The sequence below is a fragment of the Mustela erminea genome, chromosome 4 (genome assembly GCF_009829155.1).
Source record: "Mustela erminea isolate mMusErm1 chromosome 4, mMusErm1.Pri, whole genome shotgun sequence".
NCBI lineage: Eukaryota > Metazoa > Chordata > Mammalia > Carnivora > Mustelidae > Mustela > Mustela erminea.
Window position 1 is genome coordinate 148,624,121 of NC_045617.1, and position 58,441 is coordinate 148,682,561.

General features: G+C 43.3%; 6 protein-coding genes, 3 non-coding genes and 1 pseudogene across 9 annotated transcripts; 7 read left to right on the forward strand and 3 right to left on the reverse strand.

The window, feature by feature from the left end:
• Positions 1–1,391: 1,391 nt before the first annotated feature.
• Positions 1,392–1,880, reverse strand: LOC116587623 (annotated as a pseudogene).
• Positions 1,881–9,631: 7,751 nt separating this feature from the next.
• Positions 9,632–9,703, forward strand: TRNAP-CGG. Its single transcript has one exon. It is a non-coding gene; the product is annotated as a tRNA-Pro (tRNA).
• Positions 9,704–15,462: 5,759 nt separating this feature from the next.
• Positions 15,463–15,544, forward strand: TRNAS-GCU. The gene has a single exon. It is a non-coding gene; the product is annotated as a tRNA-Ser (tRNA).
• Positions 15,545–34,191: 18,647 nt separating this feature from the next.
• On the reverse strand, positions 34,192–34,638 carry LOC116587657 (histone H2B type 1-K). The gene has a single exon (XM_032338285.1). The coding sequence runs from the start codon at positions 34,591–34,593 to the stop codon at positions 34,213–34,215; it is 381 nt and encodes a 126-aa protein (XP_032194176.1). The 5' UTR covers positions 34,594–34,638; the 3' UTR covers positions 34,192–34,212.
• Positions 34,639–34,868: 230 nt separating this feature from the next.
• On the forward strand, positions 34,869–35,668 carry LOC116587639 (histone H2A type 1-B). The gene has a single exon (XM_032338267.1). It carries the CDS (start codon positions 34,915–34,917, stop codon positions 35,305–35,307), a length of 393 nt encoding a protein of 130 aa, XP_032194158.1. The 5' UTR covers positions 34,869–34,914; the 3' UTR covers positions 35,308–35,668.
• LOC116589453 (histone H3.3-like) lies at positions 35,571–36,659 on the forward strand. The gene is made up of 2 exons (XM_032341391.1): positions 35,571–35,579; positions 35,664–36,659. The coding sequence occupies exons 1-2, from the start codon at positions 35,571–35,573 to the stop codon at positions 35,991–35,993; spliced, it is 339 nt and encodes a 112-aa protein (XP_032197282.1). The 3' UTR covers positions 35,994–36,659.
• Positions 36,660–37,583: 924 nt separating this feature from the next.
• LOC116587648 (histone H2B type 1-K) lies at positions 37,584–47,287 on the reverse strand. The gene is made up of 2 exons (XM_032338275.1): positions 46,844–47,287; positions 37,584–41,148 (listed from the first exon to the last, which is right to left on the reverse strand). Exon 1 carries the CDS (start codon positions 47,231–47,233, stop codon positions 46,853–46,855), a length of 381 nt encoding a protein of 126 aa, XP_032194166.1. The 5' UTR covers positions 47,234–47,287; the 3' UTR covers positions 37,584–41,148; positions 46,844–46,852.
• On the forward strand, positions 44,114–44,516 carry LOC116587672 (histone H4). Its single transcript, XM_032338300.1, has one exon. It carries the CDS (start codon positions 44,149–44,151, stop codon positions 44,458–44,460), a length of 312 nt encoding a protein of 103 aa, XP_032194191.1. The 5' UTR covers positions 44,114–44,148; the 3' UTR covers positions 44,461–44,516.
• Positions 47,288–47,539: 252 nt separating the features above from the next.
• Positions 47,540–47,984, forward strand: LOC116587643 (histone H2A type 1-H-like). Its single transcript, XM_032338270.1, has one exon. It carries the CDS (start codon positions 47,569–47,571, stop codon positions 47,953–47,955), a length of 387 nt encoding a protein of 128 aa, XP_032194161.1. The 5' UTR covers positions 47,540–47,568; the 3' UTR covers positions 47,956–47,984.
• Positions 47,985–53,783: 5,799 nt separating this feature from the next.
• On the forward strand, positions 53,784–53,855 carry TRNAH-GUG. The gene has a single exon. It is a non-coding gene; the product is annotated as a tRNA-His (tRNA).
• Positions 53,856–58,441: the final 4,586 nt, after the last annotated feature.

Sequence of the window (58,441 nt, forward strand, 5' to 3'; positions counted from 1 at the left end):
AGACAGCAAATGGAAACAAAACAAAACAAAACCTTGTTTTCCAGTGAAAACTTGATAGCTAATGAGAGACTCAGATATTTGAAAAGGACGGGGTAGGATCTAACTGGGATCTTATTTCTTGTTTACTTATTTTTATCCCATCTTATTTCCTTGCACAAATAAAGTTCATAATGATTGAATAAACATGTAAAGGAATTAATGTCCAATTACCAAACAAGGTATAGCAAGTAAGTGGGGAAGCTGATTCTAGTCCACAACGCTTATTGTATCAACCATAAGGAAAGGCAAGTAAAACACATGCATGAACAGAAGAAAGGAAAATAGCACAGGAGGTGAAATGGCAAGAAGGATTTTGGAAAACGAGAGAAATTTTCTCTTCTCCTTCTGCTTTTCTTTAGTATGCGCCACACCGAGCATGGAGCCCAATCTAGGGCTTGAACTCACAACCCTGAGATCAAGACGGGAGGTGAGATCAAAAGTTGGATGATTAACCAAGTGAGAGAAAATGAGACCTATGGGCTGCTTTGGCCAATTGCCAAGAACAAATATTTAAGTGTCCATGATACCTTAAAAACTACTATTTGACAACTGGCTAAATTGATCAAACCACTGTAAGAAATCTGTTCATTTCCCCACTTCTTGTTGATACTAGAAATACTAAGAGTGTCACAGTTCATGGTGACGGTTCTTTCTCTAAAAGGGACAGTCTACTTGAATGACTTTCAGTTAAGAAATCCCCATGTTCACATAGTTTCGTAGATTAGTATTCTATGGAGATGTAACGAACTACTACACATTTAATGACTAATAACACAAATTTATTACCTCATAGTTTCAGCAGACTAGGAATATGGCTTAGGTGTATCTTCAACTTAGTGTCTCAGACTAAATTCAGTGTCATTAAGGCTGCAATTTCATCTGAGGCTCTTCTAGCCATACTCAACTGTTGGCAAGCTTCTGTTCCTTGTTGTTTTAGAACTCAGACTCTTGGTTGCTAAAGGCACCATTCTTGCTACATGACCCTCTTCAGAAGCAGTTCATATTATAGCTGTTTATTTTCTTCAAAGCTAGCAGGGGAGCCCCTCTCCCTCTAAATATGTCTCTTTTGGACCCTCGTTCAGAGTGCTCACCTGATTAGGTCAGACCCATCCAGGATCACCAGTCACCCTCTTTGTCACTGTTTTGTTTAGGTTTTATTTCACAATCATAAACGTAACTCTGGAATCCAGCTAGACTTGCAGGGGAGTAAGGAAAATATGGAACCCATAGAACTGCAGCGAGAGCATAAAGATTGTAAGATGTTTTGAGCAGATGGGTGAAGGGTTGCTCTCCTGAGCTATAGAAGGAATAGTCTGGTGGTTAAGATAAAACACAAGTCAAATGTATTAGGTTTATCCGCAGTGAGAAGTCACAGTCTTCTTGCTGGTTGTTTGTGCCTTTCCTGGACCCAAAGCACTCCCTGGCGTCCACAATATTCCTGCCCCCTACCATCTTGCCCAAGACCACATGCTTCCCATCGCACTCAGTCTTGGCCATGCAGATGGAAACCTGGGAACCGTTCATGTTGGGTCCAAGTCTGTCATGGATGAGACGTTAGGACCCATAAGCTTCAGGATGAGATTCTCATCATTAAACTTCTCCCCACAGACGGAGTTACTGCCAGTGCCACTGTGGCAGGTGAAGTCACCACCCAGGCACTTACATCCCAAAATAATCCTGTGAAAGCAGGAAACTTTATAACCAAATCCTTTCTCTCCATGGCTCAGAGCACAAAAGTTTTCTGCTGTCTTTGGAATTTTGTCTGCAAACAGCATGAAGGAGAGTTGGTCCAAGGGCTTGCTGTCCAGGGTGACACTGAAGAACACAGTGGAGCTGACCATGGCTGGGCCCCACAGGTGGCTCCAGGAGGCAGCAACTGCAAGGCCTAATGTCTGTTTTTTTTTATTATTATTATTATTATTTTTAACTTAGGAACTTCAATTACATCTGAAAAACCCCTTCCACTTTGTCATGTAATGTAATCCAATCAGGGCAGTGTAGGGGCCATAGGCAGGTTGTCCCAAAATGTACCACAGTCACATACTGATATATTGAATTGAAGCTATTAGGGAAACAGACCCTCTGTGGTGTCCCTGAAAGCAGGAAATACATCTTTCATATGAAAAATATTCACTCTGTATTAAGAAGTAAAAAGACATTTTTGTACCAGAGATGGAAAATTTAAGAGCGGATCAGGTTGTATTTACAACCCGGTTATGTTTTTTACTAATCTGCTATCTCAGTCCAAATTCCACCTAGAATTCCTTACTCAGTAAAGTTCCCGAACATTTGTGTTCTTTCTCCTGTCAATTCCTCAAAAATGTATTGTTTTTTTGTCTAAAAAGTATAAAAACCACCTGTCTTGGTCATTTCTTAAGTTCTCCATTTCATTATTGGTCCTCCAGGCATACATAATAGAACTTTGTGGGTTTTTTTTTCTCCTGTTAATCTGTCTCACATCAATTTAATTCTTAAACCAGCTGGAAGACCTTGAAAAGTAGAGGAAGAATTTTTCCTTCCCCTCAAGGAGAGAAGATTATATGAGGTCTGCACACCAGAGAAAAAGGAACCACAGGGGTCATCACAGAATTCTGGCTGTATCCCTTATTATAGTTCCTCTTTCTCTAGTTTATTGTTTTCAAATCAAGTAATCTAAATCTCAAAATATATTTTGGTGGCAGTGTTGGAAGCATAAGAGATAGGAAGTAGGGCTGGTTGTCTGTTTTCCCCCTGAAAGAAGCCAGCCGCAGACAAAGAAACGAATCTGTTCAGTCAGGACAGTCAAGACTCTGGTATGGTGAGGGGAAAGGAGCAACAGGAGATACTCCTGGCTTACTGCTGCTAAGGTTTTTGTCTTTCCTCAGGAGGGTGGTATTATAGATATGTACAGTTTGCAGAGATTCCTCGAGCTGTGTGTGTAAGCTATATATGGTTCTCCTCATGTATGTTTTACCTCAATGAAAATAAAACATGAATCGCCTGGACTATGGAAATTCTTTCTGAGCATTCATATGCCTAAAGGCGATTGCTGCTGATGGAAGATGCTACGTATCATGTAAATGTGTTTTCATCAAAATAACAAAATTCTGGCTCTCTAATGTTACTTTTTCTTCAGGCTCCTATAACTTTTAACAGGCTATTATAAAACCCTGAGTGGTAAAATATAACCGAGTGGTCAGTAAAATACACTAGGTCTCAGAAATTCCTCACCTGAAAACTGGGGCTGAGAATAGTGACATCATGACCTTTACAAAGGATAACGGGAGAAATGTGCCAGAACACATGGATCACTGTCCAGTACCTGTAATCACTTATTAATTTTACAGAAATGAATAAATACTATTCCATGATTTACATATTAGAACTCTGGACCCTGATTCTGACAATGAGGTAAAGGTTGAAACCTTATGAATCCAATTAAATGGATTCTTCCAAATGTTGGGCAGGTCATTGAGAGGATGTGGTCACTGGCTGACTCGTGAGCTAGACCCTGGCAACAGGAGCTCTTCACTCCCTCCCCTGTCTTTGGAATATGGGTTCTGTGAGCATTCCCTGCTTCTAGAAGCCACCCCGAGGACACAGCTTTGAGATAGTGAGATAGTGTTTCGACACCCTCTAGACATTGTATGCGAGTGAACCCAGTTAGGACCTCCTCTGTATGAACTTCTAAGATTTGGCAGGCAGGTGCAGGGGTCGACTTGTCTTTGGCCACCAAAGACAAGCCTAGTATGTAAATTCTTTTGCTAATTAAAACTGCCACCTACCAACCTAGAGATGGCTGCCTCTGCCTCTTTCTTCAGTCTCTCCCTGCTCTCCTCAGAGGAGCCAGTTTCAGATTACACTCAGGAAGTTCTGGAAGTCTCAAACTAACACCAACCTCTGGTTTGTTTCCAGACACACTGTGGTTTCCCCGAAACACGTGTGAGTTCTGCACACCTGACCACACCATTGAACTGAGAACAGTATTAGCTGTGACTAGTCCTGCCCCTTGATTCCCTCCCATGCCGGGGACAATTAAGGTAAAACTGTGTGCCAGTATATGAAACTCTGAACAGCTAAAATCAGTGTGAATAAAGAGGCTGGGACTTGTAATTGAGAGAAAGGACACAGTTTTGCGATACCAGGTTCATTAAAGAGAAGACTCAATTCATTATTGCAAAGTATTTAAATCCTAAAGATATTCCTTAAAATATGCATTTGGGAGGTTTGGATTTTTCCCTTGTTACCTCTCCCCTTTATCAGTCACTTTTGGAAGCTATGTGGTAACTCAGCCAGGATGGAGACAAGAGGAGAGTGGGTGTATTTCTTGAAGAATAACCAAAATAAAAATAAAAAAATACAGAGTGAGAAGAGGGGTAGAAAGAAAACCACTTTTTTGGAGCTTTATGCTGTTGTAGTCACTACCTGTCTCAAAGAATTCATAGAATGTCCAGTGGTAGAAACAATTTCAGAGTTGTGATTTAGGTACCTGCTATCACTCAGGCTAGGACTCAAACCCTGTATTTAAAAGGCAGACAAAGTAATGTCTCCCTGCTCTCAATACAGCCAACTTCTTCTCACATACATCCCAGGAAAAATAGGGAAATACTGCAGAAAAAGCACAGCGCTGTAGCAGACGGTACAGGAAAATTTCTTGGCAGAGGTGGATGGCTTCCTTGTGGAGAGGGGGCAAATGAGATGTAGTATGGCCAACTTGGTAAACCAGAAGGGTCTGCCATGTGGCATGGCCATTCTCACCTTGTATCACTGGGATCTGCACAATCAGGAAGGGGGTTTTTCTCCTATTACCAGAAACATATGTTATCAACAAAGGGAGAGCATGGGCCCAGAGGTTGGGCAGGAGACATGTGCAGGGTGCAAACTCTATCTTAAAATGACAATAATGAGGAAATCTATGCTAGAAGTGAAAGAGTTTATGGATGAGATTCAAATACAGATTTAAAATAAACCTAATACAAATTTACAAAGTCATAAAGGAAGGAGACAGAAACGTGATGCTGGAATAAATAGAGACCCTGCATATGCATAAGCAATGAATGAATTTTTTGAAAACTCAACAGACTATCAGATAAGACCATGGGTGCTATACCTGAAGATCAAATTAGTCAACTAGAATATTAAGTCAAAGAACAATCTTAGCAGGTATCACAAAGGTATCAAAAGGTAGAAACTAACATAACTTTCCAAAACCCAACAACAAATGAGTACTAGAAGACGAAAAAACAAGTAAGTGGAGAGAAAACATTTCAAGAAGCAGTGCTCCTGTCCTTGGGCGTCTGGCCGCTGATGGCCCTGGATCTGGAGGTGGCCTCCCTCCTTGCCTGGGTGTAATCTTGGAATCTGGGCGGTGAGCAGTGTCTGACCTCAGGGCTATCCAGAAGAGCCAAGAATTCCACAACCTACGCCCTCCCCCTCCAAGTCTCTGATAATTCCAGAAGGCTGAGAGTCACAGGTATACTCCAGTTCGTTCTAGAAAGAAATACAAACCAAAGGACAATCGTGACTCGTGTTGCCAGGAGAAAATGAGGTTGGTGCACTGTTCTGGCTCTGAAAAGTCCCATGGGCGCATCAGGCCACGGGGTGATTCGGTGCCCTGCTGTTCTCTCCAAAACTGGCCTGTTAGTCATCTTTGGGAAGAACTGGATCAGACAAATAGAAATAAAGTGTGAGATGATCAAAGCAGATGGCATCCTCGCAAGATAGAAGACAGGAAAACTAATGAAGACAAAGAAGTTAGAGTTGACAGAAATATCAGCTGTCTCCTGGGTCTTCTCCTTGACTGAAGAAAAATTTTCAGAAAAACATTGATTAAAAAAAAACCTTTATAAGATAATTAATTGGTTGATGAACCATCTTTCAAAGGAGCTGCCATTTCAAATTCTTCCTTCTCAATCCCACTGAAAAGTCCAGACCTTCTAAAGCTAAGGACATACACAGGAGAGACACACAAAGCATTCACTTGCCAACAAGCAGGGATGCCGGTCTGTAAAGAATCTGGAGACAGCAGCTTGCACTGATGTGTTAAATCTTTGAAGGACTCCGTGCTTAGTTATAGCAGAATACAGAGATTTCAAAATCACAAGCCAGATACAGTAGCAATGACCCGGACTTGGGGTACAATCCAGTGTTAGGTACAATCCACCTATTGAAATAAATGCGTTGGCAAAAATGCTGACTTCTGTCGCCTAACTGGGCTCTAGGGCTCCCTGAACAATAGACATTGACAGGAGGTAGAAGACAAGGTTTTGTTGGGGCTTCTGTTGGGGCAGGAGGGAGGCAGCCCAGAGGAGTTAGCAGGCTGGCTCTGCGGGGTCAGGGAGAGCTTTAAAGAGGGCTTGTGGGAATATAGAGGAGGGGACGGCTTGGCCCCCATGTGCTTAAAGGTCTTTGAGCTTCTTCATGTGTCACATGTCTAATTAGCATGTTACATCTCCACCTTTCGGGGTGATTTTTTTAGTATTATAATGAGGGAGAACTTGGTTGAAAAGTCAGTGCTGCCCTCGGTCTTGGGGCAGACTGGTTTGGTCTCGTCTTTACCAGTCTTCACAATCAAGAACCCTCTTTCAGTCAGCATCCTCCTTCTGCATTCCTGCAACACAGGCTACTCAAGGGCATAGAGTCTTAGCTTTTTCCCTTGATGGAGGCAGCCAAGAAATGCTGGAGTTTGTGGTTGGGGATCAGGAGACCTGAGCACAGTGTCCACTCCGTCTCACTTATGAGAAAGCAAATTCTGTGGAACTTGTCAAAGAAAATGTCAGGCAATTACCTCTGTGAAAGTCAATTATAGGAAATTAATATGAATGTCACTCAAATCATTTGTCAGACCACAGAGTAGATTATGAAATTTGCAATAGAGTCCAAATATATACTTTAGGTAAAAATACAGATTAAAACTAGAGTTTTGAACTTTATAGTGTTAAGCAAGTCACAGATTAGTCTACAGATAGAACTCAGGTGGCAGTAGTTCTCACGCAACAGATGGGAAGGATGAAAAATTTAGTAACCTGAGCCTAAGTTAAGAAGTCCTCAGAAGGCCCCCAAATGTATATTAGTTGTCATTTAAATATAGTTACATTGATTAAATAGGCAAGAAGATTGTGGCTCCTCTTTTTGATTCTGAAAGTGTGAAGAGAGAAAAGTTCTTTCTAACTCTTATATACTTGGTGCCACAATTGCTTCTTTTTCCCACCTGTGAAATGGTAATAAACCTAGTGATTCAGTAATAGTTCCAAGGATAATGGTATTAAGTGACAGGTGTAAAGATTGTATCAGCCTACCATTACAACATATGAGAGCTATCCCTGAGGAAAGTCCATGGCAGCTAAATCCAAACCTTACCACCATAAGTAGTCTGAAAGGAAGAGTTAAAGCCATATAAGGAAGCTTTTTGGTGAGAGATATGAGAGAACATGAAAAAACTCTCAGCTGAGAACATCTAGAAAAGTGAAAGTTGTAACTACCCAAAGAGCCAGTTAATCTCTATAAGGACTGAAACTCTAATTTGCCTTTGGTAACCTAAGGCCTAACATAAATCTGACACTGAGTAGGGGTGCCTGGGTGGCTCAGTGGGTTAAAGCCTCTGCCTTTGCCTGAGTGGCTCAGCGGGTTAAAGCCTCTGCCTTTGGTTTGGGCCATGATCCCAGGGTATTGGGATCGAGCCCTGGCATCAGGCTCTCTGCTTGGCCGGGAGTCTGCTTCTCTGCCTACTTGTGATCTCTGTCTGTCAAATAAATAAGTAAAATTTTAAAAAAAATCTGACACCAAGTAATTATTAAATAGAAACTTGGTGAATAAGTCTTGTTCTTATTTGTTAGGGTATCATTGTCCTAACTTGTCTTCTGTAACTATAGCTTTATGGTGTGCCTTCTGTTTACCAATGAATTTGAGTTTAAGTATGAATATATAATCATGTTTGTCAACATAACTAAGCATCTTACTACATATGACCTACATGGCCTAGACAAGGGCAGTAGATGTCTCAGTAAAATGACTGGAATATAAAATTACATGTGGGTCATCTACTGTGTAAAATGATGCTACTTTTAGTAATGTTTAAATAATGACCTTTGTTTGGAGTCTGAATTCTCACTGACGTAATTTATTATCCTCAGGGAAATTGGATTGAGAAAGGGGAAAGTATATTACACTATGGAAATGAAGAAAGAAGTTCGAAGTCTAGAATGCGGAGGGTGTGACCCCTAGACCATTGCACTGAGTTCAAAAATTAGTGAACTAATCTATTCAGTTGATTTCAAGATGAAAGGAAGTACTCTGGTGAGTATCAAGGAATTGATTCTTTGGGAAATTTGGGGGTTCAGGTTGAACAATTCTTTTCCACAATGAAGTATGTGAACTTTGATTTAAAGTCTTATTATAGTCCTATATCAGGGGACCCAGTTGTAAATGAATATAAGATGTTATTTCTTTAAGAGGAGAACATGTTTTCTTGAAAGTGATATATTGAGTCTAAATCAAGGTTTGAGTTTGAGGGCAGTGAGGAATTATTACTACCCAAAGATAAATGTTTTAGAGAAATCAGTCAAGAGTTTTAAACTGTCAAGGTACAAAGCAAGAGTTGGATTGTTTTGGAATCACACTATTGCAACATTAAGTGAGTAGGATATCGAAAGAGGAATGCCTAGTAACTTCATAATCATTTAACCCAAATTGTAAATATTAACCCAAACCCATTTACCCAAAATGTAGAGTGCTAGTTTAAGTGCACTCTCTCTTTCACAAAGGATTGATTTCTCTTCTCACATATTCAAGAAAATCATTATTTTTATTCATCTTTGTAAAAGAATTTCATTTGGGGTAAAAAAATAAAAACAAACTGGCATTCTATAAATAACTATAGAATAATTGAAAGAATGAATGTAATGGGGCAAACTGCCTTAAATTTTGAAGGCACTGAATTTAGCACAGCAAATCTGAAATGTGTATTAGTTCGGTGCATACATATTTACATGGATTTAAAATGGTGTTTACAGATATCAGCTAATGACCCCTGGTAAAAACTTTGACTTTAACCATAAGTTTTGGTAAGCTAATAAACTCACCTAATACAAACTTCTTGTGCCCCTGAAAAAATTGATGTTATGTAATCGAATCAGCAGAATTTAAAGAGATTCGGAGTGTTCTTAAAATTTGCAGAGATTCTGGTAGCTGCAAAGACTTCTTGTTAGAGCAAATGGTTTCCCAATCCCCTCAGAAATAGTAATATCCAGCTTTTAAAAAGGATAATAGTGAGAAGAGGAAAACTCCAAAACATGAATTTTTCTAACTGAATTTAATTAAAAGCTAAATGAAAACAAGATCAGTTACGTAGAGTAGTTTAGCAAAGTAGAACAAAGGAAAAAGAAAATGTCCAAATTTCCTTCAGGTGACCGGTCTTAGAATCAAGTGATATCACGGTGTTTTAAGCAATCAACAAACCGTGCACACAAACAACTGTTCCAGCTGTCTCATTTATGCAAGCGATTGGTGGGGAATTACACCTTCTCGGGAAACAAATTATTTTAAGCAAAGTAAAACGGAGAATTTTATTTTATTTCTTCTTATACCAAAATATGGAAGGCCTTTGCACGTAGGCGGCTCGTTGGTCTAGGGGTATGATTCTCGCTTCGGGTGCGAGAGGTCCCGGGTTCAAATCCCGGACGAGCCCGCTTCCTTTTCAACCAACTGGATTTACAGAATCAAGGAAGAAATTTAAAAAAGTATTTTCCCAAATATTCTTGCCAAAAACACTGGGCTTTCACCATATGCACAAAGGCACCGCCATCGGAAGAGCCCCGCTCGCACGCCGGCCTCTGCCAGGCGGCGAGACACCTGCAGCAGAGCCTCCGCGCCGGCGTCCTAGCGCATCCCTTCTCAGGGAGGAAGGTCGGGGGTGTGGCCGGCGAGCGCGCACGCGCATGCGCACACCTGACGCGGGGAAGGCGCGAGGGTCGGCGCCAGGCCGGATCTTCCCTCCGCGGGCCTGGCCGGAAGTGGGGTTTCCGCGTGTAACTCGCGCCGCGGGGAACGTTCTCGGGCTAGCGGCCCATGGGGCCCCCGCCACGGTGCTCGCTCGCGCGGCGGTCCGCGGCTGGGAGAGCCCGCCTCTCTGCCTCTCTCTCTCTCTCGCTGTCTTCCCCTCCCTCTCTCTCTCTCCCTGCGCCGCACCGGTGGGCGCTCGTTCATTTGCTCAGTCGGCGAATGAATGTTCAGCGGTTGCCGCGTGTCAGCCTGTGCCCCGTGCTAGGGACGTGGGAGTGGGCGAGGAATAATAAAGCTTTCGTTTCTGCGGAATTTAGTATCACAAGAAACTAAATAGTTACCATTTTCATGCGTCCTAGGAAGGAAGGACAGACTTCCATAAACGCCGGGAGAACCAGGGATTGCCGGCCAGGGTTTGAACATCCGAGATTAAAACCAGAGGGGACTCCCTGCCCCGTGCCCGAGAATGACCAGTACTGTCCCCTCCCCCCCAGAAAAAGCCCTCACTTAGGAATTGTTGAAAATGCTCAGGTAAAGGCACGAATACAAATTTAAAAGGAAAAAACAAAAGATGGAGAGGAAGGTATTAATCCAGTTACTCTGTTCATGCCAGCTAAATTAAGATACTTCCTTAGAATAACTGCTGTTTTGTGACCAACACAGAGTGGACACACACACACACACAAAGCACTGCAATTTCTTTCAAAGCTCAACTGGCCCAGCTCATTTTAGTATTCTGAAAGTGTGTGACCTTTTCTACCTTTCCTTGTTTTGGTCAATTTTGGAGACTTAATTAGCATTGAAGATGTAGGTCCTTATTCAGAAGTTGTAATAATATATTGTCTCTTTTTCTACATGAATTATGAATTTATAATTTATTTGGAAACACAATTTTCTAACTTAAAGTAGATGGTGTCACTCATTAAGTTTGAAATTCAAAAGGAACTTCCCTCAAACTTTGTCCTTCAAGAATTTTCTTAGGAGGCAGGAAGTCAGTTCTATGCCATCTAAGCCAGAGATTGAATAATCCTTCTTCAAGACATTTTATTAGCCCAAGAAAGAGAAGCTAAAGATACTGTCTTATAGTAAATGGCACAGGCAAGCGCACATTCAATAAACTGGACTCATAATCTCAGTTTCCAGTTATTTTTAGGGCAGCAACCAAAGATCACTAGGCATCTACAGTAAGTGTCTAACACGAAAGAGATTAAAGTGAACTAAAAAAATAGAGGAAAATATTATGCAGAGAGAAGAAAACTTCTCAGGAAACTTATTACAGAGAGAAAGAATGCTGTTACAAAACAACTTAATTACAAAAAAGCCTCTTCACACTAAAATTGTGAGACTAGAAATGAAAAACTTAATGGAATAACTGGAATTAATGTGAAGGACATCTTCCAGAATATGGAGTAAAAATATAAAGGAAAACTCCAGCAGTCATGCTGCCTAGTACATACCCAAGTGAGTTGAAACTTATGACTACACAAAAACCTGCATACAAATGCTTATAGCAGCTTTATTCATAATTGTGAAAACTTGGAACCAGCCAAAATGTCCTTCAATAAATGATTGGATGGGGTGGACCACTAGGTGGTTCAACGGTTAAGCGTCCAACTCTTGGTTTGGGCTCAGGGCATAATTTCAAAGTCCTGGGATTGAGTCCTGAGTCAGGCTCTGAGCACAGTGTAGAGTCTGGATGAGAATCTCTCTCCATCTACCTACACCCCTCCCCCTGTCTATCTCTCTCTACCTCTCTATTTCTCTAAAATCTATCTCTCTAAAATAAATAAATAAAATCTTTAAAAAAAATGAATGGATAAGCAAACTCGTACATCCATGCGATGGAATATTATTTAGTGAGAAAAAGAAATAAGCTATCAAGCCACAAAAAGACATGAAAGAACCTTAAAATCATAATGTTAAGTGAAAAAAAAAAACTACTCTGAAAAGGGTAGGGAGGGCTATAGGAATAAAGAGATGGCGCACAGGCCAGTGAAATTATTCTGTATCATACAGTAATGATGGGCACATGCCATTACATCTTTGTCAAAACCCATAGAATCTGCAACACAAACATCAAAATCACAAAAATCTGTGAGGCTTAATGCAAATTACGGATTTTAGTTTCATTGGTTCATCAGTTGTAACAAATGTAATACAATAATGTAAGATGTAAATAATACGAGAAGCTGTAGAAGGAGGGAGTGGGTATGTGGGAATTCTGTACTTTCCTAAACATTTTTCTGTAAATCTAGAACTGGCTTTAAAAAATAAGTCTATTAAAAAAATAAGAGTGCAAATAGTAAGGGGGAAAAAAGTGGGGCAGGGAAGAAAGAAAGAAAAAAGAAGAGGAAACATCTTGGAGGCTTAAAATTGAGCCAAAAGAAATTTCAGGAAAAAAAGACTGAAAATAGAGAATGCATATATGAGAAAATCAACAACAAAAAAGTAAAGCTAATTTTCCAAACTGAAATATATGATTTTCCAAATTTAATGAAATAATAGAGCTCTCAGAACAATGAATAAAAATAGAAACATATGATGGCTTACCTTTCAGACATTTAGGAACACTGGGGACAGAGAGCTAATTAGAAAGCTAATTACAAATGAAGTATCAGTAATTAGAATGACTTCTTAATTCTCAAATGAATTAGGAAATACTCCCCAACCCAGCATTCCATACCCAACAACATTTAATCAAATGTTAGAGAAACAGAAAAGATATTCTCCAATGCCAAAATACTTAAAACCCTTATTTCCAATGAACTCTTCTCCACGAAGCTACTCTACAATGCAGAGTAGCTTTTGTCCCACCAAAGGAGGAGGCAAATTAAGATAGAAAAAGACTTAAGATATGGGATATCTACCACCAGTGACAGGGGAAGAAAATGTACAGGATCTGGTGAAGACATCATGATGAAAACTGTACAGCAACTCCAGAAAGCTTTAATTTCTCCCCTCCCCCTTTTTTTTTTTTGGCCAAACTTACATGGTTATTTGTGGCAACTTGGAAAAAACAATTCTCATGTTCAGGAAAGGTGACTCCTTTTTGTGTAATGGGTAATCAATAGAAAATACTAAACTTAAAAAAATCAATAAGTAGAAATAAAAGCATGTGTATTAGAATATAATTTTGACTTTGTAATAAAGACCCCAACGTGCTGTAGCTTAAAGGAAGCAGATGTTACTCATCTCTCACATAATTTTCTGAAGGTATATTCAATCCCAGGGGGGTGCTTTGGCCCCATGGTGTTAGTTCCAGTATTCTACCTCACGGCTCCCTCCTTCCTATGGTGTTGCTTTGTATGTCATGGACCTTCATTCCTATGGTGTTGCCTTGTCCAGCAAGCAACAAGAGTAGGAAGAGAGAAGTGGATCATATTTCTTTCCTCTTCTGGGCATAACCTGCAAGTTTCACAAACCATTACTCTCGAATGCACTAGTGTAGAAACTGGTCACTGTGGCCACGCTTAACTCTTAAAGAAAGTTGTGCATTGTTTTTTTCTCATGGGTAGCTGTGAGCCCTAAAATGTCCATTTCTTGGAAGAAAGGAACAAATACTGATGGACAACTAGCCCTCTCTGCCATAGCATGAGATTTGGAGATAGGATGCTCTTAAAAACAAAACAACACAAACAAAAAGCCAAATGGCTGAAAACCTTTGCCTTTCTTAAGGGGGAATAAGAGGAAGAAGACCACTTCTTCATGTACACATATTTTTGAAGTACTTAAAAGTTTAAAACATGTGTGGTTAACTTTGACCCAAAAAATGTTAATTAAAAAAAAAAAAAGCTTTGAGCTGAGAACCAAGGTATGGATAAAAAAATAAAAATAAAAAAAAATCTATCCAGGTTCAAATGAGGAAGGGCAAGAGCTCCCCATGAGGGAAAAGGTCTTGTTGGAAAGACAAAAAATAGATCCTTCTTGACACAAAAATCAGGAATTGGGGGTACCTTGTGGCTCAGTCACTTAAGCAGCTGCCTTCAGCTCTGGTCGTGATCTCAGAGTCCTGGGATGGAGTCCACATGGGGGGACCCACTCAGTGGGGAGTCTGCTTCTCCCTCTCCCTCTGACCCTCTTCCCTGCTTATGCTCTCTCTGTCCCAAATAAATGGATAAAATCTTAAACAAAAAAAATCAGTAATTGGATGAGTGTGGAAAACAAGGTGGAGGGCAGTGGGTGAAGCTGAGCCTGAAGATCTAAGCAGGTCAATTGGCAAGCACTAAAATAGAAGGATTTTTTTCAAGTAAGAAGAGAGAATGGTTCTTTGATCCGCTCCTGCAGGATTTCGCCCATGTTCCCTGTTGTTCATCCATGATTCATCTGCTTGGGCTTCAGGGAAAAAATCTTCATGGCCACCTTCCTTCTCAGATTTATGGAGGCTCCCTGCTGAGTCAGTCACTCAAGTGCTCCAGCGCCAGCCACAGAGATTCTTCACCTTTGTCTAGATCCTGCGAGCCTCCTGCCTTTGCTCAGGCCCCTTCCTCAGCGTGGGACACCCCTCTCTTGGCCCCTTCTAGGAAACTTCCTCTGCCAGACCCACCTTTAACATGACCTTCTTTCCCCAGGCATTTATGATTCATTCTGATTAGTCAGAATTCAGCCCTACCCATGTTCATTTATGTGCGTTTTATTCATTCCGTGAAACAAGTCAAAAATCTTTTAAAAAGCAGTTGAAATAGTCCCCCCCCATCCTTTCCCCAAATAATTTTCTCGCTGGCAGTGAATCTGTTAACATATTTAGCACCGCATTTCTGGAAAATCGAATGGAAGTTGGGCAACCTGCCCCAAGAAAATCACCCAAGAGGCACAGAGGTATCTGGGGGGACCGCAGAACCCACCGGTGCTCTTAGGCGGAGAAAAGAGCCCCAAGAGTTTAAGGGGTCTTCTCTGCGCACTGTCACCCGGCAGCGTCGAGGCGGTGAAGACACGGAGTAGACAGGCAGCACGGCCGCGCTCGGACCCGTCGTCTAACCTCCCAGACTAAGTTACCACCAATCCCCGGTCCCGAGTCGCCAGGACCCTGAGGTGGGCCCCTGGGACACCAGCTCCGGGAGCGCGTCTGCGCGCGGGGGGCTCAGGCCGCGCCCTGGGAGCGCAGGTGCTGACCGCCCCCAGGTTCCCGCGCAGCCGGGCCACGCCCACCGCCTGCGCGCATGCGCCGCTAGGGGCCCGGCCGCCCGCGCCGGGGAGTCTGACCCCCGACAAGGTGCTGCGGCTGTTGCCTCTCGACACTTGTCCTGACTCCTGGGAGCGCCAATCCCGTCTTTTCCCCCCGGGGCGAGTTTTCCAGTCCACTCCTTGGTCGGCTCGTATGGGAATGGGCCATGCCCAGGTCCCCCGGACGTCCCCGAGCCACCTCCTGCGCGTCCTTCCATCCAAGACAGCCAGGAGCTCCCGAGTGTCAACTCTGGAATAAGGTACTTGGAAGGTTCGGCGTGCCGTGACGAGGTGGCCGAGTGGTTAAGGCGATGGACTGCTAATCCATTGTGCTCTGCACGCGTGGGTTCGAATCCCACCTTCGTCGAGTAGCTATTTTAGTAAGGACGAGCGGGGAAAAAATACATCCCATTAAAGTCCATTTGCCGGGAAAGTTGACTTCGCGGCTCCCTCCCTTCCCTACTTTCAGACTCTCGCTATGGTGAACTGGATTCTCCCCTTTATGGTTGTTCGAGTGCTGATTGTCTATGTGGTCGCTTTTATGTGATTAATCAAGTCCCTTGGTCGGCTTCCTTTCTGGTGCCTGCGAAAGGAGGAGGTGGAGCGGGGGAAGGAGGAGAGAAAGTGAAAGTTAGATGAGGTTGAAAAAAATGTCTCTAGAAATCCCAGATCTTGCCCTTTATTAACGCGCGGAGGCTATATTGTTCTACCTCTTATATGTAGATCTACAATTCACCTGGAACCAATATTTATTTTTAGTGGGAGGAAAAATCAATTGGAATATCTACTTATTGATCTATCATTGATCTATAGATAAAGATATTCATTTTTGTATTCAAATAATCAAACACCACTGTCTAAAAGACTTACCTTAGGCGCCCCGCCTTTGCTCTACAAAATCACCTTTGCCATTTATATCAAATGTCCATGTGTGTGTGGTGCTTTTCAGGTTCCTACTCTCTTCATCTGCCTAGTTTACAATACCCCACTGTCCTATGTACTATAACTTTGTGATAAGTCTTGACCCCTTGTTCCTATTCAAGATTGGCCTGTTCTCAATAGTCTTTTTGTATTTCCTTAAATATTTTAGAATCATTTTGTAAATTTCTGCCCCAGAAAAGGGAAGGCTGGTGTAATTTTGTTTGAATCCATAGATCAATTTGAATATAATAGACATTAGCTATTGAATTGGACAATGCATATTATATCCTTCGATTGTCTTCTTTATCTCAATAGTGTCTTATATGATTTTTCTTCATGGAAATATAGGCCATAGATTATGTTAGATATTTGTATTTAAGTATCTAAATTATGCTATTAAATATGGTATATATAAATATGCTATGACATATGCTATTATTTTTGAAAATTTGTTTATTAATTCATTTAAATCCAACTTATTTTTATATGCTAGTCATAGAAAGGCTGATATTTCTTCATTGTGTGGATGTGGATTTGAGGAGAAGCAGGCCTGCTGTCAGAAATGTCATGTTAGGAAATGCTGACACCCCCCACCCCCCACCCCCCGCCAGGGGATGAGGATACACATGTGTTTTGAGGTCGTCAGACCCCAGGGAAAGCTCGGTGTTCAATGCACTCTCCCTAGCAGTGCCAAGAGGAGCATAGCCCAACATTTCACCACCACACCAGTGCACACAATTCTAGGGAAAGAAATAGCTGGGTGGGGAATTTGAAACTGAGATGGGACATTTGTTTTTGAGAGAGAAAATAGTCTACTGAAAGGCCCTCTCAGTAAGCTTGTGGACATTCTGGACAGGAGTCAACCCTGAGTTAATTTCTGGCACTATGAGGGAGGTGAGTGCTGAGGAGGGAAGATCATTGCTCCTTACAGTGAAGGAACCACCTTTGCTTTACACCTGTGAGCTTTATTTTGAATAAATCTGTTGGCATCATTATAGAGAAGTCTCTCCACCTCAAAGACTCAATCATCCACTCACTAGGTAAAGTTTCCTGTGATACATGCACTTTACTGCAGTTATAAAACCGATTAAGAAGCATGAATGAGTTCATTGAATGTTGACGATATAAAGGTAGATGACATGAACCTTCTATCTGAATTCCTGGACTTACATTGCTCCGCAGCAGGAACAGCCTAGCATCCTTCTTGGAGACGTTCTCATTCCCCAAAGCTCCTTGCAAACTTCTTGGATCTTCAGCAGAAGACCCAAAACAAACCTAAGGAGTTGCTGCCTCTGGCCCTTCTGCTTTTTCAAGTTAGGGCTGAGGCTTCTGTGGCCCCACCAGGCTTGCCTCTCATGAATGAGGCATCTATAGCAGCGGTTCTCACTCACGGGTTACTTTTCCCCATCGGGACATTCAGCAACGTCTGGAGACATTTTTGGTTGTCACAACTAGAGAGGAACCCTCTGGTGGGTAAAGGCCAGGAATGCTGCCAGTGAACAGGACTGCCTCCAACATCAAATAATTTTCCAGCACAAAGTGCTATTAGTATCAAAGTTGAGAAATCTTGACATGTGATAGATATATTAATATAATGCACACATGTGTATAATAATATAATTCTATGTATGCATATATATATATGTAAAGTAAGAAATGTACATTAAATGGTCACAACTTGACTGTGTCTCTTAGATCAATACCCAAGTCCTTATGTCAGTGCTCAAAACCCTCCATGCTCTTAACTCAATACTCCTCAGAGTGAAGCTTCGATCTCTCTCACCCGTGTCCTATGATTTCCTACCTAACCCATTTCTCAGGATGTTTGTGCAATCTGGACTGCTCCTTTTGCCTTGATGGAGTTATATTTTTTCAAAGATCATTTCCAGATTTACCCTCTGTAGAATGACTATGGAGAAAAGGGACTGATTATTTACTTCTCAACTTTGAGTGGTTCTACATTCTATAACGTGTGGCGCTTCATCATGGAACCAGCTGATTAGACATCTGCCCAAGTGCACTGCTTTGGGTGATATTTCTTCAACAAGCCCATTCCCCACTCACCTGGGTACAGTTAATCTGCTTCTATCAAATATATATGAAATGTGTAGAAACCTTCCTAGCTTACTAGACCACTGAAGAGTCATGGTAATTTGTTCTCAATGCTGTATCTTCTGATAACATGAAAGCTTCTCCAGAGATTTCTTCCTTCAAGCAGAAAATATGCCAATTAAAATGAGCTGTATGCTGACACCCTGCAGTGTCCTCTTGCCCTTCTGCTATCCTCAGCTCTGTAGTTAATGCCGACCACCGTAGGAGGCCTTTTCGTGTCAAAGATTAAGACACCTCGTGATAAGTTCTCAGGGACCCTTGTAATTCTTTAGGCACATATGAGAATTATAGTTAAATGTTCCCAGCCATTTGTTTAATATCCATCACCCATAATATGTGTCTCCCTTTCTCCTTAAGGGCCTGCATCGTGTCCCACTCTATAGAGTGTCTGTGCTATCAATACTGGTACATAATGGACTTATAAAGAAATAGTAAATGAAAAAGTTACTTCCAGAATAGAATTTTTGTGTACTGAGTCTGGGTACATATGTACATGGGTCTAGGTCTGGGGTCTTGTCAAGTTCTGAGAGCAGAAACAGTCCTTGTATATAGTCCTTGAATAGCAAACCCCAGAAATCCAGGAGCTCGCACCCCTTGTGGCATTTGTGAGGTTCACGTGATGGCAAATCTAGAGCCAGAGTTAATGACTTCTGAACACATTGATTCTGAAAAGCCACACATTCATGAAAGGACAAAACACGGATACTGCTACACAGTGTTACCCAGATACAAATCAGGCATTCGTCTAATCAAGGACCCATACGGTGGTTGCCACTGATAAAATGATGGAGGCACACAATGACGCTGCGATATAGCAACAGACAGGCACAAAACAGCATATCTCATCCACTCCAGTGTTAATGTCCTGCATCATCACTAAGCGGTTCTCCCAGATGTGGGTCTGGGCTGGGCCATCTTGGGCACAGTGAGGTGACCCAGAACAGCCCTAAGGAAGTCCTTTCTGGTAGGTGATACAGACTGTGACCCCATAGATCCTAACACAGACACAAAGTCATGCTGTTGAGACGCAACTTGAACCGTACACAGTACTACTGAAAGACAGAAACACACAGACCCCGAGTGGTACAGGGACAGAGGAACCCCCACAGACACACACGTGACAAACAGATGTATGAGCAAACAGACACGATCACACCCACACACATTAAATAAGGCATGGAGGTCTAAGAGGGGCCAGACATGGTGAGAAGCACTTCCGAATCAAATGTGGGTCACATTCCCATTAAAAAAAAATCTGATACAATTATGATCTCCATTTAAAATTTAATAAATCCAGGGCACAGAGAACTTAAACTGTCCCAAGGTCACTAGCTGATAAATGTGCTTGCATGTTTAGGATTTTTACCTGTTTGGTTTGCCTTATCCTCTGTTCTAAACTCTCCCTTTCCCTGAGGCTCTCATGAGGCTGGTCCCTCCTCCTTCTCAAGGATCAGGTCTAAGAGGCCTTCCAATGCCCCATATTTAAAAATCCAACGTTGCCTTGCTTTGTTGTCTCCAAGAACCCAGGAGTATTTGAAATTACTCTGTATCCTTTTCCTCCTCCTCAAGAATCAGGTCTAAGAGGCCTTCCAAGACCCCATATTTAAAAAGCCAACGTTGCCTTGCTTTGTTGTCTCCAAGAACCCAGGAGTATTTGAAATTACTCTGTATCCTTTTCTTGTGTATGTAGCTGGCTGTCTTACATGGGCTGGTGAAATTCCTGCCTTACTTTGATTAGCTTTGTCATGGAAAATCCAATCAAAGGAGAGAGTAGTCAAGATGGGTGTGGCAGGATGTGGGTAAAAGGTGTGATCTCACCTGCTCCAATAAAATGGCAGCTTGGCACCAGAGTCCTTTACATGTAGTTCACAGTCTTTAGAGTTGGATGCCTGAAGGGAGCTCTTCAGTGTAAGAAGTGAGTTTTGATCCTTGCATTCTTTCTATACTTCATTAGAACTCAACTTCAGTGAGTAATATGTGTTTACCATTGGTGGCATTTATTTTTTAAAAATAAACACAATAAGTAGATGATCTGGAAGTACAGGAATTATCTCATACCATTCCTTCGCTAATGGAATTCTTCTACCCCTTCAACCTTGAGCAAATTTTAGAGAAAACATTAATAATAGGGGAGTCTCCTTAAAAATATAAATGGCTCTGCCACATCGTAGAACCATTTAAAGTTAGGTTGAGTGTTATTTGTTGACATGGGTTAAAATGGAAAATCGCAGAAACATGGGCTATATTTCATGGATCTCAAAATCTTATGAGGCAGTGACATAGTGAGCAAAAAGGATATAAAGAATGCATAATTGCATGTAAAGATAAATACTACTTAATTCAATAAAAAGAAAATCGACCTTTTTTCAAAACATTTTTGGAATGGAATATATAGCCTGCCTTTTCTCAATGTTATCAATCATACTTAACTTGCAACTCCAGTTGGCTTTTTTTTTAACTCCTCAATTTTGGTTTAAGCACTGAACTCTCATCCTGCCACATAATGGGCATTAAGCCATCTGCAAAGGACTGAAAGAATCCCAAATAGTTATAGGACACTTAATCTTTCTTGATGGTATAACCCTCGTTGCTCTGTATATCTCCACAATATAATGGTGAAACATATTAGGTCTTCATCCACAGTTCCTGTAAATGCTTCAGAGCCATAAAAATGAAATGGGTGTCTTGTTATTAGTGAAGGGGATGTTTGGATCCCACCCTAGGGCAGGGCTGGTTGCCAGGAGGACCAACCATGTGATTAGAGGGTTGAAAATTTCAGTCCTAACCCCCACCTCTGGGGAGAGGAGTGCGGCTGGAAGTTGAATCAGCCAATGGCCAGTGACTTAGTCAGTCATCTGTGCAACGAAACCTCCATGAAAACCTAAAAGGACTGGGTTTAAAGAGCTTCTAGGCTGGTGAACGTGTGGAGATGCTGAGTTGCGGTATGACACGGATACTCCTTGCTCTTTCTCCACACCTTGCCCTATGCATCTCTTCATCTGGCTGTTGATTTATATCCTTTATCACATCCTTTAATAAACTGGTAATGTTGTTTCCCTGTGTTCTGTGAGCCATTCTAGCAAATTAAAAGAGGAGGAGGTCCTGAGAACCTCCAGTTGGGAGCCAGTCAAAAGCAGAGGTAACAGCTTGGGACTTAAGACTGACATCTTACAGGGGCAGTCTTATAGGGAAAGTGAAACGTGGAAAGTGCCTTTTCAAGTCTTGACAGTTTTTTTTTTTTTTAAATGGGTTTCTTTATCTTTACTCGGTTAGGGAGTGTTTTTATTTGTTTGTTTTTAAATTTTTTGGAAAACAAGCTCTTTGCCACTGATTAAATTGAGGATAAATGAGCCCTTTAAAATATCATCATTCAATCTGTGACTGTAATATAGAGAGAAATAAAACTGATGTTTGTGCATCATTTTGTATCCAGCAACCTCTCTAAATTTATTAATTCAAATATTCTCTCTAGTGTTATGTATACATTTTATGCATATGTTACAACATCATTTGGAAACAAGAACATTCTCAGTCCTTCTCACTTACCACAATGGTAAATTCTTCTTTGGATTTACAGAAAAACTCAGAAAGGCATTGACTGATATGTCCTTTTCCCGTGGACTACTTCAAAATCCCTGTTTGACAATCTGCAAACAACTTCTGCTTCCCTTGTCAGACGTCTAGAGAGGGAGAACCAAGCATGGCTTCACTTGTCCTCAATGTCTTGACATCAGTCGTATTTGAAGGAGCTGGACCTGGGGAGGCTGGTGGCTGAGATCCAGGCGATGATGCTGGTGACCAGCCTGATCTCCTGGATGCTGGACGTGAGTCCCCCATCCCTAACAGGGAGAGGCAACTTCCATTATTTTTGCCCAGGTGGGGAGGGATCATTGTTCTAACTTAAAGGGCCTGGTGAATGTTGAGAGACGCTGCAAGATAAATATTTATCCATTTATCCATTTATCCACTGCCTCTCGAGATGACATGTGGAGTTATAGCTCACTACATTTCTCTGTGTGAGAGATGGTCAGTCACCTAAAAATGGGGGATGGCGCACAGCTAAGATTATCAGCATCACACTCATGGCAAGACAATCCCTGCTCCCTCCTCTAGACTGGGAACTTGTAGCTGGAGAAGGGTTTGGAAATGGGAGAGACTAGGGTCCTGGCTATGATGTTTGAGCCTATTCTGTGTGTAAATTCTTAATGTTGGCAGGTTTAATCGTGGTGTTAGTGTCTGCCTCAGTGAGTCTGGTTGATTTGGCAGAACAATTCAATTTGGGACCTCGTGTGTGTGTGTGTGTGTGTGTGTGTGTGTGTGTGACGTTAGTCACCATTTTTTTTTTTTTTTTTTTTAGCAGTGGTAGTGTATTGTGCTGGAGTAGGAAACCAACATGTTTGTCTACCAGCTGCTCATTCGTTTTCATGGCTAAGTAGAATTCTGGTGCACAAATAGACCGCATCTTTTAGCCATCTCGTACTGATGAACATTAGACAATTTCTACATTTTGGCGAATACAAAGAGGGCTGTTGTGAGCACTGGTGTACGAATCTTCGTATGGTGAAAGGCAGTACAGTATGCCCTCACAGAATGTGCCACTTTGGCATATCAGTTATTTCGAACAAAGTTACTTGAGAACAGGCTGGTATAAGAAGAACTCTGACCCTCATTTCCCCTCCCCGGAAATCAGGAAATAAATCTTCCATGTGAAAGGTGCCCTCCCTGTCCAAGGAGGCTAGAAGACCTCTTTCTCAGCAGAGGTGGGAATTTAGGCCCAAAGAGGCTGTATAAACAAATCTTGGTACTTCACTAATTTACTACCGCACGCCCCGCTCACCTTGTCAGTTCTTCACAAATGCGTTGTTTCTCTGTCTCCCAAGGACAGAAGCTGCCTGCTTAGCTCATGTCTCTGAGTCATGTTTCCATGGGGCCTCCGCACCTATGAAGCCAAATTTGTTCTTTTCCTATTACTCTGTCTTATGTCAGTTTAATTATTAGACCAGCCGAAGGACCCAGAAGGGAAGAAGGGAGGATCTTTCCACGCCTACCATGATCATATATTTCATTTTCTTTTGAGTAAAAACCTGGGAGTGCAATAGCTGAATCATATTGTAGATTATATGATTAACTTCTTCAGAATCTGTCAAATTATTTTCCATCGACAGCACAAGGTTACTAGGAGAGTTCTGGTTCCTTCATTTCCTCTCCAACACTTAGCATGATTCTTTTTTTTAACTTGGCCTTTCTAGTAAGTGTGTGGTGGTCTTTGGTTGTGGTTTTAATTTGAATTTCCCTAATGGCTAGCAATTCTCAACATCTTTTCCTATAGTTATTTGGTAAGCACATACTTTCTTATGGAGTGTCTGTTCGTATCTTTTGCCCATTTATCTAATTGGATCCCTTATTCTCTCAGAGTTGAATGTTAAGCACACTATAAATACAGTCCTTTGTCAAGTAAGTGACTCCGCAAAGATCTGACCCAGTTTGTGACTTGACTTTTGATTCTCTTGTCCTTTGAAGGGCAGAATTTTTTAATGTTAAAGAAGCCCAATTTATCAATTTGTTCCTTCTTGGGTTGTTTCTGTGGTGTCATAGCTAAGAAGTCTTTGCCTAATCTGAGGTCACAAAACTTTCCCCTATATTTCCTTCTAGGAGTTTTGTGATTTTCATTTTATGGTTAAGTCTATGATACATTTTGAGGTCATTTTTGCAAATTATGGGCCCAAGTTGTCTTTTCTCTTCTTTTTTTTGCTTGTGGATATTCAGTTTTTCCAATTATTAGAAAGACTATCCTTTCTCTACCAATTTACCTTTAGGCCTCTTTCAAAAATCGGTCGTTCATATGCGATAGTTTATTCTTATGCTCTGTTATGTTCATTGACCTATTTGCCTATCTTACTTTCTATAATAATTCTTTGAAATCAGTAGTTGATAGCCGCTCATCTTTGTTCTTTTTGAATTGTTTTGGCTATCCTAGATCCTTATCATTTCCATGCAAATCTTAGAATCATATTGTCAATTTTTACAAAGAAAGCTTCTGAGTTTTTGATTGGGTTTTTTAAATTTACAGATCAGTTGGGGGATAACTGACAGGTTAACAATATGAGTCTTCTGACTTCTGAATGAACTTTATCTTCACATTGAGTTGTCCTGATTAACTTCTCCCAAAAATATTTTTGTATTTTCAGGCACAGGTGGTTAATATCTTTTGGCAAATTTATCTCAAAACATTTCATATTTTTATCATATTATAAAGGAAATTTTAAAAAATGTCTATTTCTGATGGTATTGGGCTAAAAATATACTGATATGTATATAGTCACCTGATTTGTGATGAACAAGTGGGCGTGTGCACTGGGCAAAGGGTTGTCTTTTAATAAATTGTGTTGGGTCAACCATATGTCTATATGGAAATACCCATATGGAAAAAACTCGTAAAAATCAACAAATAAATGTTAAATAACCCAATAGAAAATACCCAAAGGTATGAATAACATGCTCCACTTAATGACGTTCAAGGTACAGGAAGCATATGAAAAGGTATATAACAACATTACTCAGAAAGGAACCAAAAATTCAAATTAAAAGAACAAAATATCACTGCACATCTTCTCAGAAGGACAAAAATCAACAAGCCTGACAATATAAAGGCAAAGATAAGAAGCAATTAAGATCATTTTATACTGCTCATGCTGAATTGCTTTCTCTATTTTGGAAAAATATTTGTCGGTATTTATGAAAAGTAAATATATGACTACCTTACAAACTGTCAATTGTACTCCTAAAATTATATACCTGAAGTTCATGAATGCATAAGTTCACCAAAAGACATATACAAAAATATTCATAGAGTTTATAATACCCCCCAAAACTAAAAGCAACTGAAAAACAACCAAGGACATTAAACTTTAAAGTGTTAGCATTTCCTGAAATTGTCTTGTAAGCATTCTTAAAGTACAAATTAACACATTAGCCCTAATAAAATGTCACCATAACTTCTATGCCATTAGGAGTCAATCAAATAACTTTAATGTGTATTTTTTTTAAGATCTTATTTATTTATTTGACAGAGAGAGATCACAAGTAGGCAGAGAGGCAGGCAGAGAGAGAGGGAGAAGCAGACTCCCTGCTGAGCAGAGAGCCCGATGCCTGGTGGGGGGCTCGATCCCAGGACCCTGATGAGATCCCAGGACCCTGATGAGATAGATCATGACCTGAGCTGAAGGCAGAGGCTCAACCCACTGAGCCACCCAGGTGCCCCAACATGTGTATATTATTTTTAATCAATAAAGGAATTTTAAAATTTAAATCTACAAACTTCAAAGTATTGACTTTGTAACATAATTAATGTAAACATAAATTCAAATATATTATGGTTTGTTAATCCTCAACTTGTTAATATTTTACATCAGGTGGACTTTTTTATCAAGCATATAAATAAAAATATTTAAAAATGGTATTTGAATCAAATAAAGATGGAAAGCCCAACCACCATGTTACAGCACTGACCTGCCCTATTATCAGAATGGAGTAGGAGAAAACTGGCAAGGATGATTTTTGAGTTTACAAAAGTAGTTTGGAGGGTCTGGTCCTACTCCTACGGAAGAAGCCATTCTGCCTCCTCCTGGGTTGTGTTGAGGAGAGCCTGAAGGACTGAGAGTGAGAAGGAATGGGAAGGAATGGGAACTCAGCGCTAGCTCCCTGGAGCGCGGGGGGCGGGGGGGGGGGGGGGTGGTTCAGAGTTGAGGAAGGCCCGGAACACAAAACTTAATTCGTGGCCGCGCGATTATTGGAGTTAAGTCTAAGAGCACCTTTGTTCTCTTCTACTGGACTGTGAGAGCAAGGACAATGCCTCACTCCTTGTTGCTTCCCAGATGCCTGAAACAGTTCTTGACAAACAGGCACTTTGTCAACAGTAATTGTTTATTGCACCATCAAACACTGTTTTTTTTTTTTTTAAGATTTTATTTATTTACTTGACAGAGCAAGTACAAGCAGGGCCAAGGGAGAGGGAGAAGCAGACTCCCTGATGAGCCGGGACACCCCGCCCACCAATGCGGGACTCGATACCACCACTCGGGGATCAAGACCCGAGCCAAAGGCAGACGCTTAACTGACTGAGCGGCCCATGCTCCCTGCACCGTTCTACACTATTACAGTTATTCTCGATTATGCAGGTGCGTGTAGGTCAGGTGTGCAACTGACTAGATAAAGCAAATGAGGCTTAATACGGGGAGGGGCATCAGGCTCACTTTCAGGGGTTCCCAGTGTAGGAACAGTTTTGGCCTGGGGTTACCTTCCTCAGGTTACTAGCTAGGGCGCACCTGCAGGAAGTTTCAGCCACTCCGGTTACTAAGGAAAGCGTTCTGGGCACCTGGCAGGCTTCGTGGGCTGGGCGTCTGCCTCGGGCTCCAGTCATGGTCCCAGTGGAGTCCCTGCTTCCGAGGAGCCTACTTTAACCCTCCCTCTGCTCCTCCCCGCTCTGTGCTCTCTTTGTCAAATAAATAAAATCTTTAAAAAAGTAAAAATAAAGGGTTCCAAGCTAGGTAATGAGAAAAGCAATGGGTAGAACCGTGAGACGAACATGGCCACTGCCCATTTAAATTAAAGAGTGTGTCTTTGCGGGGGTGGAGAGTTGGGGTGGCAGGGAGGGGGGTAGTTCACTTTTATGTCTTTGTATGAAGAAGTTCCAGACGGCTACACAGGAAACGAATAAGCGTGGTTCGCTGTTACTGGTGGGGGAGCTGGGCGGTCGAGGACTATGCTGGGAACAGAAGTGCTTCTTTATGGATGCAGTTAGAAAACCCTCATAAGGGACTGCCTAGTAGAAACTGCAACAGAACCAAGTTTTAGCTGCATTGTCCCAAACGGCCAGCAGGTGGCGAGAGCGTGCGACGTCGTCCTGCTGGTGGGCCGAAAGGGGGAGACTGGGCTTCCTCGCTGTGATTTCTGTGCGTCTTCATTGCTCTGAACGAGGAATAGATTCGTTAACCTGGCCGACTCCTTAAAAAAACTTTTTCGGGTCAGGGCGGGGTGCAGGGGAGGCAGGTGGGGCAGGGACTGAGACCGTGTTGAAGCACCCCCGGAATCTCCGGGGATTACCAGCATCCTGCCCACGCCGGCGGGCTCTCCCGGCTTCACTGGGCCGGAGGGGGACACCAGCTGTCCTTTCAGTGTTGAGTATTGTCACAAACGTCCCAACAGATACAGAGGTAAACAAAACACCGGATTCTCGCACCGAAAGTAACTTAGAAGTGATCGTTTGTAAAATCATCCAATACCTAGCAGTTAAAACAACAACAACAACTCCACAACACTCAATTGCCTCAGATACTTTTCTACAATGATTTTATCTGAATTAGGATTCCGTTGGTTACTATCTGTTTTAATTCCTAACAACAAAATCTCCAAATAGTCGAGTTTGCTCTTTGGGAAAGGACTGAGAAAGGACATTGTTCATGGATTGTCATTGTTTGTAGACCCTTTCTGTGAAAAGTGCTGGGAGAAGTTTTCTCTAAAAAACAAAAGTAATTACCAATATTTTCCATTCATATTCCATTCACATTAAATTTAGCATCTTTAAGTTTAAAATTGAAAAGCTTTTGCTCTGAAAACCTTAGTTTTTACACAATAAGCAAACAAACTTGTTTTCTGTATCCGTAGACATAATAGGAAACATATTTTAACACTTTCATTATTCTGAATTAGGAACCAGAAGAAAAGAAGGTTTGAACCTAAAAATCTGACCTCAGGTGAGGTCAAGTTCAGACTTCAGTGGAAAGAGACTTTTCAATCCCTTCTTCATTTTCAACTGACATTCACTAATACTCACTAATAATAGAACCTAGAAGTCACGATGTTGCAAAATAGCTTAAGAGAAAAGGCCTCCTCTAATGAGGTATAATGCAACACTCTTCTTCCTGGCTAGTACATTTGTTTCTTGTTTTTAAAAAAGTCTTTCTTTCTAATATTTTCCTATTTTATCTTCCAAAGGCCTTAGTGGTTTTCTACTTACATTTTGGGTCTTCTCCCAACAACCATCCCATAACCAGTTGCCACAATCAATTTTTTTGAGCAGCCCATCTTTTCCTCACTAACCTGAAATCTCACCTCTCTCTTTTCTGAAGTTTCAAAAAAAAATTAGATGTGATCCTTGGCTTCCTATCTAATTCAGTTGGTCAATGTGTTCAACTATCTGCAGTGCTCTGTGGTATTAGATAAGTCTTTTATCGCTAAATCATATTATTACTCTCGTTGAGAGTTTCCTGGATTTTTAAAAATCACTTCACTCTTCAAATAAATGTTAGAATTAGCTTCCAAATTCCAAAACTAACATTAGGATTTTGACTAGAAGTACCTTGAAGAATTATACCAACTTTAGAAGAACTGACATCTCTATGCTATTTAATATTTCTTGTCCATGAACATAATATATCTTTTAATACCTTTAAATAAGAGTCTGATAGCATTGGATTTCTTAATCCTCCAGTGCAGCTATTTGTGGTCATATAAACACACACACACACACACACACACATATATATATATTTAATAATTTTTTAAAAAGCTTGTTGTTGGACAGAAACTCAGTTAATTTTTGTAAATTGAGAAATAATGACCAAAACCCAAAATTCACTCCTTTGCACATATTGCTTCTCCATAATGATGATGATTTGCTCATTTTGCATGTATCAGTCATATTTTAAGAGCATGCAAAATCTTTTTAGTTATAGAAAATAGCTCATAATCCAGAATCCACTACTCTTCTCGTTCTACTGTGAGGCCATCTACATATTGTGTAGCTTGTAGGGTTATATGGCACCAAGACACCCTAAATAAAATACTAAGGGAGAAGGAAAGAAAAACCAGTGATTAGATTAAATAGTTAAATATGTGAAATATCACAGAAGGAAATATGGGTAGACAGGACAGTTTTTCTCAACTCAGTTATCTAAAATCCATTTCACCAAGTAACTAATTCTTAAGAGTTATTGAAACTTTATTTGTGTATTTATCAATTTTTTAGTAACTTACATTAGTGTAGTTTAACTTGTATTTGAAGATTTCTGAGACTAAGTTGACTGGCTTTCAGTGTGTATTTTTTATGACAGTCTTTTAAAGAACACTCGACTGTCTCTGTCCCATTGTCTGCCCATTCTCCTAAAAAGAGAAAGTGCAAAAGGGAAGAAGGAAAACCAAAACTTAAGATTGGGAAACAAAGGATTCCAAAGGCCTAAATCCGAAGACCTAAATCTTTACCAAACATCTCTTAAGCCTGCTAGTGAATCTAACTAAAGTTGCTTTAACTTTACCTAAAAAATGAACCACTTTTGGTAAATCAATAGAATTTAATAGAGTCATCTCAGTGTCCACTGGCCAAGGCATTCCTCCTTTGAATACCAAAAACAAAAAACCAAAAATCCAATAAACTGGACGGAGTGAGCCCTGAGATCCAAGGATGGAAAGTGAAGGTTGTTTGAGCTGGTGATCAAATCCTGTACCTGAGGGACTCCTCCATTTCTGCCTCTCTTTTCTTTAACCAATGTGTTTTGGTTAAAGACCAATGGCGGAAATTATGGCTACACTTTGTCACTCTTCAGGACCTATATGTCATCCAGCTGAAAAGGACTCCAATAACTTGCCAAACTCCTAGACACCACTTTCAATGAGTCTTCTAGTAACGGATGAGGCTGCCATCATGAAGTCTGCACTACACGCTGAGACTACTGAGTCCCATGGCCCTCTCTGCATTGCCTCACCTTTTCTCTATAATGTAGAGAAATGGGGGGAAATAGTGTTATGAGATAGGAGGCGTAAAGAATTCAGTAAGTTCATAGATAAGCTTGTTAGCAATGGCCTGAGAGTGAAACACACCAAATCTAGAATGAGCGTCTATCTCAGTGAAGTCCTGTATTTGCCTCATGAGGACAAAATGGATCCAAGAAGACTTGTCCTAGGATATGGGACATTTGGCAGAGTCTGTATCCAGGTCAGCTCTGCCGAACTAAGTCTATATTGAAGAGCTCCTATATAACCTCTACTCCGGGCCACCTCGCTTACCAACTGCTTGGGCAGTAGCAAGGGCACAGAGAAAAGAAACAGTGACATGCAAATGGCTGGTATTATCTGCCTGATTACGGAGAGCGTCCTTGGAAGTATGGACCTCGTGGTTGGCATTGGCATAGGCCAACACTATTTTTAGACTCTGGGACCATTTTGAGTTCATTCATCTCATTCTTCCCTAAAACTTGTCAACAAACCTCCACTTTTGTCCTCTTCGCATCTTTGCCTCACCAGACAAATCAGTCACACGCCCGAATCACTTTAGATCAATATCGTAGATCATTTCTCTTCCCAGCAAAAGTAAACAATGAGATGCAGTGCTCCCACTTCTTCCCAGTGGCAACAATCCTCCTCTCCTCCCTCTTGTCTTTCACAGATGCTCCTGAGTGTACGTTGTTATTACTCTTTCTAATACGGCTGCTATGACTGGTGTCAGCAGTGGGATTACATCCCATAAGTTGAATACTTACCATATGTGAGACATTGTTCCACACATGTTAAAAATGTTCATTCGTCAGAAGCACTACTCTACTCCCTTTTTAAATGAGGAAAAAAGCTAGAGAAATTAATGTGTAAATGCAAATTTTAAGTGCCAAGACCTAGTTTCAAACCTAGATAGTTGTTCTCAATTAGCAATGTATAAGAAACTCCTCCTGTTATTAAAAATAAAAAGCACAACTATGTTTCAGAAGTAGAAATAATTGCAGTGTGAGCTATTTGCTCTAATGGTTATTTTCTTCCTTCAGCATTTGCTCGGGCTGGGCCTGGTATATCTCACTTCTGTATGACAATCGAATGCTGATGTATACATCATAGTTTTGTAGATCTGATGGTGTGCAGGTAATAGTAGGAGCACAAACCACATGTTTACCGGGTTTCCCAATGTCAAGTGTATAGTATAGTTTCCATAGTAAATGAGAACAGATTCAATGACAAAGAGTAGAAAGACTATTAATAATGTGCAAGACAAGTTCTTCAGAGATCCTTTTTTTTATTATTAAAATTTAAAAATTCTGCTCTACTTTGATGTGCAGAGTCCAAATATGCCTTCATGCAATGCAAACCCTAAAGAGAGTTGCATATCCAACATTTGGGGGCAATATCAAGAAAAGTGACTCTTTGAAATTGAATCTTAAGATAAGTCATTCAAATCAATGACTAGTTTGTAAATGTAGTTTTTACTAATTGGAAATTTACCATATATTATCAAAACTTGAAAGTAAAATTAACCAAAGTTATATTACAACGGAATTAACTTTAACATACCAAAGGGATAATGGAAGAACAGATCATCTGCATGGTGTCTAGATATAGGGCCACTGACCTTTCCATAGATTTTGTCAGTGGGGCTCTTTTAACTCCCCTGGGGACTGGGTGCCTTGGTTTCAACAACTGCTGGCGATTAGTTTAAAAAGAAACAAGTGCACAGTAGAACAATGAAATATAATCATTTGCTATAGCTGGAAAAAAGGCTATATACAAGCATCTAGTTCTAACACAATGTTCTAGGCATTCTGGTTTGTGGTTTCCGGGGAAGACCTGTCAAATAGTCCTAAGTACTTTGAGCAACAAATATCTTTTTATTTTGCGATATATTTCCCAGTGTATTTTTTTCAATGACGTACTGTGTTAGTTTAGCTTTGAACCAGTTCTTCTGAAGCTGATTAACAATGGGTTAAAGTGATAACAGTTTTTCAAGGAAGTATAAAAACCTTGCCTTCTTTTCTTTTCTTTTTTTTTAAGATTTTATTTATTTATTTGACAGAGAGAGAGAGATCACAAATAGGCAGAGAGGCAAGCAGAGAGAGAGAGAGGAGGAAGCAGACAGAGAGCCCAATGTGGGACTCGATCCGAGGACCCTGAGATCATGACCTGAGCTGAAGGCAAAGGCTTAACCCACTGAGCCACCCAGGCACCCCCCTTGTCTTATTTTCAAGGGGACTCCATCAGGGTACAAATTACCTCAAAGATGAAAACTTGATTTATTTACCTAATTTGTTTATGGCCTAGGCAGTTTAATTTTCTGAGTAATAGGAGAATTAGCTGGGATCTTTTCAACTTAGTAGTTTTTGAAAACTTAGTCATTCTAAATTTTCATCTGAGAATGGACTATATTGCCCATGGCTCATCTTCTGTCTCAATCTTTGTCCTTTTCTTTTTCTTTTCTTTTTTCTTTCTTTAAGATTATTTATTTATTTATTTGACAGAGAAGAGAGACCGTGAGAGAGGCAACACAAGCAGGGGGAGTGGGAGAGGGAGAAACAGGCTTCCTGCTGAGCAGGTAGCCTGATGTGGAGCTTGATTCCAGGACTCTGGGTTCATGATCTAAGCTGAAGGCAGACATTTAAGGACTGAACCACCCAGGAGCCCCAAGTCCTTTTCTTTTTTATTCTGATTCCTATATCCTATAAGACAAACAACAAAAAAATTATTTAGCTTGGAAATTATCATCTGACTATCTGGATTAATGGAGAGAGGCCAGGGGCTCATGTGACATGTGACAGAAGTGACAAAAATTATTTATGTTCTGTTTATTTACAGATACTCAGTTACTATTAGTGTGGGATGGAGATGAAGGAAAGAACTTTCTTTGTTTTTTTCTGTTATGACTGGACAGTGACTATGTGGAAACATACAACAAACAAGGTAGTAGCAATTGAAACCGATATATATGAGGAACTATATGGAGGCAGTTCCCAAATGCTCGACAAACTGTCGGAAGAAGCTCGAAAACAGAAGGCAATTTCAGAGAGGGGGCATATTGAAGTGGGCATTGACATATGAGTAGGATTTGAGTAGACAAGCCACTGTGTTAAATTTAAATCCGTTTTAGATAAACTAGATAATATATTTTAAATTAAACGCTTTTTAAATTACCTAACCCCCAAACCAGCACCTTGATGAAGCTTCCAAATGCTTTATAGATCGTGGCTTTCAAGCAAAAAGACACTGAATATTGAAAAGTTACAACCCAGAGACTTATAATTGGGTGACTGGTTCTTATTTACAACAGCCTGACATGGAGTTTGTTCTTCCTCACCGGTTCCAGGCAATGTCAAACATAGGATTTAAAATAGCAACAAAAGGAACTTTAAAATAAAAGACTGATTTTTGTTTCAGGAGAGTCTAGGATAAATGCCATCAAGCTTCTTTGCCTTCAGTGGACCCCCACCCCCCCCACCCCCCATAGAGCCATTTCATCCTGTAGTATTTTCCAGTCTATGGATATATGGCAAAGAGAAAGCGGCGCCCTAAGCAGAAATAAACCGAGGATCTTTGGAGCCTGAAAATGACATCCGCCAAATTCCTTTCTGACGAAAATTCTGAGGAAAATTATAAACGTCATTCCCACAAGGATAGAACGCTCAAGTCGAGGACAATGGAGAGCAGCCCAGACAGCGGGAGAATGTTCCCTCCGGGAACTGCTGGGGCTCTCGGCCCGGAGTGGCCGCCGGTCTCCGCGCGGCTGGACCCGCCGGCGCGACCCAGTTGCCGGCAGCCAATCGGGGCACCGGGAGAACGGGCGGCAAATTGAAAGTGCCCGCGCCACCCCCGCGCCCAACGCTTTACTCCCGACAAACTGGGGAGTATTTGAATTTGCTTCGAGTTTAGCTTGCTCTACCCTCGTCACTTGATCCCGACGGTGATCAGAACCAGTGGAAGAGGCCTTTTGAAAACCTAAGGGAGTGACAAACCAAGCGCGGTTGCTTTACACAAAGGAGTTGCAAACCTTTGGCAGGGCCTGGTTAATATTTTTGTCGTTTAGTTACCGGGACAGGAAAACGGTGACATTGCTCAGGCATTGCCGTACCTCGCAGACCAATTACTGCGAAATTCCAGGAGCCAGCACAGAATGGAAACAAGCGGCAGCTCTCTCTTTGGGAACATGGGTGGCTCTTAAAAGAGCCTTTAGTTTTCAATTGGCAGCGAAGTCGCTGTTTACTTGGCGCTGGTGTACTTGGTAACGGCCTTGGTGCCCTCGGACACGGCGTGCTTGGCCAGCTCCCCGGGCAGCAGCAGGCGCACGGCCGTCTGGATCTCCCTGGACGTGATGGTCGAGCGCTTGTTGTAGTGCGCCAGGCGGGACGCCTCGCCCGCGATGCGCTCGAAGATGTCGTTGACGAACGAGTTCATGATGCCCATGGCCTTGGACGAGATGCCCGTGTCGGGGTGCACCTGCTTCAGCACCTTGTACACGTACACCGAGTAGCTCTCCTTGCGGCTGCGCTTGCGCTTCTTGCCGTCCTTCTTCTGCGCCTTGGTCACCGCCTTCTTGGAGCCCTTCTTCGGGGCCGGAGCGGACTTGGCTGGCTCAGGCATGGTTCGCAAAAGCTCAATTCTCTGTGAAGCAGGAAATGATAGGAAAGAAGCGTGACCGGTCCCATTTATATAGAAGCCCTTATGCAAATGAAGTGTAAATTACATTCCTGTGTCTGATTGGTGGCCATGCAAGGCAACGTCAGAAGTTAGTGCTGCCCAATGAGAATGCAAGAATCCCAAAGCATTACCATTGGTTAAAATGAAGCTGCAATCTCAACCAATGAAAAATTTTCTTTTTCAAGCCCAATAAGGTTTATAAAAAGTGCTACCCGTGCAGTTTCATTTTGGCAAGTTATTGCGGTGGTAAAGCTTAAGGTTAGTATGTCAGGTCGCGGGAAGCAGGGTGGCAAGGCGCGCGCCAAGGCCAAGACACGCTCGTCGCGGGCGGGTCTGCAGTTCCCCGTGGGCCGCGTGCACCGCCTGCTGCGCAAGGGCAACTACTCGGAGCGGGTCGGGGCCGGCGCGCCGGTGTACCTGGCGGCCGTGCTCGAGTACCTGACGGCCGAGATCCTGGAGCTGGCGGGCAACGCGGCGCGCGACAACAAGAAGACGCGCATCATCCCGCGCCACCTGCAGCTCGCCATCCGCAACGACGAGGAGCTCAACAAGCTGCTGGGCCGCGTCACCATCGCGCAGGGCGGCGTGCTGCCCAACATCCAGGCCGTGCTGCTGCCCAAGAAGACCGAGAGCCACCACAAGGCCAAGGGCAAGTAGAAGACTGGCAGAGTTGGCAGTTCAAGTCCCCTGTCTAAACCCAAAGGCTCTTTTCAGGGCCACCTGTATTTTCTGAAAAAGAAGTTGAACATTTAATTTGGTAAATGGGAAGAGAAGGTGAAGTCTAGAAAAGCGGAGTATTCTTTAACTCCTAACCCGGGTTGAAAGCCCAGCTCCCTATGTCTAGTCCCAAACTGCCATGTACGATAGATTGTTGCATTTGAGATTTGCAGTGACTGTAAACACCTTGCGTAGCTCGTCTAATGGTTTCAGTAGGTAGTGTGCGTCCACAGACAGCCATTAGCTTTTGTAAGTTGACATTTCTGGTGCACCTCAGCTTCCCTGGCTGAGTTTAGCAGCTGGCTACGGGCGGCGTGAAGAAGCCGCACCGCTGCCGGCCCGGCCCGGTGGCCCTGCGCGAGATCCGGCGCTACCAGAAGTCCACCGAGCTGCTGGTCCGCAAGCTGCCGTTCCAGCGGCTGGTGCGCGAGATCGCGCAGGACTTCAAGACCGACCTGCGCTTCCAGAGCTCGGCCGTCATGGCGCTGCAGGAGGCGTGCGAGGCCTACCTGGTGGGGCTCTTCGAGGACACCAACCTTTGCGCCATCCACGCCAAGGGCGTCACCATCATGCCCAAGGACAGCCGGGTACCCTACAGGTTAATGGAGGGCCTCATTACAGGATAGCTCCACACCCGTGTTTCCTAACAGTAGACATGCTCTGAGGCACTGCCCCCCATCACCCTCACTGTTGCCAAATGAATAAAATAGTGGGATTACATTGGTATGTAGGACACCATTCTGGAGCCCGAGAAAACTTTCTCACATCTGGGATGAACCTAAAGTCTTCAGGGCTGTTACCTCAGGGTAATTTTTGTCAAACCTTAACATGTAAGGGAAGTTTCCCGTAACTGGTGCAATTGAAATGTGTAATGTTGCTAATCCCGCAGGCTGTTCTGCCTTCCAGACTCACGGAACGAGCAGAGTCAGGAAAATACTATAGAGGAGTCTGATATGGTTTGACCAAGGGCTGTTTAGGAATGAAGTACACTGTGTGGCCGGTTTCTGACAACCCCTGGCCTCTGAGGGGGCAGGGTTAGGGATGGAGGAAGGTCTGTTGACGAGCACCACACTTAACTTTTGTTGCTGTTAGAGAATAAGGAAAACCCCTGCCAACTGGTTTTATTGCCCAGGGTACAGAATCTTGCCTCCTACTCTCTGTTCACTGTACTCCTTTAACTGATGTCACCTCAAAAGGCGGGGGGCAGGGGGGGGGAGCCTTCTTTTTTTTTTTTTCTTGAATGTCTTGGATAAATAACCTTGGCTGCCCAGTGACATTTATGGAAATCCTTCTCAGAATAATATTTGAGGTGCATAAAACGCAAACATTACAAAAAACGTATCCCTTTAGTTACTGATGTATTTTTAATAAAAATAAATTCAATAGGACTGACATGTGCCTAACTAGCAAACATGTTATATGATACATGCTTGATGAACCTAAAAACTGCCATCACTAATCAGACGAGTAAATATCGGTTCAAGGTAATTTGGCAATTGTTAGGAGAAATGGGATTATCTGCGATTTCCACTGGGTGACAAGTACTGAGTTTGTGGCCTAAATTCATTGTAAAGAGCAGTAAATTACGCTTCCCCATCCCAATTTATGCGGTTTCTCCTCACTACCACGCACCCTCCACCATGCACTGCCGATTTTTATCCTCGGAGGTATTGTGACGTGTATGGACTTAAGCTTACAAACCTTTGTAGTAAAATTTGATTGACCTACCCGTGACTTTTCAGCCTAATTATAATTTATCCCTGAAAGCACCACTTCCTATCTGGGATTTCTTTAACAAAGTCTATTAATATGTCATATTAATATTCATACCCTTGTACCTATTTCTTGTACTTAAAACGTAACTACCTTTTTTTTTGTAAACAACTTCTAGTCCTAGTGTAAATATGACTTTTTGGAATGAAAATGAACACTGATGACAGTATCTAACAATGAGAGGCACTCAGATGCACCCCCTCCCATAGTAAGATATTTGACTTTTTGATGGGCTTTTTAGAAGCTGTGTGACCCAAATGATTTTACTCATTATTCAATTGTTCTGTCCTTAAATATGTCTTCCAATTTTAGGGAAAGAAAAATGACTTTTCCTCTACTCTTCTGAGTGTTCATCTGAGATCCCTGTAATAAAAGACAGTTTTCCCAAGAGAAAAACACGGAGACTTTTATTAACATTGCTAAAGAAGAAAAATTCAACTGAGTAAATTTAAAGGTCAAATTGGCTTTATTCAATGATTCACAGAGCAGGTAACATCCCACCGGGCAATACAAAGGCGTTCTGGGGAGCTATAGAAAAGAAAAGGCTTTTAAAGGTGAAAGGTGGCAGAAAAAAGAAACTATTAGCAGCCAAGAATGCATTGTTTCAGGCAAGGTCATCTTTCTAAAGGGGCGGGCCTATTGAGTGGATTATCTCACTAGCAGACTAGGTTAATTGCACTAGGCTAAAGGTTACATTCCTGGGGGTGGCAGTGGGACTCCAGGGGAGTGAGATTGTGACTAGATTAGGTATTAAATCTTGGTTTGCTGATGTGGGGTTTATTCAAGTGACTCCATGCGGGGCTTGCGGTCTCCTTTCCAACATGTGTACCTTGTGTACATATTGGAGCCACACTGCAGACAACCAGGAACTCCCAAAGTGCCTTAAAAATATCATTTAAATACGTTCTTCCGCTTGTCAGGGAGCAAGAATTCCTGTCCCCTTCAAGGGTCCTTCCGGCTGGACTAGGAATCCAACTGACTTGAGAAAGATTAACAGGATAAAAGTCTAATTTAATAGCATTTGTACAGGGAATACACACAGACCTGGAAATTCCAAAGACAGGCAAAAGAAGGCATATATCTCATTCTGAACTACGGCGTCTGGGATTTCGGAGGGAAGGGATGACCTTCATGAGGCAGTAAGAAGGGCGGGTGTTCCGTAATTAAATGTTTGCCCTGCCATAGAGATGTTATGTCCGAGTTTTTGCATCTGAGAGACCACCAAGGAGCCAACACCGATGTAATCACACACGAGGGTTTATTTGACAAGATTAAGCTTGGGCCCAAGTATACCTGACACAGCGGAGTAGGGACTTGGATCCTGAGATGACATGCTTAAGCTTGGGACCAAGTATACCCTGCGCAGCGGAGTAGGGGCTTGGACACTGAACCAGATTACAGTCAGAGTTTTTAAAGACAGAGTAGGGGTGGATTGGCAGTAGGTGATTGGGCTACGATGGCATCCCTATGTTCTTGTGATTTTTTAGAGTGTTAAGCTGTCCTATTTCTGACATGATTTATTACAACGTCAAGCTATCTTACTCCTGACATGACTTGTTACCTCCTTAAGCTATCCTATTCCTAATTAGTTTTTGGTATGGTGTTTTGTTTTCAAAACCTGGTCAGTCTTCCTGGAGCCAGGAGTCATTTACCGGTCACGAAGGCCTAAGATGGCTGCCGGGGCCAAGATGGCTGTACTTCATGTCAAGGCTAGACTTGACAAAAAACAGCCTTGGTTTTTTTGGCCTCCACAAGAGATGAGTCCCTTGGAAAACGTTTACCTCTGTTAATAATCCTCTTCTGGGAACGACCCCAATTTAGATTTTTCTATGTACCTATGGGAGGGACAAAAGTTTCTCTGGAGCCCACAGGGTCTTTATTGTCTTCAGCTCAGAATAATTTCAGCAAAAAAGCCCATCTTTGGGGCATCCTGCCCTCAGCCCTTATAAGCCTACCACAAAAGGTGAGGGGAAGTTCGTTATGGGAAGTTTACCAGGAAAAAAAGAATCAAGTTTGTTAGGCAGATTTAAGTTGGGGCCCTCTCCACTGATAAAGGTCTAAAGCTGCCTACTGGTGTTGCTGGGTGGACTGGGAGACCTGGGCCCTGAGGTCTGGATCCAACCCATATCAAAGATGTCGCTGAAGGCTCTTGGTCTCCTCACGAGAAAGAATTCAAGGGCAGATGCAACACAGTGTATGAGGGGTACAAGCAGGAAAGTTTATTGAAACCAAAGAACACTCAGGATGTGAGAGAGCATGGTGAGCTCAAGAGGGAGAACCATGCGTCCTGGAGTTAGGGTTTCTTTCACTGACAGTTGTTAACCAGCGGGCAGAATAGTTATTACTTGGGCCGGAAGCAGGGTCTCTTCACCAGCTCAGGGGTTTCCGGTCGTGGCGCCGCCATCTTGGGCCTGTCTGGTGCAATCCGGCTTGAAGCTACACTGACCTGCCTCTGATCTTCCGCGCAGCGGGCGGTGGCCTCCACCTTGATGGCCTCGGGGCATCCCGGTAGAGCCTAAACTAACTGCCTACCCAGACGTCCCTCCTGGTAAAGAGGGAAGGAGGGACAGCTTTGTAAATCTACTTCCTGCTTTTAGGCGAATAAGTGGAAAGCCAAAGAGCGTTTCTTCTCTCTGCTTCATCTCAAATGCCTTCAGCTCAAAATCAACCTTACGTCAGAGTGGAATATTCTGGGGTGGCCTATTAAGCTATCTTTTAATACCTGATGCTAATATTTGTATTTATTAGTACAGTATTAGGTCTGTATTAATAAAAAAATCTGAAATCTGCATTATATTTCTAAATGATAACACAATATTTCTAAACAAAAGTTTTAAACAAAGGAAAGCTGTCTCTTTACCATACTTTTAAGGCCTTTCCCCCCCTAATGTTCTGGATTAATGTAATTGAGCGCTTTTTCTTATATTTGTAGATATTCATATATCCCTTACAGACAATTCGAATGATCTACTCATTTCACGTTCCATAGGCTTGATGAGGACTTTTTATAATAGTGCAGAGAAACAATAAGAAAACCATGTGGGCGTTGTAGGGAGATTAGGGGGAGAGGGGACAGAGGCAAGAGGAGGGAAGGATGGTTACCAGTCCTTCCTTGAGCCTGATGACCGGCCCTTGCCTTGGCTGTATTCTGCTCCTTCCCTCTTATGGTCCCTAATCAATTTATTTGCAGCTGCAGCCCGAATCAAAGGGGACTAGGAGGCCTGGTTTCTCTCATGTGGAATAAAGCAAACTGGAAGACACTGACGGCAGTGACTGTTTTTTAGAAATAATACACAAAATAAACACTGAAAACCTGTAAAATTGTAAGGCAACTCATGTGCCAGTTCATTCCCCTGGGAATCACAGATAGAAACTGCACCAGGTGGCTCAGTCAGTTAAGTGCCGGACTCTTGATTTTGGCTCAAGTCATGATCCCCTGTTGTGGGATAGCACCCAGCCCTGGGATTTGCACTCAGCATGGTGTCTGCTTGTCCCTCTCCCTCAGCAACTCCCTGGCTCTCTTCTCTCTCAAATACATAAAATCTTTAAAAAAGAAACTGCACCAGGTGAGTTTTCCCACAAAGGAAACTTTATCTGCAGCAAATAAGGAAACCACACGGAGTAACTTCCAAAACCATGACTCCCCAGGCAAGGGTGAATGGGTTCCTTTTATATAGGGTTAGGGTGAATATGTAGGAAGATGAGCCTTGTCCTTGTATGTATAGGCAGGCATATCCTCACATGCGCCTTAAAAAACATGCCTAGACTCACATTGTGTGTTATGGAAATGAGCCTTGTGCTCCTTGGGCAGATTTTAGTATGATAATGAAGTACAGGTCACTGTAAGTCACTCCGTGGGTCACTCAGTGATCCACCCGCACAGGTCGGAGTCCTGATTAGTTCAAACTGGTCTGCGTGCTCTGGTCGGTTGTTAATGCTTGAAGGGTAGGTTCACTTTCCATCACGGGATACTGCTCCTGGGGTCAGCTGCCAGAGCTAAGAGATCAGCTGGAAAGAAGAAACGTGGGACAAACATCAATGAGTACAAGCAGGTGGACAGCAAAGGTCAGGTCTTGGGGCCTAGCAGATGACATTCACTTTCCTCCTGGAGTCCATCACTTTCCTGCCAATATTCCATCTGGTAAAGGATGAGAAAACCAAATTCTCCATTGAAATTTTGGTTAAGGGGGCGCCTGGGTGGCTCAGTGAGTTAAAGCCTCTGCCTTCGGCTCAGGTCATGATCTGGGTTCTGGGATAGAGCCCCATGTCGGTCTCCTTGCTCAGTGGAGAGCCTGCTTCTTCCGCTCCCACTGCCCCTGCTTGTGTTCCCTCTCTTGCTGTGTCTTTCTGTGTCAAATAAATAAAATCTTTTAAAACAGAAAAAGAAAAAGCTTTGTATTTTTACAAAATAATATCCTGTGGGTTTATAAATAATGCCTTTGGCTATCAATTTCAGAAACTATAAAGAGCCTGACCAACTTTTCAGATATCCATCCATTGCTACCTTCTATCATGACTAGTGTTATGCAAGTATCCATTAAATCAGATGAAGAGGGAGGCTACTGGTTGGTAGGAATTTTACTTATTTTTAAAGTAGAGAGAGTAAGGTCTGTAAAAGGTATGTCAATGAACTAATGTTGGGGAAATATAAGGGGAAAAATGTTTTTTTAAGATTTCACTTATTTATTTGATAAAGAGAGACATAGAGAGAGAGCTCAAGCAGGGAGAGTGGGGGAGGGAGAAAGCAGGCTTCCCTCGGAGCAGGGAGCCTGATGCGGGTCTCCGTCCAAGGACCCTGGGATCATTACGTGAGCTGAAGGCAGATGCCTAAAGACTGAGCCACCCAGGTGCCCCAAGAAAACAATTTTATTGTTCAATAAGCATAAAGCCAGAATATTAGGCTCATCACTGGCAATCTTCTAAAGAGATGGCAAAGACAAAGAAATCTCACTTTTTTTAGAACTAATCGGATACAACCCTTTACATCAGGTAGGATTTGCAATGTAGTCTCAGATACCAGCTGAAGTTAAATTTCCTTTTCAAGAAACTGACAAATAGAGTACTGTTTTCCTTGATGATTACATTTCAAAATAAAGGAGTCAAAGATCCTTGAGGAAAGTTCCTAAGTTAAGAGGCTGGCCAAAGGCTTATTTACCCATCAGAAGGATTTACATACAATTGGAAAGGATAGAGAAGGAAATTCTGAAAGAGAAAATGGGAATAGAGGGACCTTCAGAGAAAAGTCAGTCTCTTATCTTCCATTTGTATTTGCCCTTAAAATAAACTATGCTATCCCTCCCCTCTATTAATATATACTGATTTTGCCTCCCACTATCTGAATCAGTATTGTTTCTTCAAGCATTTGGCAAGTTTTCTTTCATTGCAACATAAATGCAGAAAAAAAAAATCTCAATATTTTAATGACATTTAGAAATTCTTTTTATTTACTTTATGAAATTTAAATGGAATACTTTGGAAACACTATAATGCAACATCTCTAAAAGTAAGTCATTGAAATAAAGGATAGAAAGAAAATAATTGGATAACAAGGGGATTCCATGCTAATGCTGAAAATAGTCATTAAAATTTCTCAGAATTTAAGCAATATTGTATATGCATTTATACTATATATATTTAACTAAGTATATCATTGTATTTATATTTGTTTATTATATATATTTAACTAAGTATATAACATTAAGTATATTCTTTTAATAAAGAATTTCTTAGGGGTGTCTGGATGGCCCAGTCAGTTCAACATCTGCCTTCAGCTGAGGTAATAATCCTGGGGTCCTGGGATTGAGCCCCATATGTGGCTCCCTGCTCAGTGGGGAGTCTGCTTCTTTCTCTGCTACTCCCCTTGCTTGTGCTCCCTCTCTCTCTGACAAATAAATAAAATCTTAAAAAAAAATTAAAAATTTTTTTCTTAGAAAGACCAAAGTATACTTTCTTTTCCCTGAATTTGAATTTTCTACTTGTTTGTTTATGACAAATTAATTGCTCTTGTAGTTAATGAAAGTTTTAGAAAGTTTTTAAAAATCATATTTATCTAGAAAAAAAAACAACACTACTGAGATACACTGAAAGACCTAATATGATGGAGAGATTCAGTATTTTTCAGGTTAGGAGGGCACAATATTCCAAAGCTAATAAATTTACCATAATAAATGTACAGCCAAATACTAAGGTATTTTTCAATGTTTCAAATAATTATAATACTTCAGCAGTACACACAGACTGATCAACAGAACAGTGAAAATTCAAGAAATAATTTTTTTAAGTAAACTTTTCCATATATAAACAATTAATTTCCTCAAACCAGTGGAGAAAATATATGTTATACTGATTAGCCAGCCGGTTAACTTTTTAAAAATTAATGCTCTGTACAAGAAACCAAGTCTGGATTATTATAGTTTAAAAATATTTTTAAATGGTTCTACTCATTATGAGTAAAATATAATAACTGTTGTTGAAAATGAAAGTTGGTAGCCCTTTGGCAGTGGAAGAGAATTTAACCATATCCCTGGAAGATCTTTAAATTCTCTATTCTATTAGCACATCGTGTTCCACTTCTAGGAAGTTAGTGTTTGGAACATATCCCCTCCCCCCCCCCCCCCCACCCCCGCCATAACAAGGAGAAAAACCTTTACAAAATGGTATAATCTTATGCAAATACTGTTAGTAAAAGAAAATGCATGCATATATGTGCAGATTAAAACAGCATATTTTATTCCCTCTTTTTCAAACGTATCCTCTACAGTGTTAAAGTTGTTTCGTTTCACGAGGATGGGACAAGAGAAAAGAAACAAAGAGCCTTAGGTCTTGAGGCTACACTCGGTGAACAAAAGCGAGCGCTCTGGCAGCAGGCTGTTCCTTTCCAGATCCCCTCCTCCAACCCAGAGGGACTTCCCGCCACAGTCTTCCGGTTTTCACTCCGGTCCGCAGAGGTTACCGATAAAAAGGAGCTGCGCGGCCTGGGGGCAGTTTTGTGCTTTCACGTTTGCTGAAATGTCTGGTCGCGGCAAGGGCGGGAAGGGCCTGGGCAAGGGAGGCGCCAAGCGCCACCGCAAGGTGCTGCGCGACAACATCCAGGGCATCACCAAGCCCGCCATCCGGCGGCTGGCCCGGCGCGGCGGCGTCAAGCGCATCTCCGGCCTCATCTACGAGGAGACCCGCGGGGTGCTCAAGGTGTTCCTGGAGAACGTGATCCGCGACGCCGTCACCTACACGGAGCACGCCAAGCGCAAGACGGTCACGGCCATGGACGTGGTCTACGCGCTCAAGCGCCAGGGCCGCACCCTTTACGGCTTCGGGGGTTAAAAACCAAAGTAAACTTAGATTCTTTTTATCAAAAAGGCCCTTTTTAGGGCCCCCAAGTTTTCCCTGAAAGAGCTTTAGTGCTTGTCTACAAACGGGTCATTTCGGTAGAGCCGCTGTGTAAGTTTTTAGTGCCGCTTTGGGTTCTTAACGCCAGCAAAATGACTAGAGGCCCAGGTACTCTTGACGTTTGGGACCTGAATTCCTGCTAAGCAACCTTTTCGGTACGACAGAAGAATCGCATGTATCTGGTAGATCCTGGGTCATTAACCCAAAGTCTCAAGACTGTGGAGGTCTTAGATCTAAAGCACCGCACCGCACCCCACACTAATTTTCTGTTCTTTTGAATTTAGACCTTAATGTCCGGGTGAAGGGTATAAGCAAAGAGATAAGATCCACACAGCAGACGCCTTAAAAAATGTGGTGTTTGGTTAAGCGGAGCTGCGGGGAGGGAGCTCTAGCAAGGGTCTTGAAAACGTACCGCTCCTCTACATTGTAGGACCTAGGTAAAAATTTTAAGTATGCATCTCTATGCTGAAAATTTTAAATTGCTGTATTTCCCATTACAAATCACACTGCTATGGGCATTGTGCACAGCTGTACCCTTCTGTGTGTGCAGATCTAGGAGAGGCGCTGCTTAGTAAGGGGGTTTGCATATTGAACATGAAATGAGCAACTTGTGTTCCGGGGTTATTTTTGTTTTATACCCCCATACTCCACAAGTACTGAGTTCCTGTTACTCCCCATCTTCAACATTTCACTAGTGCAGACTAATTTTTTGCCAGTCCACATTTGCTAAACTAAATCTCATGTATTTAAGTTGCACTTCTCTGATTATAATAAAGTTGTTCAGTTTCTTACAAGTTTTTTGGCTATTTTGGAGTCATGTTTAATAATGTTGGGTTTACAGTTTCAGTAGTTTGCAAATGATGCCTGTTCATATAGGGGTTATTTCCGTCTCCCTTAATTCGCCAAAGAACTGCAGGCATAAGTAGACCAAAAAATTGAGGCTGCTTATCTCATTATTTGGGTTGGAGAGTAAGGCTTTTCTGAAATTACTGATTAACAGATTGGTCTTCCTATTTTCTTAATAAGCAATGATTGATTAACCAAAAGCCTAAAATTTGCAAGGCACTGTAATAAACAAAGGTGGAGTGAAAGAGAAGAAACCATGCCTATAAGTTAATTCAAATTTGTGCTAAATGCTTTCCTAATCTTCTGAGATAGATTTTATTTTAAATTGGCAAAATATATGTGCTGACAGCCAAGTCAACCAAGTCACAAATATATTCTATAACCTATACCTGTAATATTTTTAACCACTCTCTAGGTAACTAGAGAAGCCATCACAGAGAGGGGGTTGCAGTCCTGGTGCAGAACTGAGAGCTTCCGACAGGTACAAGATGTGCCTCTATCCCAATCTGATCCAATTATTCCAGTCTTTCCTACAGTAGGTCTGACTGGGACTGAGAAAGTCACTTATTCTCTCACTCTGTTCACAGATTTCGTACTGGCTCTGGAGAGCAGAATTTAGCAGCTGAAATCACAAAGTTCAGATCAATGTTCTTGTACAAATAGGCAACCTGTTGCAGACTTTAATTTGCTCAAATTATCAGAGGCACAGGATTCCACTGATTTATGTGCCCTTTTTTTTCCCCATTATACCCCCTACTTATTAGCTCTCTAGCCACATGTGTAACAAACTAGTAAACTAGCCGCCTATCTTTTTTGTGAGCTCCAGTATTCCATTTCTTTATTCGGGAGAAAAGCTGTTTACTTGCAGACCTTCCCCCCCCCCCCCCCCCCCCGCCCCGCCGATGGTCTGCCAAGGTCCCGATCCCTTGTGGGCTGGAGAGGCCAACTTTTTAAAGCTTGAGGCAACGCTGTCAACTTAATGCCCCTTCCGCCATTAGCAATTGCCTGGGACATGAGATGGCTGCTGAGCGACAAGGCGGATTTTGGTTAATCAGTGGGGACTAAATTTACTAATACATAAACGCAAATTGTAACTACAACGAAGAAAGGCCACAAGACCCAGGCTGTTAGGATTTAAACAGGAAGCCACTCTCGCACACAACCAAAGGATACACTTTCACGCCAGAGACAGGAATTCTTTGTGCTCACACACAGCACACACTTGCATTAACGTCCCTTAAGGGTCCGGCTTACATACGGCGACAGCCGCCGCGCGGTACATCTGGTTCCTTCCGGCCAAAGGCAGTTAAAGAGCACAGCGCGCGTTACTCAGAGCAATGGAATCCGCATAGCCGCCCCGGGGTAACTGCCTGGAAATGAAGCCTCGATCCCGGCCGAGTATTTCCAGCTCTCTTACCGAAAATTTAGTGGCTCTGAAAAGAGCCTTTGGGTTAAGTTTAAATATGCTTACTTAGCGAGGTTACTTGGCGCTGGTGTACTTGGTGACGGCCTTGGTGCCCTCGGACACGGCGTGCTTGGCCAGCTCCCCGGGCAGCAGCAGGCGCACGGCCGTCTGGATCTCCCTGGACGTGATGGTCGAGCGCTTGTTGTAGTGCGCCAGGCGGGACGCCTCGCCCGCGATGCGCTCGAAGATGTCGTTGACGAACGAGTTCATGATGCCCATGGCCTTGGACGAGATGCCCGTGTCGGGGTGCACCTGCTTCAGCACCTTGTACACGTACACCGAGTAGCTCTCCTTGCGGCTGCGCTTGCGCTTCTTGCCGTCCTTCTTCTGCGCCTTGGTCACCGCCTTCTTGGAGCCCTTTTTCGGGGCCGGAGCCGACTTGGCGGGTTCAGGCATGATTCGGAAAAAGTGCCAAACACGCTCAAGGTAAAAACAAAAAGGGAAAAAAGAATGTGAGCCTAGTGCGACTAGTCCCTTTTATACAGAAACCTTATGCAAATAAGGTGTAAATTACAGTCCCGTGTCTGATTGGTGGCCATTCAAGGCAACGTCAGAAGTTAGTGCTGCCCAATGAGAATGCAAGGATCCCAGAACTGCACTTCCATTGGTTAAGAAGAAGCTGCAATCTTAACCAATGAGAAACCTTCTTTTTCGCGCTCAACGGGGGTTATAAAGAGTGCTCGGGTGGCGCTTTAACTTTGGCAGTTCCTTCCAGTGTGGTAGAGTTCGCTATGTCTGGACGCGGGAAGCAGGGCGGCAAGGCGCGCGCTAAGGCCAAGACACGCTCGTCGCGGGCGGGTCTGCAGTTCCCCGTGGGCCGCGTGCACCGCCTGCTCCGCAAGGGCAACTACTCCGAGCGCGTCGGGGCCGGCGCGCCCGTGTACCTGGCGGCCGTGCTCGAGTACCTGACGGCCGAGATCCTGGAGCTGGCGGGCAACGCGGCGCGCGACAACAAGAAGACGCGTATCATCCCGCGCCACTTGCAGCTGGCCATCCGCAACGACGAGGAGCTCAACAAGCTGCTGGGCCGCGTCACCATCGCGCAGGGCGGCGTGCTGCCCAACATCCAGTCCGTGCTGCTGCCCAAGAAGACTGAGAGCCACCACAAAACCAAATAAGGAGGAGCAAGGTTAGGGACATTGAAAACCAAAGGCTCTTTTCAGAGCCACCTACCATTTCAAAGAAAAAGCTGACACACTTGACCTGCACTCTCGTTTTGTGGGGAGGAGTAATCCCATCAAGTGTTTTAGGAGGAGCAACCCGACTGGTAATCCTAGACGTAGTCAGACCTATAGGAAGGCCAATTTGGAGATCGTTCAGGGTGAAAAGTTGGCTATATAATTACAAAAGGAACCAAACGGGCAAGTCCCTGAGCCCATTTTAATGAGGGTCTTCCCAATTACTGGTTTTAAGTGACCTAAAGTAAAGCTAGAATGCATTGACTATTTCCCAGGACAACAAGCAATTTGAGTATAGTAGAGTTCTCAGAAAGGACAGCTTGACTTAAGTGGTCTAACTACAATTTTCACCAGATGTTGGGGTTGTTAGTGGCCATTTCCATTTTCTTTAGGATTTCACTCTGAAGGGAGTTAGTCTGATATTGATTAAAGATACACAACGTACTGAAGCCCACGTTAGTAAATTCTTGGTCCTATTTCTTTGGAACACGTATTTGCTTAATTCACTCAGCTCAGGACACAACAGTGGGTGCAATCTAGAATATATCTGCCTCTGGGAGCTACTTCCAGGCAGCGGAGACAAAAAAACATAAATAGGTAAGGTGATAGGTAAGTATCCTATGAAGAAAAGAGAGAAGCTATAGAGCATAATGGGAACTCCCACTTTAGATAAAGGGTAACTGATCAGAGATCTACATAAATCAAAAGAGACGAGCCAGGTAGGTATTCGGGGAGAATTCAAGTAGACGGAACTGAAAATGCAAAGGCCTTAGAGCCAGGTAGGTATTCGGGGAGAATTCAAGTAGACGGAACTGAAAATGCAAAGGCCTTAAGACAGAAAGCTTGTGGAAACAGCCTGCAGGCCCTGAAGGCTATGATGGAAAAGCAGGAGGTGGCAGCACAATATAGGACTTTGTAGGGTGTGTAAATTAATGTGTATGAGTGATCAGAAACAATAGCACTCCTGAGCTCTGAGTTAATAAATTTGATAATACAAATCAGCTAGATGTGAAAATCTATGGACTCCAACCCATTTAAAAAACAAACAAACAAAAAGATACTAAAAGTAAAACTAACTTTATCATATGGTTCACAAACAAAGAGTTAGGAGCTCACACTTTATACTTCAATACACACAGATTTATTTGCTACTGAATGGAGGGGAGAAAATTTCCTCTGTCCGAGTTCCTTCTAGCAGGACTAAGAATTAATTTGATGAAACGGGTTAACAGGAGAAAAAAAGTTTTATAATGTGTATGGAGAGGTCCAGTAATGAATTTGACATCTGAAAGAATGATCAAAGCAGGCAGTTTTTATATATTTTAAACAAAGAGAAAAAAAATTGTGAGGATTTGACAGGATAAAGAAAACAGATGTTTGGGAGCCTGAATTAGTTAGGAATTCTAATTAAAAGTTGGGTTGAAGTAGTAGATTAGTAAAGAAGTAACAAAGTTTGTTTCTACAGCTTTCTTGGCTCTCAATTTCCTATCTCTGGTGATAAGGATATCTTTTACATCTCAGCCCTGGGAGGGTGACTTGAATAGAAGAGATTTATTTCCTGCTTTCAGTGTGATGTCCCTGCGCCTGCTGTTTCCCAAGTAGCTCCCATTCAGGATAATCACTGTGCCATTGTGATACACTTTAGGACAGCCTGTCCTGGGCCCCTACACTACTCCTAGTCTTTGTGTGCAGAAGCCCTATTGAATAAAACAAGAGTCAAATGCAGGATCCCCGGGAAAAAGATGGTAGCATAGCCACAGAGGTCATGTCCTCTGGGAGCAGATGCCCAGATGAAGTTTGGGGCACAAAATGTGATTAGGGGCCAACAGCTGTGAACGGAGGAAGAGGAACAAGGATGGGACAGAAGAGGAAGGCAGACTGTGCTACAAGGCAGACAAATGTGGGAGCTCTGACGCCTGGGTTGCCTATCAGTGATGCCCCATGCCAGGCAAAAACTCCCCTGGGCCAGTCTTTATAGCCTCATTTTGCTCTGTCTGGACTGTGGGCTGCCATGGACAAGGATGTGACCTGGAGTGGGACAAAGCCGGAGGGAGCTCAGCGGCTGCCCAGCTCCAGACCACAGTCACTCTGCAGCTGGGCTGCAAGTCTTTCCTGGCAGGGGTGCGAGGGGGGAGGGTGGACTCTGGACATTTTTATGCCTCTGACATACATTAACATGAATATAAGTATCAAAGTTATGTCAACGATGGTATTTGAAAAACTTACTTTTTACTACTTTCACTGGGGAATTCAAAAGGGATGTGTTTTCTTTTTAGAGAAATGAGAAAATCTACAGACTTTCTGAAAATCTTTAGTAAGGTTATATACTCCCGTAAGAATCTTAGATGTTTCCATCCTTGCAAATGGAAGGTGACATAAAACAATTGTAAGGACTCCGAGAGGAGCTTCCTTCCACTGGCCTGCTCTCGTTCTCCAGATGCTTCAAATCACTTCACGTATCCACAACTGGGAAAAAATCCAGCTTTGCAGCATTAGGTGAAAGCTCCGAAACGAATAGTTGAGGCCCAGACGAGAGGAGAGTGAGCCATTAAAGAGAGGTTTTAAGGGCAGAATCCCCATGATGAGATTTGAGATTAGCACTCTTATAAGAGACCAGAACACCTTCCCCCGCCCCCGCCCACAAACAAATCACGTGAGCACACGGGGAGATGGGGACGCCTACAAGCCAGGAGACGGGTCCTGAGCAGACACTGAATCTGCCCGCACCTTGGTCTTGTACTTCCCAGACTCCGGAACTGTGAGAAATAACTGAGTGGCTGGGTGAACTGGGGAGACCCTGGGCCCTAGGGCCCCGACTCAGGCAAACCCAAAGGAGTCCACGAAAGGTTCTCTTTCTTGTGCTGAGGAGGAGTTCAAGGACAGACATGTACACAGGGGACACGTGACAGAAGCCAGAAGTTTATCAAAGCGAAAAGTTACACTCTCGAGATATGGGAGCAGGCGGCTCAAGAGGGAAAGAGAGAGCTGTGTCCCTCAGAGACTGGGTTTCTGTCTTTTTTGGACAGTTGTTAACGAGGAGGCAGAATAGTCATTACTGGGGGCCGGAAGCAGGGTTTCTTCACCGGCTTAGGGGTTTCCGGTCGTGGCGCCGCCATCTTGGGCCTGTCTGGTGGGATCCGGCTTCTCGCGGACGCTGCCGGGAGGGCCCCTGACCTTCCCCACAGCCGGCGGTGGCCTCCTCCTTGCTGGCCTCCAGGCGTCCACTTTGAGCCTCACTATCTGCTTTAACATTTGTTATTTAAGCCATCCGGCCTATGGTACTTGTCATACCCTCCAACTGAGTAAGACAAGAAAGTGCAGCGTTGTTTCTTTAATCCGAATCTCAGTTTGTAAGAGATAAATCTGTAAATCAGGGTATTATCTACCCCAACACACAGCCCACACATAACTGCCTTCTCTTAACTATCTGGTCTTACATACTTTGGTCTAAAGTGTGCAAAACTTGGGTGAGGTTGTTCAAAAGAAGCTGTCGGAAGATTTTAGCAGGAGTATCACTATCAGATTTGCACTAACAAATACAAAATGAGAAAGCATAAAACTAGATTTAATTATCCAAGTAATGTTTACAGTAGCAGATTCCTGAATATGGGGACCATAGTTAATACATACTTTTTCCCATGTTCGATTCCTTACCCCCTCATCTTCATACCTATTACTAGATGGAGCTGTTGTAATACACTGGGGATAAGGAACAATTGTAAGGTCAAATCTAATATTGAATATCAAATCAAATCAAATATTTGTACCCCAAAGTAACTGCATGATTCAGGTAATTAATAAGGATAGAATCTCAGGAATGCTTGTGGTTATGGAGAATGAGGACGCTTGACTAAGGACAAAAGAATATAACGTTATACTAGGCTGACATCTTTGACAGGGCTTCACTTACCAGGGAACCTCAGTCCCAGGTATGCTAGTCTAAGCACCTGATAGGAGTTCTGATTATTTACAGGAATGCCTGACAGATACCTAGATCCACAATTGGCCATGAATATATGAATTTAAGATCTGAAGCCTTCCCTGGAATAATACGAAGGGAAATACCAAAAGAACTCTGAGGGTAAAATTGCTTGTGCAAATAAATATTATTTGACCTATCCAAAGCCAGCCTTCTTTTCATGGTAGAATTGCTAAACTCATTGATATTTTTGTGGAGAGATCATTGTATCTCCTACTTTGTTTGCTCAAAAAGTTTACGAATTAATAAAATTATCCGACCAGAACTAGAAAGCATTGTCAGGGATCGGCCTGTCGGATTTGGTCCGGTATCACTGCTGAATAAATCAGGAGGCTCCCGGAACATACTAGTCAGTCTCCAACATATCCTTTCAGTAGATCAGTTTATGTAAAGAGATAACATTAGAGTTTTTCCATCTCTCTCCCTGGGGGAAGGAGTACGGTGTTACAGTGGTCATTTCGCCCCACTCCACCCTCAAGAACTAACCCAGCACTGTTGTCAGAAGCAACTAGAAATCACAGTGAGCTGCCTCTCTTCCCCCAGTGAATCAGGTAGGACAGTGTGGTGGTACCTGGTTTCCGCATCTGATCAAGCCTGCTGTAATCTACTCTTTGTCTTTTACTACCCAACCAGCGTTTGCACCAAGTGGAGAGAAGTAGAAAGTTTAAGTTTGCAGAAAAGATCTAGAATTCAGAATTCAGCTGCAGACATACTCGATGGGTGTCTATGAGACACCCAGGGAATGGGGAGGGTCCTACCAAGAGGCTGAACATCACCTTTGGAGCTGGGGGGAGAGGTCTTGGCTGAAACCCAGGAGTGTGGGTACAACCAGATCTAATCCCCCAAGGAAGTGAGAGAAGGTAGAGAACGAGACCGAGATCTGAGGACTTGGAAAGCATGAAGCATTTTGGCTCTGCCGAGAAGCGTTATCCAGTCAGCTGTCCAGGTACTTCTGAGCTCCCTTGCTTGCATTTTTTATGGATCTTCAAAATGCCACAGGCGGCCCTAACCCGGGCATCCCCGTCCACACACAATAAAACCAGGCTTCTGTGTTTGGCCACCGGCTGCTGAGAGACGTTGCTTTCATAAAGCGTGGAATTGCATCTGTGCCCATCATTCATTCTGCGGCCAAGCGATATTCTCGCAGAAATAAAAGTGGGGTTGGCTGGGGGGGTGGGGGTGGGGGGGGTGCGTCCCGTGGAGCTTCCAGGCCGCACCAGCAGCCCGCGCTCCTCTCCCGGTTCCGGCCGCCCGGGAAGGCCCGAGAGAGAGGCCCCGAGGCGGCTGGAGCCCGGGCGGGCAGCGCGGACTGCGGGCTGAGGCTGGCCCCGCCTCCCGGAGTCCGGGCCTCCAGCAGGTGCGCGCCTCGGGTACCGGCGACCCCCTTCGGCAGGACGGCGCGCCAAGCTGACCCGTCCTGCCCCGGACGGGACCCGGGCAGGTTCCCCTCGCGGCCGCGCCTCTCCAGCCGGGGGCCAGGGGTCGGAGGCCGGAGCATTTGGAAACGCGGCGCGGCTGGGAGAGGCCGGGAGGGCGGTGGGTTCGTGCGGTCTCGAAGCCCGGGCGGGGACCCCCGGCGTCGGACAGGTCCATGCGGGCAAACTCACTTCTTCTCCGCTTGGGTTTGCCCGTCCGCAGCGCAGCCCTGGGCGGCGGAGGAGGACACGGCAGCCCCCCGGGGGGCAGCTCGGAGGAAGTCCTCAGGACCCGCAGGTGGCTTCCGAGCGCCGCTGCAGGTGCTCCTGGGCGGGAGGCCGGAGGGCCCACGGCGGGCGGCTCCCGGTGGCGCGCCGTGATCGTATAGTGGTTAGTACTCTGCGTTGTGGCCGCAGCAACCTCGGTTCGAATCCGAGTCACGGCAGGGCTCGCGGGCTCCCCTGCGCGACCCCCCTTTTTCCAGCGCGCGTCTCCCGAAGCCGAGGTGCCCTTCACCCCCTGCCCCGCCTCTGGCGTGCGTCTCTCTGTTTTGGGGCTTCTCCCCCCAGCCATTCCCAAGTCCCACAGCCCTGAGGACACCGGCTGGAAGTCCCAAGAAGAAACTGAGATAATAAAAATAAACCTGGGAATCTTTTCCTTTTAACCGCGAGGGAATAACTGCAGGAGCTGATTCTGGCGATCTTTCCCAGCGCACGAAGGCCTGATTCTGCATCGCACGTGCCAGGTTCGTGGCGAGACCAGGGAGGAGAAATTGTGAACCTCTGGAGAAAATGGGTAGAACTTTTGGGGGGAAACATTATGGCTCAGAAGCCTATCTAACCTTTCCAGCTTCCAGAGCTATTTAGAAAGGGGCTGGTGGACCGGGAAAGGTGGGTATAGGGGAGACCCCGCCTTGCAGATTTTGAAGGCTCCACAAATACTGTCTTCTGTCTTCTTTCTCATATTTTTAGCAGCTTATTAAGAACTTTCAGCATGAAGATCAATCTCCAAAAGGCTTCCCTTCTGTAGGCTGGACTAGCCCCCATTGCTTCCCCGGTGGTCTGACACAGATTCTGAAATGCCCCAGCAAACCTTCAGAGACATTGAGCCAGGGCCCAAGTGTCTTACACTTTGGAGGTCATCCCTCTGGTGGCCCCAGCGGTTTCACTCCACTCATCGTGTCGTCCTTGGTCACCGGTATCACCTCTGCCCTTTCGTGTGTGTTCTTTCTCCTCGGTTTTCCATGGGCAAGGACAGGAATCAAGTACATATTGACCCAGAAGGACCAGTTTCTATCAATTCTTTTGCCACCAGTGAACAAGGAAAGTCTGATTTAGAACAGAGACAAATCCCTGAATCTTGGAGTTCTCTAGAACACATTTCCTTCCACTTCTTACTGGCCTGAGGAGCAGGAGGAAGTCAGTGACCAAGGCCCGGAGGCTACCTCTTCCTAAGAGGGTTAGGATCCTAAATCTGGCACCGAATTCACCTATAGCGCCTGGTGAGTGAGGGGCTGAGGCAGACCAGCACTCTGGATTTGCTCAAAAAGGAGAGAGCTCGCTTGGCATGTACCCAGTGGTACTCAGCGCCAAGCACATGTCTATATTTCATATATATTATGCAGCTTGGAATAAGCATCAGCAAATCTGGTATAAACAGAGCAGGGGAATTACATTAGAAAAACTTTGCATTTTCCAGGTATCCTTTTATGAATTCACAAAGAGTGGTCTGGGAGCCTCCCGCACAAGCTGCTAGTGACCTTTGCCGAGAGAAAGCTGCCCTCCTCTGCGGAACTCGTGATCTGGTTTCTACACTTCTCTGTGCCTCATCATCGTCATGTCTTACGGAATGTTAATGAGAATTAACACTTTTTTCAGCTGTTCTAAAGACTTAAGGGCCTAAAATGCAGGATGGCACTAGTTCACGGGGGCACAAACCAAAAACACGATCAAATAAGCCATTGTTAAAAAGAATAAGAAATTGCATTGCTACTTCTATGGAAGAAGTCTCTGTGCAGCAGTGAGATTGTAAACATGGGCACAAAACTCAGCATCTTTTTTAAATGACTGCCATCTTGGGCTGTTTTGATGGTGATGTGCTTATTTTCACATGGCTGGCAGAGTTTTGCCCATCCTCCGGATTAAGGCTTATTCCAGGATTTCAGCTAGTCTGTTTATGAAGCTGATCGTGGCCGAAATGTTTGCCATAATAGGCTATCAATATGGGGAAGGCACAGAGAGAGGTCTTGGAGAAAGGGAGATGGTAGAAAGAATGGCCACAAGTCAGGGAACCAGGAAAAGCACAGATTTACGTTCAAGGAACTTTCTTTTAATATGAGCAGAAATCCCGAGGGAGCAGGCCAAGCCAGGGGCCTGGGGGACTCATTTCTCCCCAGCACCGCCATCTGTCTATACTCGGACCATCCTTGTATCTCCTTTACACCAGCATGGCTGCTCCTATTTTGGAAAGCTTTTCAACAGGAGAAACGAGGGGCTTTTCCTCCAGGACCTCACAAAGAACCTCAGTCCAGAAAGCTTGAGAAGTATAAATGGGTGCTGGCCTGGGGGTAAGCCAGGAGGCGAGCACGAGCTCCCAGCTCCCAGCAATGGTAATCAAGCCGCCCTTCACTTGGTTAAGGAATAAAAACTTGGATCTTAACCTCCAGGGGCGCATCCTTACTGCTCTGTGTCCTCCAGCCTCCATAGTCTTCCTTCCAAGTGTGAGGCCCAGGGCAGACTCCTATGGGCAGAGGCTGGAAAAGGAGCAGGTCAAGTACAGCAATCTTAACGAGAAGAGACAGAAATTGTGACTCACGTGATTTCTGCCTCTTGGCTCTTAGTAGACCCGTGGCTGAGGGTTTCTGGCAGTTCCTCCACTGCTTTCGCCAAAATATCTAAAATCTTTGCTTTTCACCTTTTAGCCTGTGATCCACTAATAATTCATTTTTATGTATAAAGTATGGATTTTGTTCCCAAATATGGGTAATTGAGTCCTCAATACTTAAAGTTAATAGTTGACCTTGCCCTCTGCCCTGCCCTGCCACCTCGGTCAGACACAGGGTTTCAGTATTTGCTTTGGTCTATATTGTGCCATCCATTCTGTTTCACGGGTTTAGTTATACACTTCTGCAAAAATGCCATATATATTCACTGTTATCCTTTGCAGCCCCTGTAATACTTACAAGGGAAAGCAGTTCTACCGTCTTTTTCTTCTTTTTAAAAATGATTTAGCTTGCCAAAGCTCTCTACTCCTTCCCCGTATTAGAATCTGTTGGAATTCTGATCGAACCCTCACTTAATATATATTATAATTATAAAGAAACTTTGCATGTTTATTTTATAAAGCTCTAGCTCTCATTAATACGGTGTCTCTCTATATTTACTTGAGCAGTTTCTGGCCTTCCATAACATTTTATAACTCTTCCTGTGTAAATATTATACATAATTTGTCAGACTGTTCCTTAGGTATAATTTCTCAAGCCTTATTTTCTGTAGGCTTCAGAATGAAAATTACAAACAGTAACTAGCAAATGTGTTAAACTCATTTATTGATCTTAAACACTCACCGATTCTCTGTTTTCTCTGTAGATACCGTATCATTTGCATCCAAGAGTTCCTTATTTATTCCTTTTCCTTCCTTATCTATTCCTTCCCAGTTTTAAATCGTCCTCACGGACTACAAACACTCCTCCCACCTGGAGTGAGGAATGTTATTTTTATCAGCACAGTTTTCAGCAGATCTGGTCATTTCAGCCCCAAATTCATCCCCCACTTACAGATATTTCATTTGGGGCTGTCTACCCGCATCCGAGGTGCTCTCCACTTCCCACCTTCTCAAATTTGTCTTCCCCAGATGTTCCTGACATATAGTCTGGCTCCCTCAGAGCTGTGAACACACCAGGCTCCCGTCACCTTGGCCTCTCCCTCGCTCCTCTCCCGTAATGCATTTTTAGCTCATATACTCTGTGTCTCCAGTCTCCCTACCTCTCATTTTTTACAGAGATCCCAGGGAAGGGGGTACTACAGGTAAATCATACAAGGCAAGGTACATCTGAAAATGTCTCTCTTTTACATTCCTACGCGATGGATACTCAGATTTCACAGAGAACCTAGGGCAGACTTCAGCTTCTTTAAGATTGAAAACCACTGCTTTGTGGTCTTCTAGCTTCTGGTGTCAACCTTGACAAGTCCAGGTTGTTCTGCTAACAGATCTTTTTGTGACTCGTGTTTTTCTTCCCTCTCTAGAAGATTTTATGTTCTTTCCTGTTTCATCAGTAGTCAAGGATCAGACTATTTTTCTCCATTTGACTGAATATTCAGTGATCCCCGACTGCCTAGAATTTTTCGTTTGTTTTTAGGATTCTGATATGTACCTGATTTTTTGAGGTTTATCTTCCTTGCATTTTCCCTATTGTTTACTTTAGAAGTAGTGTTATTTAGCTATTACACATCCTCGTCTTTTCCTCCACTATAATTTTTTTCTCTCCTTCAGCACTATGTTTTTGCTTGATGTTTCAGAATACCGCACATTTTCTGACCTACTTGTTGAATTTTTTGCTTCTGATCACGTATTTTTGTTTTACAGAAGCCTCTTTCCTTGTGTAGAGAGATATACCTGTTGCTTCCCTCTTCATGCTCTGTCCCACCTCTCTGAGTACATCCGTTTATTCTCAGCCTTGTTCCAACCACGTAGCCCTTATTCCTCAAGTTGCTTTTTGTTTCTGTGGTTTCAGTGCCGTTCTGTCATATAGTCTAAAAATCTGTGACAATTCTTACTTTTCTCTTCTAAGCTAAGATCAGGATACTGGAAAGGTGACTGGCAGCTCGGACCCGTTGATGGCACGGGTGCCCCGGGAGGGGAAGTGGCACTGAAGTGGGCCGGGAAGGCTCAGTGTGTGTTGGCCCGGTTTTCCTCGCAGAACCGCAGGCCCTGGCCGCGTGCAGCGCCCCCAGGCCGGGCACCTGGGCTGGGTCCCGATCCCAGGCTCAGGCTGCACCGGCTCACCCTTACCCAATCCCCTCGCCCGGGTGG

Bases quoted from the DNA above. Each gene is read 5' to 3' on its own strand.
- LOC116587657 (XM_032338285.1), bottom strand. From the start codon at position 34,593: ATGCCTGAGCCAGCCAAGTCCGCTCCGGCCCCGAAGAAGGGCTCCAAG.
- LOC116587639 (XM_032338267.1), top strand. From the start codon at position 34,915: ATGTCAGGTCGCGGGAAGCAGGGTGGCAAGGCGCGCGCCAAGGCCAAG.
- LOC116587672 (XM_032338300.1), top strand. From the start codon at position 44,149: ATGTCTGGTCGCGGCAAGGGCGGGAAGGGCCTGGGCAAGGGAGGCGCC.
- LOC116587648 (XM_032338275.1), bottom strand. From the start codon at position 47,233: ATGCCTGAACCCGCCAAGTCGGCTCCGGCCCCGAAAAAGGGCTCCAAG.
- LOC116587643 (XM_032338270.1), top strand. From the start codon at position 47,569: ATGTCTGGACGCGGGAAGCAGGGCGGCAAGGCGCGCGCTAAGGCCAAG.